The 72,089-nt window shown below is 37.8% G+C and overlaps 1 protein-coding gene across 1 annotated transcript; it reads right to left on the reverse strand.

The window, feature by feature from the left end:
• Positions 1-2,142: 2,142 nt before the first annotated feature.
• On the reverse strand, positions 2,143-45,040 carry LOC113092506 (estrogen-related receptor gamma-like; the record flags this gene model as incomplete). The annotated part of the gene is made up of 4 exons (XM_026258130.1): positions 44,965-45,040; positions 26,861-26,986; positions 12,543-12,671; positions 2,143-2,557 (listed from the first exon to the last, which is right to left on the reverse strand). Coding segments are annotated over exons 1-4 (705 nt in total), but the record flags the coding sequence as incomplete, so codon positions are not given.
• Positions 45,041-72,089: the final 27,049 nt, after the last annotated feature.

Raw genomic sequence — 72,089 nt, forward strand, 5'->3', positions numbered from 1 at the left:
AAAATAGAGACTGAAATACAGCAATCACTTCCCATCAAGTCTACATATGTGTTGTATGAATGAGAGTGCAAAAGGTCATGCGGGAGAGCACCACTGGCTCTCCTCAGAGGTCATGTGTCACAGAGCTGTGTGAAGCTGCATAGGCAGGCAGACAGGCAGGCCAGACTTTACTAAACCTAAACAAAGACCTGCAGGTCACAATTCACCTCTGTGTGAACTTCCAATCACCTGGTGACCACTAACATGGCTCCTCATCCTATCAATTCCCACATCAACACACACATAGAACCACAAGTTTGCTACTACGATTCCTGAAGACTATTACAATGTGTTATTTGAGCATTATGAGTGGAAACGCAATGATATATGCTTGATTGCAACACGCAATAGAAGATGCTTGCTGATGAGTTATCTGGCACACAATAAAAGCATTTAAATAGGGTTGTTTTTGAATGTATTATAAGAATTACTTGCCAGATATAGCCATTTAATTTGTTGTAACTATCAATGTATGGAAAGAATTTGTGCAATAGAATAACCGTGAGAACACAAATACGTGCACTCATAGTTCTTGGGCTGAAACAGACTCTCTCACATGCACTCATGCAATTAACATAGGCCCGTCTGGGACCTCCACACTGATGAAATATTTCAGAGTTAATCAGACTTTGTAAACACTGATTTGTATTGACTTCTCTTCTGTGAACTGATGTTTCCTCATTAAAAAGCAGATTAGCAGCCCGAGCAGGGGGGCTAAATGCTCAAGACTGCTAATTCAACAGGAAACAGTATTTAAAGTATGCATGTCCATTAAACTGAGCTCCAATATTCATTAGTCAGGTAATCTCCACAATCCATTAGGGTCTTCGGATTGGGAGGAAGGCAATTGGGATGTGTGTGAAGATGCAAGTTGATTCTCATGAGGGCTGAGGCCGGTTGAGTGGTCTTAACCAGCTGGGAGTGTTTCGAGGGGGGAAAAATCCTTGCCAATCTAATATAGGTGCTTTCCTACCAGTAGTTGAATGCCAATGGCTTGAGCGCTGTGTCCAGGTTATCAACACAGTGGAAAGGAAGCTGTATGTGTGTGTGTTCGCTGACAGGATAGAGTGATGTGATTTGAGTTAGGTGGCAGTCGATTAGTGCAGTGTCCATTGTCTATCACTCAAGCGGCTGCCGAGAGGTTTCAAACAAGATATAAAATGTGCCTAGCGCTTCTTTCCACTGCCTGTCTTCATACTGAACGCTACACTTCCATCATTCATCAGTTGCAGTCGAATGCCAATGAAGCTCATTACCAGAACATGGCAACAACGTGACCTTGGGCTGACCTTATGCAGTAGAAGAGGAATGGATTTGGGAATGTTCTGGGTTTCCTGAGGTTGCATTCTTGGTGTTCCCCTCCCATACTTTGCACACCGCCTGGCTACGAGTGGCTCAATTGGGAGGTGATAGATGCAGGTTGTCAGGTGGCATTGGAGGAGTGCCACCGGAATGCCAGCTGCCAGTGATTTGAGTGGCCATGGCGCCCGTGCTGCCGCCTGTCCCTATGCCCCCAGCTGAACCATGGTCCTGACACCTCTGCATCCCTTAACTCCCCAACCCCCCTCCCTTCCCTCAAAAATCAGCCAGTATGGAAGTCAATAAATGTCCAGCTGGATGGGATGTTTTTGGAAATCACCAAGACTTTTATTGGCTAATGGGATGAAACATACCGATATGTCAAATTCCCATCTTCTGGAATGTGTTCAGGCCGAGCATAATATTTGACCCATTTATTCAGCCACCTACTTTGTTCCTCAGAGCTGCACTGCCAAGACTAAAAAACTAGCAGATGGGTAACTTCCCAGTATATTCAATTACCTCTAAGCTCTTCTTTGAAAAAAACTGTTCAAGCTTGTTAATCTAAAGAAATAAGACAGAAAATGTTTATTTCTTTGCAGCAAATACCATAATAAGCCAGAGCATTACCACCCTCTGGCTTTACATGTCTACCGGAAGGAAAGCTGCTTAGGTGGAGTAAAGCCAGCAGATGTTGGATATATGGGATTGCTTTGTGCTGATTCTAGGTATTTCACTCTCTAACCCCTTGGCCTGCCACCTGAACCTAGCTGAAGTTCTAGCTGAGAGAGGGTAAAAGCCAACCTGGATGGTCCTCTTGAAAAAGGCCTTGCAGGCCTCGCAGGAGGCGACACCGTAATGGTAGCCGGAGGCGATGTCCCCACACACCAGACACAGGCGCTTGGGCATGGAGTTCAGCATGTACTCGCATTTATCTGTTGAGTCCTCCGTGATGGTGCTGGAGCAGTCCTCGTAACGCTTTGCTCCGGCTCCGCTGGGACCCAGAGCACCGGTTGGGCCGTAAAGAGTGGGTGAGTCCAGACCGTTCTGATGGCCGTTCATGGTGGAGCTGTAGCTACCGCTGGCGTCTGAGGAACCGCCGGGGCTGTGGTGATTTACGCTGTCCGTCAGTGAGGCAGGGCTGGAAGGTTCCGTCTTTATGTAGGAGGGGCAACTCGACTCAATGTGGCGGTCCTTGCTGGACATTCTGCAGAGCAGCCTACATGGACCAAACATAACGAGACAAACACCAAAGTGTTAGTGAACATGACGACAGTAGTGTGGAAAACAAGAAAATGACTGTCTGAGAACTTATATACTCCTATTCTGGTAAATTCAGGCTAGTCTAAAATTTTCTTTTTTTTTTTTAGCAGGGGAGACTTGTGTCACCATGCCAAGCCATTGAGAAAAACAAAAGAAAAAGAAACATACAACCCCCAACAACTCTCCATTTTGCACATGGGTCCACCTGCGCCTTACCCCGAGAGAACAGAAGATTCAGCAGCTAAAAAAACCCCTGATTGTGAATTCAGAATTCTAGTTTCTTAGCATGTTAATGACTTCTCTGAGAGGAAACATAAGAGGAGAGGCATATGAGAGCCAGTGTGCCACGGTCCCTTGGGTCTCACTAAAGTGTCTGAGTGGTTGTATATCTACAAGGCTGTAAAGAGGAGAGCTAACATCGCTACTCTGGCATAGCGTGCAGCCAATTGAGTTCTAAAGAAATGTGCCACAACCAACTCAGACATGTCCTAATAGTTTTAAATATATAAATAATTTCTGACAGTTTATATGCACATTTATATGCACGCATTTTTATGCATTTGCCATTATAACATTTTTTTATGAATCTTATTGGAGTCAGATTTTATTTAATTATAATGTACATAATTATAAATGCATATATTTTTTTGCATTTCACACACACACACACACACACATATATATTCTTCAATATACATTTTAACTCAGACCATTCAGATTCATTTGATTCCATTGACAGAGCAAATAATTTATTTACTGTCAAGTTACAAAGCATGAGTCAAATCCTGTCTTTTCTCCTGGACCAAAATTGTCTATCGCCACTGAAAAGTGCTAAAGGCCTTTTTTTGTGAATGTGGATCAAGAGGTGGGATCCGGTGATCAAATGCACCATGACAGATGAACGTCTGCAGGGCGGAAGAGAGAGGGACAGTAGGGAAAGCTCAGCGCCATCACTCACTTTCCAGTCAATATCAACTTGTTCTACATGACTCTAATCAGTGCGGAGGCACAAAGCAGTTCCATCATCCTCGCCCATGGCCAGTCACCATCTCACACACACACACACACACACACACTCACATGCATCGACTGACAGAAAACAAAAAAATCAGCTAGACAGACACAAACATTCAGTATCAATCCAGTAACACAAGCAGACACCCACATAGTCAAAAGCAGAGACCCTTCAAAGCCAAACAAAAGAGCAGGCTGACCAATCCAACCCACCCACCCAGCTCATATCGCTCGATACCGCCAACACATTTAGTTGAGCCACCCCTCCACCCACATAGCCCTGGGAGAGAGGCCTATTAATGAGCGCTGTAATTAATAGATATCTCTGCTCTGTCTTACAGGAGGCTTCAAGGCCTGCAAGAGTGGATTAACCGTTTCCCCTGTCAACACTCCAGAAGACCCCGAGCTGGGTCCTGCAGGGTGTAGTGGGGGTGGAGAGCGCCACTTCACCAAACTGTGTCAATTAGCTGCACATCAGTATCTACATTCAGCAAAATGTGATTGTTCAGGGACTGTTTGTTTCTCTGAAATTCTCAAAGGTTTGGGGGTTGTGATTTCACATAGACTGAGTGTGAGGTCACGCTCAAACAAGCTCTCTATTTTCCCTTAACTGCATTTGCGGTAAGGTGTGTGAAAAGTGAGATGATGGCAGAGGAACAAAGTCTTAATAAAGACAGAAAGAAAATCACAGAGGATTTATACAGACAGCACATCAGGACCATTTTAACATGGAGATGGAGGGGGACAAATAAAAGAGGCAGTCTGGAAGACCACACAAAGGTCTTTTTAATTAAGGAAGCCCGCTTCTAAATGAGGGCTCTAAAATCTGGTCAGCTTGTAAAAGATGACTTCTTCTTAGGCCCATAAAGCAAGAGAGCAAGAGAGAGTGTGAGAGTGAATGAGGGAAATCTTTAAAGAAACCAGACCTCTTTAATATTCAAAGGAATTTTACGGAAACAGATCAAACACATACATTGAAAAAATATGAGAAAACATTTTAAGCACAGCCAATATTTAGCTGGCTAACACATGAGGATTTTGCAAGGATGATTAATAATTAAGTATAAAAATTTAAATAAATAAAATAAAACACAAAAGTTTTTATTATATTTAAATAAAATTTATATATTTTTACAAAAAATAAAATAAAATAAATAAATAAATAAATAAACTTTTACTAAAGACCAGTGAAAATATTGGCAGGCCAATAACAAATGAGAACTAGCCCAGTTAATTTTTTTATTTTTTTTTTTGTAATATGAACCAATTGTAAATACAGTGAATTAATGGATCATTAAATGATAATAATAATAATAAATGTTTTATAGTACTAAAATTACTACTGAGGTAACTCATGAAAAATGAAATAAGACAAAAGTTGCACTTCTGAAATGTTAGGAATAGATGAACATATAGCTATTAATACATTTTGGTGTAAAAGCTCAAAATGTGCTGAGTCACGGCACCTGTTTCCTTGTATTGCAGTGAGAGGCAATCGATTATGAAAAAGCTCCTGTTACACTTCTACTGATCCACCACCGACACACACGCACACACTCATACTCGCAGACAGGTGTCCTGGGGTGTGCGGAGGGCCACAAAGGTATTCTAGAACATTCCAGTAATGTCAAGGATGCATGTTGTGTATTTATACACAGTGTAAAGCCGGTTAAAATCAGTGAAAACACAAGCACTGACTGTTTACACTCGCAACATATCCTCTCATTCTATTTTGGGTAACGGAGACAAACTGGTTTTTGTGGGGCAGCTGAGAAACCCGCCTCCTGTCCTGAGAGACACAGAGAGTGTGAAGTCAAAACGACGGGTAACAAAAGAGGAAAGGGCCAGCATTGTAAGAGCCCCTCGTGCTTTACAGCGCCGCTCTTAAGGCTCTCAACAGGAGACACCATGCTCTATAACTTTGACTGAAAGTTATTAGCGTTCTCTTTCTCTTGCTCTCTTTCTCCTGCTCTTTGAAATTCTATGACTCTATTAATCCAAACCTGCAATATTCACAACTCTCTATAAATTCAATTGTCAGATGGGGTATTTTTATTCTAGGCTGCACTTGAATCCAAAATTAGAGGCAGTAAAATTCACATTAACTCTAAGAGAAATGGAATTCTAAAGCCTATATTTTAGAAGAAAAGAAAGCCCTTTCCGACGGAGAAGAGACTATTTGAGAGGTAATGATTTTATCTGTTTTCACCATTGCCTGGCGCCGAGCTTCAATCCCACAGTGTGCCATTAACAAAAGGAGTTCTTATGCTGAAAAGCAGTGGAATTTAGTCTAAGCTTATGAATGGAAATAATAATGGTCAAGTGGAAGGGTAGAAAAAAGGCAGACGATAGTCAGACGAGAGACAAGATGAAGAAAAGAAAAAAAAGCACAATACATAATCGGTTGTTCTTTATTGTTAGGGACATTATTGTGACTCAATATTATAAATAGTGCCTGAAATTGCTAATATTTCGTAAATTATACCAAAGGCTGTCATTATGATAAGGTTCTAGTTAAAAGCGTATTGGGATCTTTTAAACAAACAAACCTTTTTTTTTTTTTTTTACTGAATTGGTTTGCTGTGAATCCTAATGGTTCATATAAGCTGGCTAAATGGAAACTGGATTGGAATCATTAAGAAAAATATTCCATATATTTTTCAGAAATGTATACCTCTTATGCAGTTGCATTATAGCTACTATCTATTATTGCAAATTAGAAACTAATCAATATGTAAATAATGAAAAAAAAACATAATAAAAATTACATTAAAAGAATGTTTCTGATGTGGAAAATTAAATACATTTTAAATAGCTGGTCAAATCAGGCTAGCAGAATAGTTGTTCAGGCCTGGTTTCTATCGTGATTACCAACGACTTAACTTTCTCTAATCACGAGCAATAATCATTCAGTTTTAGTAATGAGAAAAACTTGAAAGAAAAGTCACATCCAGTCATTTCTGAGAGAGTAGCAGTCAGTGTACAAAGTACAGAAGTGTATTCCTGATCTTATCCGGACTTCAAATATTTAAGCCGTTTATTTGTTGAAAGTTAAAATTCAGAGTGGATCTGCAACCAAAGAGATTACTGTTTTCTTTTTGTTTTCCTCTAGCTGTCGACTCTCTCTTATTTTATGTGCTCAGGCAAGGTGTCACAAATCAGTAGGAAAACAATTTTGGAAAACACAGCCACTTGGCAATGACAAGGTGTCATTAGGCTGTTTGATCCAGTGCTCTGACAACTATAGAGGCAAACATATAATCATTGCATTAAGGTGCAGCCACTCAGAGTCTCTCCTCTCTCCTCTCTCCTCTCTCTCTCTCTCTCTCTCTTTGCCGGAAGCAGTGAGTCTGTGTTATCATGGATAGCTGGAGGCAGCACAGTCTGCTAAATGCTGAAACAAAACTGCCCATGAGAGTTATTGACTGTTTAGATGCATATAGCACTGGATGTGTGATAATAATCTGGGACTGCATTTGTAAATCTTTATTATTATATATATTTTTTTCATTTAAACCTATATGTTTTAGGATTTTCTATAAAGAAAAAAATTAAGACAAAATGCAAAATGCAAAAAAATAAATAAATAAATAAATAAAACCCACATACTATAATAAAGTAAAAACTTAAAAATGTGACATACCAAATAAAATTCTGAAATGTATTAAAAATATTTAAATTCTACATTCTATGCTGATTATATATATATATATATATATATATATATATATATATATATATATATATATATATATATATATATATATATATATATATATATATACACATACATACACTAAAAATAATAATTAGAAAAAAAAAAATATTCTGTTTTTGTACCCCAAAGTATTCCATTCTTAAATAACTACTCATACAAATATTTAAAAATGCATTCCTAAACATTTGTTTCATTCTTAGAGTTAAAGATGCATTTGTCCTAGAAAGCTGTAAGATATTCAATTAAACCTATTTAAACAGGAACTGAACTGCCTTTGTACTGATGGGATACTGATTACACTTGTTCCCGCATGAGAAATACAGACATGCCAAACAGGTTGCCTTTTCCGGCTGTATGGGCAGATCAATTGTTATAACATTACTGGGTTGGAAAGTAGTAATTCACTTCATTGTCGATGGACGCCTGCAAAATAACACCTCTGATTACATACAATCAATGTGATAATGGCAAAAACACATTTATACAATGGAGCGAGCTGCCGTAAAAATGCCAGCGGCAGACCAGTGGAGATGAGGAGCTAACGCTCGGCTGTGTAATAAATACTACAGGACAACCAATAGCCTTTAGCAAAGCTCCTTATACAATATACTAAATGCAAAGAGATAAGAATGTATATTTAGATCTGGTTTATTAAAAAAATTATTATAAAAAAATGTCTCTGCAAAAAGATTTTTTTTGGGGGGGGGGGGGCAATAAAAAAACTGTAAATAATTTGTTGGCTATATATATATATATATATATATATACATATATGCGGTTCTCTCTTGTTCACTGACAACAGTACAGGGGTTAAGATGTCCAAACTTGATAAGTTGTGCGTGTGTGTGTGCGTGTGCACGCATGTGTGTGTGTGTGTGACAGACTCTTGCAAACTCGTAGATGAAAATCTTGATGATTTAGGTCATTTTCTTGTGCGGGCAGATAAGTGTTCTGCTTTATCAGGTAAGATGTCCCTCTCAACAGCACAAACAACACACACGCACACACACGTTTGTTTTTGTGAATTGTGGGGACTTTCCATAGATTTCGTTTACTTTTATACTGACCAAACAATATTTTTTACCCCATTACCCTAAATCTACCTCTTACAGAAAACCTGTTTGCATTGTTACACTTTCAGATAAACATAATTGAATATTTTTCATTATTTTTATATGTACCGCAGGGCGGTCCCAGCAATGTAAAAAAAAAATATCAGGTTTTACTATCCTTGTGGGGACATTTACATGCATACACTTGCATGCATATAAATGTAAAATATAAATAAGATATAAATGTACAAAGTTTAGCAAAAACTGTCAGTCTAGCTGAATCGCTGTCAATGTACGAGGTCAAACTAGTGTTTAAAAACCAAAACAGGGATTTGTGAAGTTTGACGTGATCATTATTTTATTATCTGACGTTATTGTGGGTAGGAGTGAACGTCTGCTTCTTTGGCAGTGACAGGCCCTAAAGAACAGGGCAGAGCAAACAAGCTTTGGCATTTTTCAATAAGCAATATGCCTAAAATCACTGCTTTACCGCAGTTGGTGCGCAACACCCATCTATTCAACCCCAACAGGACATGAGAGCAGATAAGCGAGGATGAGCCGCAGTCTCAAAGAAATGAAATTGCACGTAAATATAATAAAAAAATAACTGGAGTTAAAAAATGGAGATTAAAAACACATTCTATTAAACAGATGGTTAAAGAGGATTTTATTCCGGGAAATATGACAAGCGTGTAAGAGATGTGCTGAGAGCGAGAAAAAGAGGGAGGGAGGGAGAGAGAGAAATGGTGGTTGTTTTTTGGTGAGTGAACCGGTGAAAGCCATGTCTTTAACCAGATCAGATTCTTGAAATTGGCTGTCAAGGCAGGATTGTCCTGAGTTATAGCTGTCTATCACCCCCGCTCGCATGGAGACGCGGCCGAGCTGCTGTTACCTTCCCCTGCTGCAAAGCATCTTAAATTTTCAACACCACCATCTGTTACAAAATCTAATTCACATTCCGCCCATAATCGGGTTTACCTCTGTAATACCCGTTCTGCCACTCTCTCTCTCTCTCTCTCTCTCTCTCTCTCTGCACGGAGCCCGTCCCCAACCCCGAACGAAACACCATCCACACTTTCATTAAGGTGAAAGAAGAGGCACAAATAGTCAAATCATTTTTCAGCATTTTTGATGCTCTGATGGCAAAGATGGTAACATCATTCTACCTTCAATTCCAGAACTACAACAGCCATGCTGTTTCTTTCATTATAGTTGACTAAGTCAATAGTAATTTACTATATATTTACTATTTTACTATATATAAACACACACACCAAATTAGTAATATACATAATAAACCCCAACATAATATATTTTAAAATGTATGTAATATACGTCATATATTAATACATATATAAATATATATATGAATTAATAAACTTTTAAAATAAAATAGGAGCAATGATAAATGCGCTATATTTATATAAAGAACTGCTAACATGAACATTTAAATTCAAGAATAGTGTAATGTATCATCAGGAATATAATAAATAACTAAAACTAAATCTGAATTTGAAAAAATTAAACCTTAAAAAATGGTTTTACTTGAAATAAAATAAAATGTTAAAATAAAATGTTAACTAATATATATATGTATATATATATCTATCACCCCCGCTATATATATATATATATAGTTGCCAAAGCAACATTTCTCATTATTTTAACTAATTTAATTTAACTTTATGCAATAAAATAACTAGAACTAAAACTGAAATATAAAAAAGAATAAAAATAAATAAAACTGTAACAATATCTTAATTCTACTATAATAACACTGATATGAATATTTTGCCGTCATTAATCAAATTCAAAGATAATAATATTAGAAAATGTGAAAGATGTTTAAGATACTTTTTTTTTCAGTTTATATGACTTTTATTCACTTGTGAAACATTATTTCAGTAAACTCAACATTTATCTACTTCTAACAAGTAGCCCCAGTCCATCACATTCGGCCCTGAGACTCCTGAAAGAATTTAAGGCTAATAATCCTCCCAGTTATAAACCTGCGATTCAATCCAATCTCCACCCCGCACAGCACCCAAAGCCCTTCATTTCCCATCTGCGTTTAAAGCAATCTAGTTTATTACACAACCGTCTAAATTAACAGTAAGAAGCCGCTCCCTCGACAAATGAATCATTTTCCGAATATTTGATTATATAAATAAAACAGTGGCTCTAGAGGCCAGGAGCTAAATCAGTTGATTCCGTTTATCTGGGAAATGGCTTGCATCTGGGTAACAGCTCACCAGCAGATGGAGAGGTTTTTCCCCTGACCCCAGGACCAGGCTTCTGTCTCTCTCACTCCGCTCTGAAATGAGACTTATCAGACGAAGGTGTGTGCATGTGTGCGAGGAAGTGTTGAAGGTGGGTGTTCGTCTGTTTCAGTAAAGGGATTTATTTATCCGAGCAGACTTCCACGGGCGTTCAAAGTTCTCCTGGTTCCCAAAGATCCCCTGCACTAGTCTATTAATACATGATTTCCCACAAATCTGTGTGAATCTTATGCTGGCTTAAACAGTGCATGTAAGATGTGCGCTCGCAAGCATACATGTGTGTGTATATCTATGTGTGACTAACCTCAAATCTTTTGGTGTGTGTTTGACATGTCTGTTAGCATTAGCTTCAACCCTGAATTTACACCACTGGTGCACATCTAGCCCTTCAAAACTAATAAACACAAGAATTCAAACTGTTCTGCGACCAATGTGGATGTTCAGGGTGAGAGCCATGACCTCCAGCTCCCAGCATGCTTTGTATCAGGCCCATGGCGTGACACTGTATTGCCTGGCAAGGCCTGTTTATCGAGAGCCACAAGCTCAGACTACGCCAGTAACGTGATCCTGATTGGCTTAGAGTGGAGAAGACTTCTTGCATGCGAATGGAGCCTAATTGGTTTGACCCAGACTAACCTGTCCCAAATCCAATCCATGTAATACATTTGAAGGCCCCCATCAAAGCACATTCACCTTCTTTTAAAACGTTTGGCAACATCTCCAAAAATCCTGCCCTAGGACACACACCTAACTTAACTCCAAAAACAAGAAAGTTGAATTTTTCGAAGCAACATATAACCATTTGTACAATGCTTTTAGTACTATTTCTATTAAGTACCTTTAAACACATCAGAAATAATTCATTCTTTTACAGTGTTAACTTACATTTCATATTTGATTTTCTTGCATAAAAACAAACAAAACAAAAATAACAATAATAAATACATAAATAAATAAAAAATACAAATGTTACTGAAAATTAATATATCCAAGAAAATAAAATGTACCATTTGAAAATAAATCAAAGAGGTGAAGGCACTTTTCTCTCTGACCCTTCCGTAACCTCTAAAGTAATAACCATAAATGACCTGAAATTACAACAGTCAAACAAAGACATTTTACAGAAGATGGTCTGAGAGAGAGAGAGAGAGAGAGAGAGAGAGAGAGAGAGAAGGGCCTGGTGAGGACTCTTAACTGGTCACATCTGGCTGTATTTTATACGCAAATCAGCCCCCACTAAATCTAGATAAAACTCACTGACTCGTGATCGGAGCAATGATCTTCATACATCTAAATTTATATGCTAATCGGAATCCTTGAAGCATTTAACACATTCCTCTGCATCTGGAGGGGGCGACAACCGGCAACCTCTCTAACCTATACCCATAAACTCAACATAAACTTTCCCCATCCACATCTACACTCATATCTATCTATCTATCTATCTATCTATCTATCTATCTATCTATCTATCTATCTATCTATCTATCTATCTATCTATCTATCTATCTATCTATCTATCTATCTATCTATCGCTTGAGGCAGAAACCGACGTACAAACGTCCCTCCACCAACACACAAACAGAACAAATGTAAATGATCTAGTTACTTTTTTGCACATTTATAAGCCCAGGGAACAGCCTAGGACCAGGTTTACAGCACACAATGGGTACAGCATGCAAAAATTACGTCCTGCAAGTTGACGACACGCACAAACACAGGATGAACTAGACTAAGACCAGACTTGAATGAAGCAAGCATGGATTAAATAATAGCTGGGCAGGCAAAACACAAGCAAACATTCAAACGAATAATAACATAATAATCACCAGAACTGATTTTGGCTTTTGATGACACTACTTTTGGTCCTTTCCTTACCTTTGGTTATATAGAGCATGTGCATCACGCATGTGACTGGCCTCGATGTCGTATTGCTGTTGTGTTCTCCAAGCGCCGCATTTGGCGTACTTATCTTCGCTATTAACTTGGGCCTTTGATAAATTCATTCTACAACAAAAGGGAGAGCAAGAAAAGGAATAAAAACGAGGGTCAGTGAGATGGACTGAGGAATTCTGATAAAGAACCATTGAGCCATTAACTGCTGACAGACAGTGACGCAGCTCGGCACTCTTTTCCTTCTTTCCTGTAACTGTGCGTCTCCGCTGAGGATCGGAAGAGGGTAAAGACGGGCTCTTTTGTTCATGCCAGGCATTAACTGAAACAGGCCTTGGCGTTTTTAATGCACAGAATCATCATTCCACCGGCCGCAGATTTAACAAGTCTGAGGTGTCGGCAGATAAAAGAAAGAATCAGGGAGATCAACACACGCCCGTGGCCCCTGTACACATAAGGGCGGGAGAGCCCGTGGCTTTACGGGACCCGCTGATTCAGAGGGGGCAGAACTGGTTGAGAAATGATCATATAAATGAACAAGGAATGTTTTGCCGTATGCCAGTTTATTTGCTAGTCATCGGGCATTTCAAGGACGAAGATAGACGTCGTTATTAATCAAATATTGCTTATAACATACTCTCAGCTGAAGGTAATCACATAAAAAAAAAAAAATCACATAGAAAACATTCAAAGACACCTCAGACGAAAACAAAATACTGATTCAGGAGTGTCTGTTTGCGGACTTACTGGATGTAAATGACCCTCGGCTGTGTGTTAGTACAGCAAAATCTTTATACAAACTTATGGAAATTAATTGAGGCCACAAAAAGCATCTAAGAAAAACACCTGCACACTTTAACACACACTTAAAGTTCTCGGCTTAAACAACGAGCCCTCCGTCAGAGATGAAATGATCGTTTTATGATGATTCCAAACTGTGGATTTTGTACAATTAAAGTAAAGCACTGGAGAGCGAAGGAAGTGAAGTGGTACGAGCCACAGGCAGTGTGTGAGAGCGGCTGAGTGTGTGAGTCTGCCACACTCTCTAATTAACAGAGGAGGCCCCTAATTCTCCTTCTCCGTTCCAACTCAGCAAACACGTTCAATGTCATTAGAGCCGCACAACCCCCAACTGTCCCCACACTCGGACTGATGAAACTAATCACTCAACTAATGCTGTGCTTCAGCGGCTGTCTGAGAGAACGCAGCCATGAAGATCTGTCTTCCCATCTTTCTCTTTCTCGGGCTCTTGTTTTCGTTTCTGTCGATCCGCCTCTTCTATCTGTCTGCGATCAAATTTAGGCATTTCTCTCTGAACGTCCATTTGAATTTATTTTGCGTTTCTAAATTATCTTGTGCTTTCAGCTTCAAGTGTAAGGTTTCAAAATGTTACTTTGCATTGTAGTTTTATCGTTTTTAATTTTTTTTTTATTTAGGGGCCTAATCAATTTCTCAAATTCGAGGACATGAAATGAATCCATATAAAAATTCAGAAAGCATGTTTTGAATAACATTAGATATTGTCAGATCATTTTGTTGCAATCATTGCTAATTTGAGAGTTAATTCTGGAGTGTGTGTTTACCTCACAAACAGTGGGCAGAACAGCATGTGCTGTGCGAGTGTGTGTGAGGCTGGTGAGCCAGTCAGAGCTTAGTGGAAAAAAGCAACACACACACACACACACACGTAATGTGTTGGCTTTAGTTCTGGGCGAGTGAGCAGTGGAATCGATAAGCTCCAGCATCACACACGCCACACGGCCTGATACACTCCTGTTTCTCTCAGCTCTCTTTAACCTGACTTTACACACAAACACACTACTGCACTCCCAGTGCTAGCGGCATTAAATATCTGTCATTAACCACTGGGATGCTTTCTAAAGCAGTGTGCAATATATATATTTATTTTTTCTTGTCTGATATGTAGACAGGCCATGCTGTATATAACAGGATGCATCATTAATAGGAAACGAGGATGAAAATTACATCAAAAGCCAATAAACTCTTTGACTTTAGTGGCACAATATTAAACATCTGGAAAAGAAATCAGAAAGGAAGGTAAACAAGTACATTAACACAGCAGTAAATACATTTTCTAAGCATGTTTATATGCATTTCAAGCATATAAAATCTCTTTATTTAAGATCATCTTAAATGTTTGAATCAAAATAAACAACACAACACATAAAAAACAAACAAACATGCACAGTAAGACATGCACGTGCACACGGACATATACAAACACACGTTTATCTCAGTCATTCACTAAACACTTCCAGAAAACAGAAGATCTATTTCATCTTGAATGCTAAAGTACGGCTGATATTTCAGAGCAGCATTTGTGACAGAGCTATGCAAATAACATGGTAATTGTGGCCTGAGTATGTACAGTAAAATAGTTTATGCAAATATAGGGAAATTAATTAGGGCAGGATTGCTGGAATTGTTCAGCACATTCAAAATGTTTCCTTTAATTTGTACATTTTTACAGCACATCACGTTAATCATTTACTCACTTTCTTTATTTCATTTAGGGCTACATAATTTTATGAAATAACGAAAGAAATAAAAGAAAAGAAATTTGAAAAAAACCTATATAATTTTATAAGAAAGACTGAAAAGAAATAAGGAAAAAACATACAAATAAATAATAATAAGAATATTAATAATATAAAAAACACACTCAAATAAATACACAACAAAATCATGTGGTGGTGCTTATATGACAAAGTCTGATCATCCCCATAAAACCACAAAATAAATAAATATTACACTAACACTGAATTACTATGATGTTAATTAATTAACATGTTAATTAATTGATATATTACAATTGCCTTTAAATTTTTACTACTCTAATAATAATAATAATAACCATTATTCTCATTAATTAAATTTATTACTATTATTCATTTTATTATCACTATTATAAAAACAATAAAAACAAAAAAGGTCTTAATAAAAAAATAAAATGTAAAAAAAAAAAAAAAAAAAAAAAGTTGGTCAAACAATAAAACAAGAGTAACAGTTAAAACGATGTGTCACTTCAGATCAGTGGGAGAAACAGGCGCTTCTAGAGGAGAGAATGAATCTATAGGGATCTACCTGAGCCCATTTCACGCTACTGTCAAAACGCCTAAGTACTGCATCCATGCGGACAAGGATTAACACGCAGGACAATGAGCTGAATTAAGCCAAGTGTGTGTGTGTGTGTGTGTGTGTGTGTGTGTTGCGGCCATGCTCTGCGACTCACTCATGTGTTTCTATTCCATCTGTGAATAGTGGGGGTCTGATTGATTAGACAGGTGCCATTCTTCCTTATGCAGGAACGGCCGCCCCATGCACGGTAAATGCCATGCCTATATCTCTCTGTCTCTCTTTCTCTCCCTCCTTCCTGACAGCTCACACGACTGGTTACTCATACCCTGTTAGTTACCCAGTCCTCCAACCAGCTAAAACATTCATACACGATAAACATACACACCTTAAACATTTACACATGCAGAGACGCTAATAAACACAAAACACAAAAATAGACTTGCATCTAACTCCTTAATAATAGGTTTAGCTAGTGCTATCATGTCACAGACACCACCGGTGGCGGCTTTAAACCGTGTCAGCAGGGTTTCTTGTTATTGTACGCTGACGAGCACGTGATTTAACCTTTGGGGGTTGAAGGCTGAAGAACAGGACAGGTGGAATTAAACGCAGGCCTCGCACGCAGGGGCAGCACAGGCAGCGTGGCCGGCCACGCGGCAGATGGACTGTCAGCTTTAATATGACGGAGCGCGTGCGGCCGCTCCAGCCTGGAAGCACGCGGATCTCTACGGGAATGCAGCCGTTCGCCCACACAACAGGGGCTGGGAGCAGACAAGAGCGGAGCTATGAAGTGCAAATACACCCGTCTGACACATCACACAGATATGCACAGGTCTACTCTTACATGCCGCAAAGCACGCCAAAAAAATAGTTTCGCTATCTGCAGATACATGTGATGCAGCCCCGAGTTCAAACAGTGCTATAGGCTGCAGTCAGGTACATCTGTACCCTGTCTGGAAAAATTACCGCGCATAAGCAGATTTGTTCAAAGCCTCCCATCAGGATCGCTTTGATAATCTACAGCAGGGCAGAAATAACACTCGTTTGAATTAACTCAAAGTCAAGAAATTTTGCATTCTACATGAAAAAGAAACAATAGCTTCTGTTTGCCTAAGCGTTTCCACGGGGAAGTGTTTAAACAGGTTTTAAAACGTCATGTTAAGCAAACACAGCGAGATAATGTACGTAAAAGTGCTGAAGAGAGTGACATACACAGGCTTGATTTAGCGGCATTTGAATTTTAAAAGGTTTATTTGATGGAAAAAACTGGCCTGAAGGTGTGCGGACAGATATTAATACATATGTCTGCGACCCTATAGAAGCTCAAAGGTGTTTCACAAAAGAATCGGGTGAATAAAATAGATTTTCATCTAAATATTTTAAATAACCAACTTTGTTGAAATATTCTGACTGACTTAATTTAATTTGATGTAAAACAATAGAAATATTAAATTATTCAAGTATCCGAACAGGGAATTCAATGGTTAAAAGTCTAAACAGCCTCCAGAAACGTTCCACAGCTGACTGCAAGGAGTCGGGCCTTACATGGTAAGTATCGTACTGATCTCATCACACACACACACACACACACACACACACGTGATGTATGACAGGAGAAATATTTCACTGTCATCCGTCACCCAGCTGGGCGATTCATTTCCCTTTCTCTGTTACGAGACCACCACAATTTCACAATTTCATTGAGGACCAATGAAGCTAAAAGAGATTCAAAAATCAGTACGGATTCACACCAGTAGAACTGGAATAACTTTACCACCTCAAAGCTCTAACATCCTGTACTCTCGCACTTGTTCAAATGTTCTTGTGAATACACACATAACCACAAACAAATGTAAATGCCAGTTATTTAATTTTTATTTAAAAAAAAGATAATCCCGATTTTCATTTTACATTCTAATTATTTACTTCACAGTGCTAATCTGCTTCTAAAACGATTTAACATTAATATATTTTTTAAGTACAAAACCAGCACACAAAAGACACGTTCATTTGTTGTAATGCATCTTCTGTTGAGAAGTAACTGAACAGGAAGGGAAAACAGATTCAGAAAAGCTATATCCGCATGCCGAGAGACAAACGGTGAGTCTGCTGGGAGCCGTGGCTAAAAGCACTATTTTTACACCCTTATCTAGCCCTCGTGGACCCTCCTGCTTCTGGAGTGACCACACTCCCTATTGACCTGCTGTAACTGTATCCTACAGGCTCTCAGCCGGCCCGCGCCTGCTCTGCCTCTCTCTAGCTGGCCGAATCACCCGCAAAATAAGGACAGAAGCAAACGGGAAACCATGGTCTAAAAATTGCTGAGAATAAAGCACATTCTGGTGTAATGGCTAATGCTGGTGGGTCTTTTTTTTTATTTTTTTTTACGCAATTGAGTGAGTCTCAGCTGGCGTGGGCCCTGTTAAAACCCTTATTCAACTTCTCGTAAAAATCGCCGCAGTGCGTTCAGAAAATCCTGATGGATTGATGCATAAATCACACAAATTGACAACTGCATCATCAGGCTCTCGCGCTCACGGCCGGCCGTGTGTTTTCATGTGCGCGCCACCTGCGTGCGACCGTCTCACACGAGCGTGTGCGTCCGTCCAACGGGCCACTTATTGCGCTTTTTAACAAAAGAGCAAAAATATAGCTTCCCTTTTTTTTCTTACGGCCCCCCCTCCGGCCTCTCTTTTCTCCTGAATGACAGGCCGCTGGAGGGGCCGGGAGGGAGGGGGCTCTCTTTTAACTGGAGTTAATTACCCTTGGAATGCCTCAGACCCCTTCAAATAAGGGGAAGTGGCAATGCTCTGTCTCCAATAAGCAGGACAGCGTAAAGACAAAGAGTGTCCAGACAGTAATCGACAAGGGGCCACGGAAAGAGAAAGACATGCAGGACGAACCAAGACACCTCTCACACAGGGGAATGGGATGGAGCCAAATCAAGACTGAACGGCAACAAAGGCCTCCTAGCACACACACACACACTGCACACATGGCAGAATAAATAAATCTGCACTGTGCATATTGACATCATTTGACAGATGAATTAAGTAAATGATTTTATAAGGAGATTAAATGGAATTTAATTTACACAATCTCTCTTTATTCCTGCTGATCCCAGCCTCTGGGGTTTCATTCGCCTCTCGCAAAAGAGAGAGAGAGAGAGAAGGGAGTACGAACGAGTGTAGAGAAAACGCAAAATCAAGTTTTCTTCAAGGGCTACAGGGGGGTTTGGGTGTTTTAAAATCATCTGCAAAAGCGACAAAAGGTTGACCATGCATGAGTGAACGCTCAGGCACCTTCTGCACGATTCTGCGCTGAACTATTCAGCCCACTGCAGAGTCCAGCAGTGATTTTACACACATGACACCCGCGCTTCCAGTGGACATTCACACTCCATTGCCTTTAAAAAGCTGACTGCTTGCTTCTGGTCAAATTAAAAAATGTCAAGCATTAAGCTTTGATGTCATTTTCTTCCTCTCCCTTTTGCTTAAAAACAATAAATTTTTTATTTTTTATTATACACAGACATTCTAGAAATTTTGAGGAAAAATGTAAATCGGTAAAAAAATGTTTTTTTAAATCATGTAATTTTAAGACAATGTTTTGGGAAACTGCATTAATTTTGTCCCGTAAATATGGAAGTATTTTAAAATGTCCTCATTCATTCGTTCAACAAAACTGAAAACACGCTGAACAATCAAAGTTGTACACCACATATGTAAAAAAAAAAAAAAGTAATTAATTTTTTTTTTATAAATATGTATAATTATAAAACAAATTTGACATTCATTTAAACATCTGTTTTTGTTTGTTTTTTAAATGAACTGCTTTAAAAAAAAATATATATAGAACAAACATTTAGATATCCTAAATAACTTGACAACTAAAATCTAGATAATAAGGATAATATTAATAATAATAATAATAATAATAATAATAATAATAATAAAAACATTCCCATCATAATTAAAATAATCCAAAAAGACATACAGACAGCGTGTCCTCCAACCGTGAATGTAAATATTAAAATGAGCGTGCAGATGTAAATGTACATGCAGACGGTGAAAGTCTCTAATTATGATAATAGCTAAACCAGCACTTGTTGTTATTATCATCATTAATATACTAATTAGAATCTCAGTAGTCAATTTGTGTTAAAATAAAGATCAAACACTGAGCGAGCGCGCCAAATGGCTAAAAGGCTGTGAGGAACCGACACTCTTATCTCCAAATTTCCTTTCATGAGTCTGAATAATCCAGTCATTCTAATGATCCTGTGCAGGGTGTGTGCCAACACATCCACGCCACTGCCGTCATTCCATCAGAATAAAATATTTTAAAGCTCCATCACTAAATGATTTCACTTTCACAACTACGTTAGCATGTATTCTTCAGGTGTGTTTATAAATGGCTTTCAGGCTGAAGTTGAGCTGCTCGTGTGTTGTATTTTGCAGGACGGTGACTGAAGGTTTAGGAGACCAGGATGGTTACCTGTTTGTGATCTTTCTGACCCTTCTCTGTCTCTGTTTTATTTTTCTTTTCTCCGTACTGTAGGTGTTGTCAGTTCACAACCTGTTTTTCTTTTGAGTATTCATATGCAGCAGAAAGCAGAGATTAATAGTTGGGTTGTTTCTTTTATCAAACTTGAACGTGCACTTGTTCTGCTACATCACTATTTTGACAGATTCAAAAAGCAACTTGCTACATAATGCATCATGTTTTACAAATAGACATAATGGTTTTTTAATTTGTTTAATTCAATTATTTTTTTCAAGAACCACTATGTTATTTTAAATATATTTCTCACCATTATCTCAATATTAAAATTTTAGCTGTTTTCTCACATGATTTTATAATGAAACAAAATAGCAGGTATTTCGAACAGAATGAAAGTCTGCCAGTGCAGAATCTGACATCTAAATCAGTGTATTCATGTTTCCTCGCTCTGCGCAGACAGAAGTGAACGGGACAGAGATAAATATGAAGCTAAAGAGCTGTTCTCTCTGCCGGCTCCTGGACGGTCCGCTCGTGCCCTGCACACTCAATCCCTCTCTCTCTCTCTCTCTCTCTCTCTCTCTGAGCCAGCACACCGTCTTTAATACATTTAGCGGGCCACATGCTGTGCGACCGGTCTGCGATTCAAGCCACCTAAGACCGTTTTCTCCTGTCTATCCCATGGCTTTCGTCTTTCTCTCCTCCGTCAGCACTCTCTCTCTCTCATGTTGTTTTCCGCCATGCACTCCTAATGATTTACACAAAACACACTCTGTCCTGTCAAAGCGGACACAGATTGTTATAATAGTGGATAAGCCTTCAGCTACCGGCACAAGGTACGTCCGCACACACACTCGGCTCCAGACGCTACCTGACAGCTAAAAACAACCTTGACAAGGAGGACCACGGTGACCACATGCACACATAAACACACGAACAAACCAGGACAGGAACTACACGGACAAAACAAACAGTCTAGCCGGACACACAATTAGAAGTAGAAGAAATGAAATTGTACCTACTGTTGTTCGGAGTGCAGGGAAAAACACTCAGGGAGCGAAAGTTCTACCGAATCCATGTGAGCTCTGCGATCATCATTTGAGCAAACCTCTTCTATAAATTAAAGTTTTCTCTCTCTCTCTCTCTCTCTCTTTCTCTCTGGCTTCTCTGTTTCCGCTCCTCTCTCTCTCTCTCTGTGTACCTCCTCCTCCTCTCTCTCCCTTCCGTGACTGAGCAGTGCAATTAACAGGACCGTTCTCCCGGTGACAGCCTATAGGCACAGCCAGTTGGGACCAAAAGCTCTTGCACTCTTCTAATCAAGGACTTAAAGCCACGATTGCTGCTCATTAATATGAAGCAGGGCTTTGCATATGAAGTCCCCCCGGCCCTCCCGGACGCCAGATTGGTGGCTTCCCAGCCAATTGGAGTGAGACTGGGCAGTGTCTGCGCCCACAGAGAGACGGAGCGGGGAGAGATGGGAGGGGAAAGACAAAGAGTGAGCGAGCAAGTGAGAGAGGGAGAGAAGGAGGGAGGGGGAGTGGTGTAATGAGAGGGAAAGTGGGGGTGAGAGAGGGTTTAAAGAAGCAGCCCGCGTCTCTCCCTCAGCAATGCTTATCGGCTCTCGCTGTCAAGTGCGCAGATAAAACCGTTCACTTTGTTGATACAAAACATTATGAATGAAGGCGCTTGCTGTTCGCTTTGCATCCGCCTCTGTTTGCACGCTCATTCGTTTCCTGTGTCCACCTGCACGGGGAACATTCAAAAATATATATGTTTTAAACAAATATTGTTTGTTTCGCAATGCTTGCGAATGTTGTCGTGCACTTTAGGCGAGTGGAAATAGTGGTGAAACAGAGCTGAAAAACTGTTGCAATCCACAACATCATAACAGCAGCCCATCACAGCAAATGTGGAAGTGAGGGAGTGGACACATGCTACCGTGACCACATCACTGACAGATACAGCGAGAAAAGGCTGAGGAAAGATCAAAGGCACCCCTTTGTTCTAGAATGATTGAGCCACATTTGCGGGGCATCCAGGCTGGCGGCGTGCACCGTTCGCAAGTACGTGTGTATGTTTACGCGCATGTCACAGGCTCGCTGCATTTCCAGCAGCAGCAGGGAAGATATTGCTGGCATCTCAGCACACCGCAATTCCCCACTGATAAGAAAATTCAGGAGCCGCACCGGCCTACAAACCATTGTGCTTGCCGCACCACGCCGCCACGGAAATTGCATCTGACCGTCTTTCATATTCCAAACTTGCAGGGATTTTGGAGGCAGACGTCTCTTTAAAATGCCGGTCTTGGGGCTCTGAAACTGAACTAAACCTGTTCACCGGATCTCACATATGAACCCAGGTTTCTCTGATTGATTTTTACTTAATTGCTTTAATAGTGTTAATAAACATGAAGTCATATAACCATTTTGTTTTAACAGTCCTTAAAAAAATTACAATGCAGTCAAGTTTTTTTTTTTTTTTTTTTACTTTACATAACAATAGCACTACTCCTACTACTAAATTAATGAATTTAAAAATATATTAGTTCGGTCTTTGTCGTATCTTAAAACCACCTTTAGGAAAACATTTAAAAAAGAAAACCCTCCATATCTGTATGAAGATGTTTATATTAAATCTAGAAAAAAATTATGTTTTATAAATCTAAAATAAATAAATTAATTAATTAATGAATTGATAAACAAATAATGATAATAATAATAATATAATCGACGAAGTGATCAAACTGAGCTTAATTGATACATAAATAATACTAATAATATAGTATGATTATACAAAATTTCAGACCTGTCATCATATTTTAATAACTTATTTCAAAATTTCACAAAATATCAGTTTTTTTTTTAAATAACAAGTTTGTACGAACAGCTATTAATGCTCAGGTAGGCAGCAGGTGCGTTGTGTAGAGTAAGATATATTGAATGAGAGATGCACATCAACAATAAAGAGGCGCAGATCAATGCAACGCACACATCACTGAAAACTAATATCTTTCGGGGAAATTAGATCTACTTCTAAACTGCACAAAGAAAGAAAAAGCTTGATATGGCACATATAGAAACGACTGAGTGAAATCCAGGCATTTCCTTTTGAATAACAGATGGGCAGAAAAAAGAAAAGCAAATGCCTTTGAACGATCAGAATCATGCAACTTTGTTTCCAGATAAGTGTAAAGACTGCTAGAAGATTATCTTTATTACATGGGAGTGTGTTGCCATTGCTGAAGGACACTCTGGGTCTAACAAAGGAGTTTTGAAATAACACTCTACTGTTTCCGACCAGCCAACACACACACACACACATGCTCACACTTGGAAAGTTACATTTGCTTAATTTATTCATCTGTCTGCTTTTAAACAATGTACAGTCTCTGCAATCTTTGCAACACGAAAAACAAGGCACATGATTAAAAAATACTAAAGCAGGGGTTTCAAAGCACCGCCTGGAAACGACAGGCAGCCGACTGCCATTTGAAACTGTTTTAATTGCATTATGACAAACGGAAATGAAGAGGATGAGGGGAACGGGAACCGCCATAATGTTTGAACGCAGATAGGAGGGATACCTGTGTTCACTCAGGTCCCATGAGACCAACAAACATCCCTCATATTAAGATCCACGCAGATCAAATGGAGAGCGTGGAGCTAACAGACTGCACTTATACTTGAGGAACTGAGATGCACACTGAGACTGTTCAAATGAAAAAGAGAAAATGAGTTAGATGGACACATTGACATGTATGGTCTTGCATGAAAAATTCTGCAGAAAGAGGTTAAAGTCAATCAAACCTGAAAGCTCAAACTAAAGTTTTTTTTTAGTTTTTTCACTGTCGACATGCTTTTTTTTTCTCATTTAGGTTTCACAGCAGGGGTGCAGTGTTGTGTCCGGATGTATTGATTCAATTACAGTGGCCTGCCCGCCTTTGACAGACCCCCCCTTTAGGTCACATTTCCATATCTGTGCTGAATGGGTGGCTGTGACCCCCAAACACTGGCCACGTGGGGCTGGAAAGACCCAAAACATCACTCCAAACTTCTGTCAGTCAGTAAATCTGACTGCGATAGCAACATGCTAACAACATTAAGTTTAAGCATAACAACAATGCATTCCTAGCAGCTCAAAGTTATTCAGAATCGAGCCTGGCTTCGCTACTACAAGCTGTCATTAACAACCTTTAATCCCTGCTGCCCCGCTGAATACATTTGAACTTAAGTATGCACGACTAGTCTGCGCTGATTGCAGCGGCTGTCGATACATGTCAATAGCTGCCCATCTTTTTCATTAGCAGTTTTAGCACAGCGCTTCTGCTTCTATTGTTCAGACGGTTTGTGTTTTACAACGAGCTGCGTCTCGCTTTCAAACCGAATCCCGTTCTGCCACAAGAGACGGACGAGCATTCAATTCACAAGCCGGCAGATTGAAAGACGAGCTCTGAGATGTAAAAACAAAACGCATTAGGCGCTAGCAAGGACGGCTATGCAAAGTCTTAAAATGGATTTGAAAAGCCTCCAGTCAGGCTTTTGTGAGCGTTTGTGTGCGAGTACGTGGGCGTGAGAGCGTGCATGTGTTTTTTATTTGTGTGTGTGAAATGTTAAAGACAGGGATGACCCTTTTGGTCACTGGCTGTTGACATGTGGCTAAGAATTATCAGGGCTAGCTTGGCGGAGCATCAATCACGCCAGTCAATAGGGGAGGGCAAGTTCACTTAGGTCACATGTCAGCCGACCAGCCGCCGAGCATACAGTCAATGCGGCTGCCGCTGGAGTTGTTTAAAATCAACTTGTCAAAAATTGGGCTGTAATAAATTCAAGAGGCAGGATGCTTATTTGTAGCCACTCGGGTCAGCACGGGGCATCTCAGAGTGAAAGCTCTCAGGCTGAGCAGAGAAGCGTATTACAAACAATAACGCTGCATAATGTGGTGCTGTTGTTTCTATATTCATAACGTCATTTAAAAATAGAGCAATTTAATAGGTAATTGAATAAAATAATTAAAGAGTTCTACTAAAAATGCTGTGTGTATGTGTACACACACACACACACACACACACACACACACACACATATATATATATATATATATATATATATATATGTGTGTGTGTGTGTGTGTGTGTGTGTGTGTGTATGTGTATATTAAAACAAGTAATTATTTTTAATACTATATTACAATGTATGTGTGTAAATAAGTTAGTATAAGTCAATTATATAATGAAAGAAATTATATATATACTTTTTGTGATTTATTCTGTCTGACTGATGTATTTTGTGCATTCGACAATCTAAAATGCTAAGCAGCTTAACTTACACACGTGTACACTTGCATTCATTCCTAAATATATACTGTTATCAAAAAAAGCTTCAAAGTGAACAAATAAATTTTCTTACATCTGCTTCTCCTTCCTCAAATTCCTAAACTCAAAGGCCCTCACAAGAGAAAGTAGACTGAAGTGTGTGTGTGTGTGTGTGTGTGTGTGTGTGTGTGTGTGTGTGTGTGTGTGTTTGTTGGTGCCTGTCATATGAGAGTGCTGCAGTGCTCTTGTATTGCGTCTTGATGGGGACACAAAGACAGGTTGGCAGCTGTGTGCCGGGACAACCCTTCAGTCTGCAGTTCAGCAGTGGTCAACAGAGGGAGCTACTGGCTGTGCGGTGGTCAGTGTGAGTGTGTGAGAGTGTGTGTGCGGTCTGTCTGATGAGCAGAGAGCTCATCTTTGTGTACGTGTGTTTGTCCTCTGTTGTTTTACCCCATCGCTGTCACAGAATGGATATATTTATGCCTGCCACTGTGGCCTGAGTTGCCTTGTCATACATGAAGGAATATTTAAGAACTCTTATTATGGGAAAAAAGGAATTTGAATACATAGTGACACTATGGAATATTACTTTCTTAGGATACTGTTAATTGTACAAATATTAAATTCAAACAATAAATAAAAACGTTACATTTAATACAGATTTTGTTAGTAAAAAACAAAATAATCTCCCATTAAATTTGTAATAATCTGTATTAAATTAAAACAGATCTTCAGATACCGTGTTTACAGATAAACCGGTTTCATTCCTGTTGAGACCATAAATAAACATATATAATAATGTATTTGAGCTATTTGTTATCAAATATTTATTAATATATTTTAAGAAATGAAATACCAAGAAATCTAATTAATGCATATTTATGCAACTGAAATGACAGATTTCACTAACCTGTAAGTCTTTTATTTCTTATTATTTACATACCATCCACTGTTTTTTTTTTTCAGTATGAATTTAATTTCAACAAATTAACTAAAAAAGTGACTGTATATGCCGTTTAATTTGAGAGTAGATAGTCAAAACCTTTTCACTCCATCCATATTTAAACACACATACAAATATATATATATATGCAATTGAAAATTCCAGGGTGCCAAAAGGACGTTTTAAACAACTGCTATGGTACCACTTTCAAAAGACTTGGGTGGGTGAGTAAAACGGCTCTATGAAACCACTGTTATGAAGGGGAAAACGACACAAGGTTACTATGGTAGCGAATGAATGAATAGCTAAGTAATCTAATGGTCTATCAGCAGGTACAATTGTCACATGAAGGAAAGTGCCAATTTCAAAGCCCCCCTGCTTGGCAGGGTGATAACAGGCTAGCGGGGGCTCCAGGGACAGCGGTGAGCCCGGTGTGCAGCATTTGCTAACCTCTCTTTGATACGGCCACGGTTTCCACCCTCTTCTCCCTCGTCTTGAATCTCTTTAGCAGTCCGACTACACGCAGGACGCCCTGAATAAACCGCCAAGGGTCTCCTTTCTTCAAGAAAACCAGAGCTGTAGTGAAGAATAGAAAATTATTGGTGTTAGAATGAGAGCTTATCTATCTTTAAACACAGTTTATTCTTTTTTTTATCGAAATATCCACTTATTTTGATTATTTATAAACCATATACACTAAAAATAAGTCCACAAATTACATTAAATAAATCAATCCCATATCCAGAACACAGATACCCAGACCTCTGATATGCAATACACATTAGCACATTAAAGTACCTTTTAAGTGCAGGTATTTGCAGTTCAGCGTGTCTGAAAAGGATCAAGACCCGTCTTATCCTTATCTGTGGTTACAATTAATACACCTTCAGTCATTTCCCAGGCCTACTGGGAACAAGTTTACTTTCAAACACATGACCGGCCTTTAACTGATATACTCTGAGCAGATGTAGAGACAAAACTGCACATGAAACGCTTGTCATTCCTGCACGCATTTTTTTTTTCAGTGTAAGATAAGCTTGAGTAAACATGAGCACAAAATACTGCTGTCTCAGAGGTTTACGTGTGCATCGTGCACCTGCATGAACCTCGCTGTTTTCCTGCCACTGATTGTCTATATAAAGCTGTTTTAAATATCTTTAATTAAAAGTAAAAAATAAATAAATAAAAAATAGAAATACATATTTATAGATATACACATATGTAAAGTTATGGCTAAATAAAAAATAAATAAATAAATGATTGAAATGATGGTTAGACTCATTAAATATTGAAAGTGTCCCTGCTCTGCCAGGATGTGGCCTTGGCCTCTCAGGCCCTGTTCTGAATGGAGAGCTGCCATCACTTCAGCATGGCCTGTTTAACCACATCACTCTCATCTTGTACAACTCATGCTCTTCATGCCACACTGCAGCCTGGTTTTATTGTCCAAAACAGTTCAAATGTCTCGACAGGTAATGCGTTGATTGAGTTTGTCATTGCTATGCGTCGTTATTCTGAAGCGACAATATGAATAGAATATAAAGGTCCAATGTTACACATCATCTGGGTTTAAAAAAAAAAGAAAAAGAAATTAAATATTTTCTTTCATATCTACTAATGGTGGGTGATATAAAACAAATTTGGCTCACAGGTCAAAACTCTATATTTCATATTATTTCATAAAAAACAGTCTATTAATTTAACCCTTTTCAAATTTTGTGCCAAACATTTTATTTGGAGCACAAAGCATTACCTTTGTCCATATGGCTTGTGCACTTCATTCAAAGTGTGATGAACAGACTGAAATTGAAAATCACATTTTATTGTGATTAAGGTGTTTATGCACTAAAACATGGTGCCTCAAGACGTGTCTTGCCAGGTGATACAGAAGTTTTCTATAGAAATCTTGAAATAAAAAAATAAATAAACACATAAAATAAATTTTGACCAGTGAATCACACCATTGAATACAAAAGGAACAATTGCACTAAACATAAGAGACCAAAAACTTTAATGCCAGCCATTTTTAGTGTGGCAAAGTGTTAAGGTATTTTATGAGAATTTATGTAATTTCTGAGAATAACATATTTGTATTCCAAACTTTGCAAACATTGCATTTCACACTTACTTTACAGTGTTAAAGGCTATACTGATTAGCATTGTAATATACATACATTTATATGAAAATACCTGAGCTAGCAGGAAGAACACAGATAAACTATATATTGTTGTAATTGTGTTCTGAATCTGACTGAACTGCTGTGAAGAACGAACTGAAGATGAACACCGAGCCGAGCCAGACAAACGTTCTCGAGTCAAGAACCGGTTGCATCGGTTTTCGGATCACCAGTACACTGAACCGAAAACCGTTTCTTTCGGACGCGTCCGAATTGAGAACCAATGAACTGATGATACTGCGCATGCGTGAAATTTTTTAAGTATTTAGTTAAACATCGGAAAGTGTGATAGAATAACTATATTTTATTTAGCTTTTATTTTTTTAGATGAATGTTTCTAATCTGTATATTGTAGATAATGTATAGGCCAAAGGGATTTTCAGGGAAGTTTGATAATAATTAAGACTATGTTTAATAGGAATAAGGGATGATTTATGAAATATCTGTACTGGTTAGAGCGATTCTCTTTCTTGAGTCAAGAACTGGTTGCATCGGTTTTTGGATCATCAGTACACTGAACCGAAAACCGTTTCTTTCAGACATGTCCGATTCGAGAACCGAGGAGCTGATTATCCTGCGCATGCGTGATTCAGCATGAAGCCAACAGACTCACAGAGCGTCTGAACCGAACTGATTATTTTGGTGATTGATTCTGAACTGATTCTGTGCTAATGTTATGAGCGCGGGTAAACCGAGGGCTTGAATGAAGGGCAATCTGGCGAAACGTAAGTTCATTTAATAACAAATGCATCGCAATGGATTATGTATAGTAAGTGGATCATGGTTTCTGCACTGATGACACCTAATTTATTTACTTTAAATCTTCAAGACTTAAATCCTCATATGCACATTATTGCTGTTACGTTGTTGCAAAACTTAATTGCAAACTTTTCATGATCATGAGGTTTTTAACTGACTTAAGTTATGAATACTGACTTTATATATTTTAATGTTTGATAGACGTAACGCCATTACGTCATTGCAAATGACGTCATTACGTCGAGCATAAAAGAACCGCTGAACCGTTTTTTTCAACCGGTTTATTGAATCATACCGTCCGAAAGAATCCAACTTTCCATCACTACTCTACAATGATAACTGGAGGCTTCTGTCCATACAATGAAAAAGAGATTTCCTGGAAAGTTTTCCTGGAGTGTTTTATTACTCTTATACATGTGTCTCCCTAGTTGACTTTCTGCACAAGGGCGCCCTCCAGTGTCTAGTATGAATGAAACAAATCACATGTGAGAGTTTAACGCATAGATATGTATAATTTAAAGGGGACGACCACAACTGGAGCAGATGTAGACAAGAATGGCTCCTAAGCGATTGAGGTGTTTTGTAAAAATCTGTAATCTGAGGGCACAATCAATCAAAAAAATCTAAATATTGAGAAAATCACCTTTAAAGTCATCCAAATGAAGTCCTTAGCAATGCATATTACTAAACAAAAATGTTGTTTCAATATATTTTTTACGGTAGGAAATGTAAAAAAATATCTTCATGAAACATGATCTTTACTTTATATCCTAATGATTTTTGGCATTAAAAAAATAAAATAAAAATAAAAATTCTGACCCATACAATGTATTGTTGGATACTGCTGGTACTTATGACTTTGGTTTTGTGGTTTTGTGGTCCAGGGTCACATATTTCATTATTTAAACATCACGATTACTGTCAATACCTGTATATCGCGATACCCCTAAACATAGCTGGTTCTCGCTCATCTCCTGACCATACACACATTTGACTGTTTTGAAATGGACACATGCATTTTACTAACATTTTGTCTGTTTATCACACACAAAACATTCATAATATGACTACTGTACTTTTTTCTTTCTGGAGCTTGACAATAAAAATCACTGCTCATGTTCTCACAAGAAAGAGCAGTGCTGGCATTGTGCTAAACTTCTCCTTGTATGTTACACAAAAGGGAAAATGCCATACACGTTTGGAACGACATGAGGATGACAGAATGTTCATGTTTAGATAAACAAACCCTCTAATTCAAACTTGTTTTCAACTTCTCCATCCTAATTCATGTTTGCGTAATCTTAATGTCCAAGATAGCATTCAATCACACAAGAAACACCTGTGACTCTTCCTGTCATTACAAAGCATGTGACTGCCCAATTTTCCAGCCCTGTCTGCTCCTCTCAGTCCTTTCTCAGCTCAAGACAGCAGTCCCCCTCAGTCTATACAGAGCCTGTGCTTCTGCCTGCAGCTGTTCCTCAAAGCTACAGGGCTTTAGAGAAGATCTCACTCTCCGTTAACACAAGGATCTGCCCTTTGGAGGAAACGCAGCCACACTTGCTGGCCTTTGCACATTGGCCCGCAGGGTGTCCTTCTCCATTAGGGGTAGGTCACAGGGATTCACACAGAGAGAGGGAAAGTAGAGACAGGTGTGGATACACTGACCAGGGATTAATAGCTAATTAACACCACTAAATATGGTTTACATTTACAGCATACTACAGTTGATGATGCAGTAGATCGCTTCCATCAGCACCCCAAATCTTGCACAGTTCTTTGTTCAGTATGGAAACAAACATATTTATTAGTTTAATTAGTTTGCATATTAGTTTGGCAATATCGGTTTCACCACAAATAACCCCATAAATTATGACGGAATTGAAATTTTCCTTTACCAAACCTCATGCCCACTCAAAATTGAGTCTTTTTCACATACAAATATAGAACCCTTTGTGTTATGTTGGAGATTGCTAGCCATTCCTTATTCATTTTCATTATTTTAGAAAGAGTGGCTGGGATATTTGTCCTTTCAGGTCATACAGGTTTGTTATGACAGGGTGAGTAAATTATGACAATTTGAATGTTTATGTGAACTCATCTCCTAATCAAACAGAAGTTAACTTAATAGCAATCAAGTCTGGAAGACCATTACTTTATATTATATTATAATCCACAACAAACAATATTAAACATCACTATTAATGCTAAATTCAAACAAAATAACTAGGGGGAAAGTGCAAGAAGAATCACACACACACACACACACACACACACACACACACCCTCATAAAAGTCCCTCCTGTATGGAAGAAGTAATTGACTTCTCAGAGAGAGCTAGTGGGCGGATTCAATCCAGACTATAGCCACATCTTCATACTGCTTCACCAGGACCAGACTGCATGGGAGAGAATTCTTAATGAGGGCCCCCAACGCCCTGCGGGAACCCCATCTCTGTCTCTCTCGCTCACGCACACACAGTCTCACTCCATAACAGGGTCCTGTTTCTACACCGACCTGCACTAAACACTCTGACAAAAGGGCTTGGATGTGCTATTGCTCTGGAGTACTGGGACCCCCCACGTACTGAACCGCCAGCTCTTTTGGTGGGATTCTACAGCATGCACACACTTTGTCAAAAACACAGAAATATATATAAATAAATCAAACACCTGGAGAGCAGGGAAGCACAAAGCTTGAAAACAGAGAGACGACTGAGGCTAGACAAAGGGGAAGAGAGAGAAACGCATGAGGGAGTGTGTGGGTCTGTATTTGTTAAGTTTTTTTTTTTTTCTTCTTCAAAGCATTGCTCATTTTAATAAAGGAGACACCCCAGTCTCTCTAAGTGCCGCAGATAAAAGAAATCATTTAGTGGCTTAAAAGACTATTAATGTGAAGAGCCACACTTGTCTCTTTCTCTCTCTCCTCTCCTCGGAGGAAATGTCATTGAGCCTGTTGCATCACAATAGCATGGAGTGAAAAATCTTGCATGATGGAATCTGAGACGTGTTGTTTCTTTGCTTACATATTTACACTGACAGATGTCACAAAGTATAAATATTACCTTACATGTATGCAGTTACAGAGCACTGTTCATTCACCCCAACCCCAACCCCAACTCCTGCCAGCACCGAGACTCGAACCTGCAACCTTCTGGTAACTAGTCAAGTGCTCTAACTATTAGGCCACAGCTGCCCCCCCCCCCCCCAAAAAAAATTGTAAGAAGTAGAATTTTTTTTTTATGTTTGTTAAAGTAAAATGCAACAAGTAATGAAGGGATTTATGACACTAAAATAAGAATTCTGGCATTGTTTGTTCCAAATCCATCCAAAATTATTTCCTCTGTGGAACACAGAAAGAGTGTTTCAACATTTGAAGCACCGAGACATTCTTCAAAATATCTTCTTTTGTGTCTCACAGAAAAAATACAGTCATGCAGGATTAGAATGAGGATGAGCAAATGATAACGTAACATTTATTTGTATTTTTTGAGAGAGAGCTGTCCCTTTAAATATGTACAAAGGTACTGTGCACTGTGTTTGCATGCTTGATTTTGGGCTTACAGTTGAAAACTGCAGCAGAACACTCATCTTCATTGCAGTACACACACAATCCTGGCCTCTCTGGGTTGTGTTTCTGTGTATGTGTCTCAGAGAGTCCACCCATCACCCCTTTGGTGCGGGCGATGGAGTGTGACGGCTCGTTAAAGAAAAACAAAGCCCCTCACCTTCCTTTATCACTAATATGCACCTGGAGAGCTGCCGTGCTTTATGATAAACTCGCACGGCCAAACACACACTCACACAAACACAACTGTGTTTACACACCTACCCAGAATGCACTGGGCGCGCAGCCTTGTTCCAGGGGCCACTGTAAACAACTAAAGTCAATCTGTTTGTGCTAGTTTACTGCCACAGCTCAACTCCTCTGCTCACAAACAGTTTTCCGCCAGCGATGCCGGTGACTTATGGGTGCGATGAGTTTTCTTCCATTTCTCTCTTTAGAGGAGTAAATCAAGACCGCAAAGTATTGTGGAAAACCTGTTATGTCGCATTGAAACTGAACGAAAATTAGAATGTTTTAAAAGATAAATTCATGATTTATTTGTGACTACTTAGAGTCACCTGGGTACACATATCGACATAAACCCTGACCTCACAGGAAAGCATCCTCCTGCCACACCTCCATAAAGTGCTCCACAGATCCAGTTATGTCCTCTCAATCGAAACTAATACTGTTTCCTCCCCCCTCATCCACTCCTTTACCACAACCCCCCCTTCACCAGGTTTGATAACAAATATTCCCTCACCTAAATTAGAAATGTGAAGTAATTATACCGGCGGCCCTCCTACGGGTTATTCATAAGAGTCGACGGTCGTAAGAGAGCTTTCTTTATATAAATAGGTTACTTCAGAGGGTGACTTTAATTATGTTGGTTTCAAACAGAACATGAGTGCGGTATTCCGGCGGGATTAAGCGTCTCTGGCTCTTTGTTAACTGAGCACAAATGTATGCCAGCAAGGAGCATCTGCACAAGATCTCCGCTAAATTTATTCAGCGCACCTACGCTGGTGAATAATTCCACTAATAATAAAGATTGTGAGAAACAAGAGGGGGAAAAGGAAATCTACATTCAAGAGGAAAAAAAAGAAGAAGAAAGTGTGTGTAGTTTTCAAGGACAACTTTAAAAAAAAAAAACAAGTTTAATCTGTTTTGCATGGGAAATAGGTATTCTTGTGTTTTGTTCTGTGTGTGTAAGTGTGTGTGTGCTGCACAGTGTTTGTTCCACTGGTGTTCAAAGAACCAATGGTCTATTACTAGGCTGTAGTGGTCCTTTTTCACCAGTCTAAATGCTTATAAGGGAGTACTAGGAAATCTGCAAAACATATGAGGAAAAGCGTATTTGTTAAATGTAACATTTTTAGGGTAGTCAAAGTTAACACACTGAGCTGACCGCATTTTTATTTTCTACTACAAAAAAGTTCTACTACACAAAATATATATATATATATATATGTATATGTATATATATATATATATAAAAGTTAACCTTCAAAAGTGTGGTGAAAACCTATAAACAATAACTTGTGGCAGCAGAACCAATGCATTTTTAGTGTTTTAATATCCAGCAATATATAAATAATAAGAAACAGCATTATGAGACTTTGCATTTATCATATCACACTTCAATTTAAAATATTTGTTCAAATAAATGACAAAATTACAAAAATCTATCTATCCATCTATCCATGAAAATACACACACACACACACACACACACACATATATATATGTATATATTGCATGTATATATATATATATATATATATATATATATATATATATATATATATATATATATATACATAGTATATATAGAAATAGAGAGACAGAGAGAGAGAGAGACAGAGAGAGAGAGTAAGAGTGATCTGAAAATCTGATTAGTAGTAACCGTTTTCTAAGAGGCTAAGAGCAACAAAACCATCTACATTTCTCAAGCAGTAATATCACAATATCAGTGAGGCAGCGCTTCAGCATGGCTCTAATGTTTCACAATCATACACAAACAATATCCGTCTGTTTGACTGCGGCAGAATTTATAGCCACCCCATTGATTGCTTTTGCCGGACATGATGGCTGTAAATTTCAGACCGTTTGGTAAATGCGGGCAGTTAGAAGTCTACAAGTAATTATTTCATGGTTGCTGATTGAAACATAATTTCAATATGGCCTTCTGAAAATGACAGCATTCCCAAAGTCCTCCGTTTTAATTTGGAGGTGATACTAATTAGGGGGAGCATTATAGGACTTTTTATGTGATCTCTCCAACGGAGCCCCAAATAATTAAAATGTCAGCGGAAATAAATATGCATAAACAGCTCGTAATTTCAGAAATATTGTCCCGCGTCGTTCATGGCTTGTGGGAAAAGAAGCACTCTCGCATTATTTATGCTTTTTCAGGGAAGTTTATATAACAGTTCACAGAAGTTAACTATCTAAAACGGTTAAAATAAACTGAACCGCTAAGCATGAATAGTGATCCTCATTATTGAAATCTGAAAGTTGGAGGTTACTGAAACTTATTATTCAATAATAATAATAATAATAATAATAATATTTTTTATTGATAGATTGTAAAAAATAAAATTAAATTTAAGGTTTTTTTTTTTTTAATTTTACAATAAAATACTGTCAAAATCTGTATTTATACTGTCACCATTCAAATTTGACGTTTAATTCAACATATCACTGACAATTTCTTTCAAATTGTTTATGAAATTTACTAGCAATTGTGAAGTGAAAATTGTTTCTACACCAATTGTTTTTTTTTTCTATGCACTATTCTAATTATATTATTCTTATGAAAAACTGTATATATCACTCAGATATAGCTAGTAAATAAAAAAAATTATGACAAAGAAATGACAAGTAACATTAAATTAAATCTGAATTTTTTTAAGTAGAACAACTAAAATAATGTTTTCTCATAAAACACACAGTCATCTCTGCCTTATTTAAAACTTTGAAAAAACATTAATTTTTTTACAGTAACATAATAATAGAAAAATAGAATTAAAATTAAGTGTGTGTGTGTGTGTGTGTGTGTATTTGTGTTATCTGTATTAATTTTAAAATAGGTTCAGTCTAAAAAAGTATAAATAAAAGGCACAACGTAAAGCTACACTAAAGGGACACATGGGACAGCTTAATCAAGGCAAGTCATAGAAGCTATTGATGAATGATTTCAATTAAAAGGCTGTGTGCTCATATGCCATAAATACACTATTGTAATCAGAGCCTGTACAAAAGATAGACACATCTTTAATCTCAGACAATTCCACCAAGGGAGCACAGGCATCACACACAATGCTTGTGCTGATATGAAGCCTAAGTTGTGTACCACTGAGAAAAATGCAAAACAACAACAAAAGTGCAGCTCTGGTACAAGATTTTATATTGTCACGATTGCACTACCTTTTTGTTAAGAGAGGTATTTGGGGGCGGCTTGGGCTTCGTACGCTAGAACTGTAAAAGGCCTTTGGGGTTCTGTGTTAATTGTTTCATGTAAACCACATTTTGTACTACAAGCAGCACAGGCTGACATGCTGGTGCTCAGGTCAACCCTGCACACAGATATGAACGATTGCAATAAAATATTAATGGAATATGCAAAGCAGCCAGGGAAATCACCACCAGTTTGGCTGAGGGAGCAAGACAGGTCCGTGAAATAAAAGGCATAGAAGATAAGAGTGATGTTACTTACATGAAACACTAAATAATGACTCAACAACTGGCTCCTATATCAGTCCAGTGCTCACAAATGAGACAAAATGTACACATCCTGTGAAAAAAAACAGAGGGCCAGTGCAACCTGGCCCACATAAAGAAAGAGCGAGAGATCAGTTCTGACCTTGTCAACTAATGTCTAGCATAGATCCGGTTACCAGCCATGCAACTCTCAGCTCTTTCCCAGTACAGGAGTAGAAAGGTATAGACAAAGGTACAGAGATGAAAAATAAGTGTGTTATTGGCAGCAGTATTTTCTAAATCACAGTGAAATGGGTCAATCACAAAAAAAGAAAAAAAAATTGTTTATGCGAGATGGGATGAAAATTATTAAAACTGAAGTTTGATTTAGCTTACTCTTTGTTCTCAGGCTTATTTCATAAAGTTTTGAAAGGTAATTTTCACGAAAAAGTCAAATTTCAAGTCAAAAATAAAAAAATAAAAAAAAATGTTGTCATGTAACATCAAGTTAAAATTATTGACATATTTATTTTACAACTTAAATGCATCTAAGTGTACACATTCAATATTTTTCTGAAAGTTTAAATATATTTTTTCAAGCTTTTTTTTTTTAAATATCACGAATAATTAATTCATAAATATCGTTACATTTTTGGGAGTCACCTCAAATGGCATTTTACAACCTTTTCTAACCTTGTCTTGTTATAAAAATATCAAACTATGTGATATTTTAAGGACTTAGACTAAATTTTTATGAACTTTATATTCATCCTTTTAATGAGCATTTTTCATTGCGATACTACAACAGTTATATGTACACAGCAGCATCTTTTGTAACATCATAACACCAATAAAAGGTACTAGAAGCTTTAAACTGTCACAAATTGTGATTCTAAGATCATTAAGAACATTCACTTAAATGTGCAAATTCAGCATTATATCCATGCCATGTAGATCAAATAGATGAAAAGTGTCTCTATTCTTAGCAGTTATCTTCCTCCGTCCTCTTAGTTCCGAGGGAAAGTCTATGCATATATAGGCACGGGGCCCAACTCCACTTTCATCTCCAGGCACAGGACTGGAGACGGGCATATCTGCTGTTGCCAGGAGCAACATTTGGTTCACTTAGAGAGCCCGGTGCCTCCTGCTTTCTCTCCATTTCAGATAAAGCCACTCAGCTAGATTTCCCCTCAGAGATATGGGCAGCCACAACTTGGCCTTCAGAGAAGCAATGCATCAGCCAACAATGAGCAGCTACAGATATGACCGAACAACAGACGTCACGATTTAGACACAATGGAAAATTGGCTGAGACACATTAGAATTCAGGTTAAAGCACAGTGTGCAAAATGTGCATGTATGCAGAAATGGTCCTCCATGCCAAGATGGCGATCGTGTTTAGGTTTGGATTCATTTTCTTTAAATACTCAAATCAAATGATTATTTTATTACATTCAGTGTGTTCAGCATTTGTTAAACATCAGCGTTCTGCTTAACTGATATCGAATGGCAATGAATCTACAACATCATAATAAAAAATAAACTATATTTTATTAAGTTATCATTTAGTGTGATGAAAAAGACAGACATCTATTTATAAAAACAAATGGCATTTTAAATGAATCTGCTCACTGAATCTTTCATAGCAGTTCATAGCAAGTCTTTCTTGACTTATTCATTTAATCATTTGTGTCACCATTTAAATATTATGCAATTTTAAGTTAATATTTACTAAGCATGCAGTTTGAATTTGTATGGGGCCATCTCAAACACAACCCAATTATAAATCAGACAGAGAATAAAAATGAGCATAACAGTCCCTCTTCAACAGTTGACTTAAATCTTTCTGTCTCTATTCGAGCCTGATTCTATGTAGGGCAGCTAAGAAATGCTCCCTGTGATACTGAGTGTAAAATTATACCTAAGTGTTCAGAGTGAGGGCTTTTTTCTCTCTTTCTGCTAACATGATGTGTTAAGCATGGTGGTGTGAGGAGAGATAAAGCACTTCCTTGTTCGTTTTCATGCGCTGCCTTAAGTAGATCTCTGGGGAAGCTTCAGGCCTCAGAGGAGGCAGCAGGTATGAGACTCCTCTGCTTCACACACATCCAAACGTGCCTCAGTTCTTTACATCTCACATAACATGCTTATCCCCTCTCAAGAATAGACAAATATATAGCACTGGGAACATAGAGTGAAGTGTTTTTTTTTTTTTTTTCTTCAATAATATTCCCTGTCATTACCATCAACTGTTGTGGACAAAAGGTAAGAAAAAATACAACACTAAAATACTTTTTATATTTTATATTATACTTTATCCTAATAATGTTGGGGTGTAACTGGTACTATCTTAACTAGTAGCACTACTGCAAAGCTGATTGTATAATAATATATAAATGCACTTGCCACTTTACAGCTTGCATATGAGGCATTGAGAATATTTTTATTTATTTTTATTTTAATGAATCAGTTCTTTAAGATGGTTTATTTAAACTAATAGTTCTGGGAGATGAACTAAAAATGTCTAGTCCCTGCATAGATGTCTGTGCAAAGTTTTGCCATTTTATTGGGTTTTTGTATTATTATTATTATTATTATTACTACAAGAAATGTACAGTACAATTCAGTAAAATGATTTGGTGATTTTAGTTTTATGAAAAATAAATTCAGCTTCAAGTTATTTATTTAGTTACTTCACAAACAAAAACAAAAAGTATGTAGCCAATAATATTACATGTATTTTTACTACATTTACTGGAAAGATTTTTAGTAATAGTTCACTCAAAACCATGAGTGTATGCAAAAATTTGATAGCTTTGTGTGAAGTAGGGGTGTCGCGATATACCGGTACTGACGATAAATGTCTTGATATTCAATTCATGAAATATTGACATTGCGTTAATTTAGGGTGTGACGATATACAGGTATTGGTAATAAGCATGATATCTAAAATAAACAGCACACTTATGCTAACATGACATGCAAATAGCCTACTCCATTGCCAGTACCTGGTTGACCTCCCAGGTGGCAGTATTGTGCCTTAACGCTGACGCCTGACACACAAGAAGAAGACACTGCGCGGCTCACTACTGCGAGACAGCGAGAAGAACCAATAGTATTCATGCTGCGGGTCTGTTACTACACCGATCCGTTGTTAACTGACAACCTGCGCAAATCCAAGCTGATAATGAACGTGGATTTGCGCAGCTTGTCAGCTTGTACCGGAGATGCGCATTAATTATTGGCCGATATATATCGTGCACCCCTGCATTGAACGGGAGATTTTACATTAACCTGTTAACAGCAGTTTCCTGTTCATATATTTAAATAAAAGGGTGATTCTTTTAATAAGTACTGCATTTTCCTTACTCATCTAATTTTTGAATATGTATTTGCAATCAAGTCATGCCCAATACTGCCTTTGAGTAGTAATTGATTTCTTTGTTCAAATCTATTATACGATTAAAACTGATCTAGAAAAACTGAGCGACCATATTAAACTCTGTAAAAAATGGTCACATTCACTTAATGCTTCATCTGCGTCATTCTAGGTGCACATTGATACTGAATTAGAAGCGCGTTAACTGCTTGACTTCATTTGACACCTGCGCAACTATAAGTTAAAGAGATTAAAATTACGGGTATGTAAATTAACTAGGTTTAAATAAAATAAAAATAAATAAAAATAAAAACACACTTATAATCAGGAATTTAAGAGCATTACACAGGCTAAATCTTAGCAAATACATGAATGTACTTTATTTAGAAGGCTTACAATCGGTAACCCTTCTGACACGAATGTTATCATGAGGCAAAATCAATGACGTGTCCAAAACTATAACTGTAACTCTCAAACTGCTTCAGTAGCAATACGCTGTTGACGAAACCTGCAGAACAGCAAAAACCTCCTCTGCTGTCCACAGCCTTTTTGCATCTTTTATATGAGGAAACTACAGTATGTGTAATTCCAATGCAGGGAGAGATTTGTGAATATGCAGCGGTTCCTAGATAAGATGGACCGTCCTTTGGAAGAGTCGTGATGTTCGGCGCCTCCTCACATCTTTAGTCTTATATCAGGTGCATCCCCACATCCCAGGCTAAATACGCCATTAGCGCTGATCAGTGGGTAAGATAATCCAGGTTATAAATATGAGGCTAGGTGAGAGTGCCTTTGGGCTAATGCTATATGAATAAGACATGGCCTATATTTTTGTCCTAGGCATAGACATGGTTTATGGGACATAGCCCACATTGTGAAATCCAATCAAAGGCACAGTCACAGAACCCTGCGTTCATTGGAGCTCCAACCCGCACTGACTTACAGCCACGGCGCTATGCCGAGTCTCCAGCAGCGCACGGGGGAAAGAAAGAAAGAAAAATGACACCATATGTACGAAGAAACAGCATTTTAAAAGACCACCCTCACGCTGCACAACAAAGACTAACACTCTGCAATTAGTCTAATTAATGTAAAACAATGGACCGCATGGCCACTTATCAAATTGATTGTTCTCCCTATCGAAGGGGGAGTGCAGTAGGCCTGGCCTTGTAAAGGGCGACTAATTTCGGGAGATGATTGGAGTTGTCACGTTGCTGCGGGCCAATTACCTCCTGACTCCGGTCACGGACGGCAGACGAGGTAATTAGCATGCGTTTAAGAGGCGCACTTACCGCCCATATTCTAATTAGCTGCGTGTTGCCATTATATGGAAAGTGAGGGTGGACATCTCCAGAACTTTAGAGATTCGGAGTGGGGTTTGAGGGACAACAGTCCGTCCCCTCTGATCATAATGAGGTTTTTTTTTTTCTCAGCCCATCTCAAGCAGCTTAAAGGAGCCACTTTTCTCAGAGTCCTATAAACTGTCTTCCTCTCATCTGTAGCCGCCGAAAATCCATCATTAATCCTTTCAATTAATTTATTCTGGCGGGCTTCTCTCAAGCTTTAGCCCTCGTGATTTCACATTATTACAGAAACCACAAGCCGCTGTAGAGAACGGTGAAGCACTTCTCAGTGATGCTCATATAGTCACCAAATATGTATAGTAATGGGATGCAATCTTAAAATATAAATAAATAAAGCGAGAGTGGCATTTGCTGGAATGATAGTGCGTGTCCTGCGGGATGTGGGGAAGTCACATTGTTTCTTGTGCGGCTGACCCTTGAGAGAGGATTCGCCTGCTGCCTTTATCCTCCACATTCTCTTAATGGCCGTTTTACACTTTTAATTAATTCCATTTGACACCATTGAGACTCCTCATATACATGTTAATTGCAATAGGGGGGGATGGCAGGAGGAGGAGGGTTAGAGTAGTTTTTGGTAGAGCACTGCTCTCTTCCTCTCATCTAAGCCTAAAATACGTTTTGAGTAGGAATTAACTGACTGACTAAAGGATTTTAGCTCAAAACTAGAAGAGAATACAAATCTAAAGGTTATTCGCTGTTGCTACAGTGCTACTGTGTCATCTTATTCTCACTTTAAGATATGTTCTTCATCAGGGTAACATATGTTCCGTCCATCAAACTGACAAGAGTGAGAGCGCCGGGCTGAATTAAACACCTTTTACATTGTCGGTAAACACTGTTTAGAGAGCGAATGACTAATGAAGAATGTATTTTATCGTCTTTTGAAAGCAAATTCAACTAACTAACTAACCCCAACTAACACCAACATTTCAGTTGGCTGATTGATTTAAAATGCTACAAAATACAAACAGTACTTTCATTATGTCAAAAAATTATCTACAGGGTGAAATCATTGATCCAACAAAACCTAATAACTAAGTGCTGGAAGTTGGTGTTGTTAGACATGCATGAACTAACCTTTTAGGACATTTGCTCTGCAATTGTAAATAAACATAAATTATTTTATTTCAATTTTGATTTAAATGTATTCTTTATTTTATGCAAAGTATGCCATTATTCTGAACACTGTCCTCTTTTTATGTCTGTGGTGGCTACGGTCCTGCAGAAAATATATATAGTTATATATTTATTTATCATTATTATTTATCATTATTATTTTTTTCGTCAAAAGGTTCTAAAACTTTTACATTTGGTCACCCCTAATCTTGAATATTTGGTTACTTATGTATTATTTTATTATTATTAAAACAATGTCAGTACTGTTTTTTTTTCTTTTCAAAAATGAGATTTAAAACATGCTATATTCTCTCTTTTGTATTCTATTCTATTCTATTCTGTTCTACTCTTCTCTGTTGTATTATATGCTACTCTATTCCAATTGTATTCATTTTATTTCTTTGTTGAGATCTATTTCTATCTATTCCATTCTACACTGTGCTACTCAATTCTTATATTGAGATTCAAACATAGATAGCCTCAAGTAGTCTTTAGCTACTCTGTTCAATTTTTTTCTCTATTCTGTTCTATTCTAATCCATTCTGTTTTGCTCCATTCTGTTATGTTATTATTTTTATTATTATTATGATGATTTATTAGGATGCAACAATTATTTTCATAAAAATTATTTCATTTTCAGCCTTATCCACTCTTAAAATGGAAATTAAGTTTATTAAATAACGTGCAGCTCTAATTAATTGCGTCTACATGTAATTCAGTATAATGGTTTTTATGTGGATTGTAGTATGCGTCTGTATGTGTATTTGGTTTTCGCTGGTGTGGTCAAAGACAAATTTCAACCATGGTTGACAATAAAGTTGTATTGTATTGTATTGTATATGATGGCAGCCTCATAATCAGTTTTATTATCAGTTTTTGCACTGACTACACTGATGAAAGGGTCTTAGATGAAGAATACTGTTAAACGGTATCACACACAGTTCACACATACATCCTGATCTTTCTGTAAACACTTTATTATTTCCCACCCTACACTTCTTTTTAACGTGAACACGCTGTGCTCTTCTACGGCATGCTTTCGCTGACAGCTCCTCATTCAGTGCTGCTGTAATACAGCGGTTCCAAGCGACAGGCCGACGTGTTTCGGCAGAACTGAGATTTAAAAAGGGAACGACTGAGAGACACCGAGATGGAGGAGATGGCGAGTGGAGGCTGACAGGAGAGGCAGGAGCCAGTGCACTTGGAGGAGCTGTCTAACAAGGTGCTGAGCACAGAAACCCAAGGGAGTCTCTGCTCTCTTACCCCTCAAGATTAGACACTGGCAGTCAAGCAGGACATGGGAACAATGCAAAGGGTCGCTGGGGAGAGGGAGGTCCCCGAAAACAAGTCAGTCCGCATGTCATTCTCTCTCTTGTTCTCTCAGTAGTAGCACATCTCTAAACATCTCTTTATGTCAGGACAAATTGCTCAAGCTTCAAATCGTATTCTTTGGATCCTGAAAAGGCAATAGAGAATTAATATATGGCAGAGGGGTGGATGGAGGGAGGGAGAGAGAGGGAAATAAAGACACGTAATAACAGAACCAGAGCAGGACGGCAAAAAAGATATAAATGAAGACCAAATACAATGTTGAGAAAAGGGTGACTACTAATAAGCAAAAACACTGCACCAAGTTAACAATACATTTTATATTATGTATACAGCAATTATACTTTTTCAAAATCACATTCAAACCTTTTTTCACCAAATGCACTAATTTAGATTTATTTTGTTTTAATAATAAATTACGCATATTTACGTTTTACTTTTTTTATGCGGAAATGTGCTTGTGTTTATCGTATTTTGCATCTTAGTTCAATTTTTTTATATATATGATTGGCTTTATAATCGGGCATCTGCCACTTTGCTCTCATATTGGTCAACCACTACTAAACTCCTCTGAACACCCTAGCAACCACATAGCAACATGTTAAAAACCATTCGTAACACTTCAAACACCCTGGCAGCTCACTCACAACAGTGCAACATTGCTGCCATTGTGTTTTAGATGGGCAAGCACCACTCACATTCTCAGAATCACATCTCCATTACACACCTCCATGTTACCCCAAAATAGAAAAAGAAAATGGTTCATTCCTAATGCATGACTCAACCAAAGGCTTTCTAATGTGACTCAACCAAAGACATTACAATCCTTTCCCACTGACAGCAGTTGAGGAAATTCATATGGCTACTTTTGCCTGACCACTGGTATTTGCACCACTGGCCACACAGCACACGCTCCAGCTGCCATAGTTCATCTTCTATGGGTGGAAAAAAATGTCTTGTGGTGACCTATATGCTACTGTTGACCACTGTAAGACATTGTACTTTTGGAGTTTTGCAAGTGAATCATTGCCCTTTAGTTACAGGAGCTTGTGTAAACTGACTGTTCAGTTTGAGAGTGCTGTTTTTTACAGAGGTGGGACTTTATCTTACTCTTACTCTTTCTGTCTGACCTTACTTTCCCCATGATCACTCTTTCCTTCAAAGCCATTAGGGTCCGATTTCGCTCACCTTATATAGGAAGAAGCTGCCCTTGAAGAATACATGGAGTCCTTAAGCCAATGTAGACTCACCACCTAGAGTGCTTTAAAAGGATGTACACACACACACACACACACACACACACAATTTAATGTATTTGCAGTTATTCAGGACTAAGGCTACATCTTTGAAGAAGTAAATGATGTGGCTTTATTATATACCAACTTTTATACAAATTTAAATTCCAGTATTTTATCACATAAATATATCTTATGCAGTCTTATACAGGGGCTTACATATTCTTATATTCAGGAGTATGGTACAAAAGTCATTTGTACCATATGTGTCATTTTTAAAGATATTTTAATTAAATTTAAAATGTAAAAAAAAATAATAATAAAACAAAGTAGAAATCTAAAGTAAAAAATACAATAATGAACAGACAGTATAAGTTAACAATTGTTTATACTTATTTTAAAAATAAAAAAGACAAATTCATGTTTTAATACATTTTAAAGGAAAAAATATATATATTTCTGGTTAAACTATTCCTTTAAAAATATCATGAAGTATTTCCGACCCTTACTGACAGTTCTAACCACAATATTTGCTAAAAGAAAATGAGGGAAAAGTACATTTTTTCCATTTGTATTTTACAGAACAAAGTTATACACAAAGACACAAATTGTATTTCATTGGATTCAACTTAATTTAATAATATATTTTTATTATTATAAAATTATATTATTATATTATTTTGATTAAAAGTATTGTTATTATATACAATTTATATATTTTTAAAAAAAGTAAATTTAATATTGTAAGAAAATCTATATTTCTCTGTAAACTATTTATTTCAAAATTTACCATAGGTCTTGTGATTACTTGAAAAGCAACTAAATAAGATATTTCAAATGCTATAACCATTTTTATTGACAAACAAAATACAAGCAAAAAACTACATCTTTTACCAGTAATAATTAGCTTAGAGCTGATAATGTGGTTAGTTATTTAAGGAAGTGCTGGTTTATGGCTCATGCAGTTGCATATCCTGTAATGAAGCTTGTAGAGCCTTGAATTAGATAAGCTTTCACCTCACAGACCTTTACCCTATCTGACCTTTGAGCAGCCAAATCTTCCTTTGTAAGTTGGCTGCACACAACACGTAGTGTACTGTACATCCACTTTTAAAAAAGATTATCACAAACACACTTGCACAGTGCACAGTTCCTGTAGGGTTAACTTGTATATTTCTACACAACACTACCCTGACCCATATCTGAACTCACTCCTCGTCCCCGTTTTTGAGACATTCAGTATGCTTCAGCAGTATGTGCGGATGCATCCCGGACCCCAGGGATCATTCTAGGCTCTTCTGCAGGGGGTAAGAGACTTCCCTAATCATCTCAGAGATTACAAACATAGACAAAGGCCGAGGCAGATCTCCTGTCTCGCAGCACGGATGTACCGGCAACATGGATTTAAGGTGCTGCACACACGCAAGGCTATAGGAAAACTAGCTCATCGGCATTCATTACTCTAAACTAGATCTGTGCACCCGGAAAACTGGCTGTAAATTGGCTTCAGGTCTGAGGGAGGCAGACGAATACCGTGCCGTACCCATAATCCACGGCTCAAGTGGCACACCCACACATCTCCCCCAGACTACATGGGCCACAGAAACCGATCTCTCTGCCACATCAATATATTTCAACTCGAGCACCGAGGAGCAACAGGGAGATCAGCAGAATGGGGCGAAATAATAGAATATTCATCCCTCTAATCCATATTCAATTCTTCTGTCTCTCCTCTTTCCGTCTCTCATTTCCCCCCCTCTCTCCTCGGCCATGCATATGAGGTTTGGGTGTATATCTCATTTAAATGAGTCTTCTGTCGCTCCTTTCCTCCCTCTTCCTACGTTAAACATGCACATTCTCTTTCTGCCCCGCTACACCACCCTGACAGGGCGAGGGCTTTCTCCTACTTAAGTAAAAGAGAGACGGAGGACCGTGTGGGTCAAAATCAGGCAATAAATAGACAGAAATGCAAAATGTTCCCCCAAAACAAGACTGCAGATGAGGCAGGGATGGTGAAGCGAACACCGGGCATCTTCATCTGAAAAGATCCCATGGATGAATGAGGTCTGCTCAGCTGTACATTTGATAAAACTTGGAGGAAAGGAGACATCTCACAGCTCACCTCTAAAATTAGGAATATCAGGTTCTGAGCTTCTTAATGCTCTATTGTGGTCTAAAGGAAGATAGTGTGGATATGTGATATTACCTACTGTTCAAACAGTGCAGAAGGAGAGAAAAGAACTTCAGTCAGTGTGGGAAATTAGCAAGTACAGTCATCATCACAAAATGACAAGGTGATCAGGGCCCCAACACAGTGCTGGGGAGTTATTTTGTGATGATGACCTGTTGACTGTGCACTCTTATAAAAGTGACCGAAAATAGTGCATGAGCTTATAACATGTACAAAACATTCGGGTCAGCAATAAGACAAACTGCAAAAATATTAGCGTAATATACTGAAGGCCAGCTGAGGTCAGCTGAGCGGTCTGAGAGTTACCAATGAACAATGTTGAACATTAATATTGAAACGCTGAATTTGCTTTGATTGACCAATCAAAATTAAGTATCCCAGAGAGTTGTGTATTAGATTTTGGTAACACTTAACAATTAAAGGTCAATTTGTTAATGTTAATGTTGGTAATATTTGTTAATAGAAAATACAGTAAAAACTGTAATATTATGAAATATTATTACAAATTAAAATAACTTTTTTGATTTAATAATTATTAAAATTTAATTTATTTTGTGATGGCAAAACTGAATTTTCAGCAGCCAGTATTTCAGTCTTCAGTGTCACATGAACCTTCAAAAATCACTCTAATATGCATAATTACATTAGATTTTTTATTAATATCAATGCTGAAAATAGTTGTGCTGCTGACTTTCAATAGAACTGCATTTATTTGAAATAAAATGTTGTGTTATTTTATTAAATCACTTTAGGTGCTTTTGATCAATTTAATGTATCCCTTTCTTAATGAAAGTATACATTTCTTAAAAAAAAAAAAGTCAGACCATAATTTACCGCACTGTAAATTAGTACATTTGGTTAAAAATGTTGTTCACTGTGAGTTTGTCATACCTGATGTATTGATAAAACTTATTGTAAAGTGTTACTTTACTTCTACAGAGTGACTTTTGAGTAATCAGTTTAATCAAACAAAGAATTTTATTGGCGAAATGCTTCATTGTGTCCTGTGAGTGGACTTGTACTCTGGCCCTTCTCCATGTCCATGCTGTCCTGTAAACACCAAGAATGAGACAGCAACTAATCAACATGCCCCCCCCCCCCCTCTACTTTCTCATTCTCAGTAGGTAACATCCCCCCACCACTCCTGGTCTCCATCTATCTATCCGACTAACTATTCCTCTATCATCCTCAGATTACAGGATAAATGAACAGAGCCATTACTGCTGTGCGCTAACAGGCCCTTCAAGTGCACGGTGACAAATATGGATACATTTCAGGACCACTGAAGCCACGGAGGAATAATTTTGTAGATTTCATCAAGAGTTCTAATTATGTTCCTGTCAAGTCCAGAACGCAGCAATCCATAACTGAGGAAAGCACTCATAGACGATCCGCCACACGGGCGTAATTTATGCCCCGCAGAAAAAGATGTGGAGCCTTTTGTGTATCAGCATGCACAACACCTCCTGACTAACAAGAGAAGATGGAGGAAAAGAGGAGGAAGTTGAGTGAGTGATTGGAGGAATGGGGGGCCACTTTGTGGCCACATTAAAGGGGTCTCATCTATTACACTTTTTTCCCCTCAAATATTTCCTGTAACAAAGGATTTGTTTTCAGTGTGGGACTTTGAGAAGTCTTCATCTCTTCAGTCGAGAAGATAACAGCAGAAGGATGGATCTGACAGGCCAGTGGAGCTAAAGCTATTACTGAAGCAGCCACCATCTGCTTTTGTCAGTGCAAGGAAACTGAAGAAACCAAAGCAAGCACAAAGGTTGACAAAAATCGACAAAGGGAAGGAAAATGTAGAGGAAAAAGGGTTGAGGGGGCACTGAGAAGAGAGGGAGGTCATGGGACTGCTCAAGGTCTCTCCAGTTGCCCAACTACACCCTAATGAGGTCTGCCTTGATTAATGGTGTCAATTCTGCAGAAAAGAATAAAGAGGGAGTAGGGAATGTTGTGTGTTTAATGCAAGCAATGATAGTTATTCTACAAAGAGCTACCATAATGACAATAACTGCTGAGAGAAATCAAGTGTGGCCAGGTAAAGCAGTCAATCTCCAGGTAAAGTTCAGTCTTAAAGTTCAAACAAAGGAAAACGGAAGCACTCTTGAATGTTACAGACAAAAACAGGGTCACAGTTAAATATATTTTTTTTTTACCGATTCAACAATAATTATTTACAAAATTGTGTTGAGGTCATAAATGTATATATAAAAAAGGTAACTTATTTGGACTTTTGACTTGGGCTAGTAGCAACCAGAATACAACCAGCTAGAAAACACTAGCAATCACCCAGAAAACCTGCATAGACAAGTACAAATAAGTATCATGTTATTTATAAGGAAAAAGCATGATTTGTTAAAAATAAAATAAAAAGGAACCTTGAACTTGCACCCCTAAAGCCAATCGTTTGTTGTACATGAGCAGGTAATATGGCCAACTGAGATTATATGAAAATATACACATTAGATTATACAAATTCACATTAATTTATCACCAATTTGTCAAATAAAATCAAATGATCATAGTGTATGTTTGTATCTGAACGTTGTGTGTATGCTGGTCCTCTAGTCCACAGTGGTGGTTAGGGTCTATCTATTTCTAAGTTGATGACATGTCCTGTATCAGGGGACCCCATTAGATGAAAGAGGAAGAAAAGGCCCTCCACTTCACCCCGCCACTTCACCCCCAAAAGGAAGAGTGGGGTTGTTTACACCTCCAACTCAGGGTGGATGAGTCTCAATTGAGTCTATCTGCCCTAGTATAAATCTGAGAGAACCTTTATGCATACAACAAAGATGGCAGAGTTTTTGACATTTGGCTGTTTAGTTGAATGTCTAATAACTAGTTCTTTGTCCTCGTGTCTTCTTGTCCACCTACTTACACAAAATGATGACTTTCTTTTTACATTTGGCATATTTGACAAGCAAATCATCAGTAGATCAAGCCTTTCCATTTCAAGAAAACTTGTTCATAACCAGTATCTTTCTTTTTTTTTTAAGGGGGGGGCATCACAATCAAAATATTACTTATTGCATATTGACTCATGTACATTATGTGACATCTGCCTTATTTGCTTGTGGGTTCCATAGAAGTTTTTGAGCCAATCACCTGAGACTAATGCCATGTGACTAAATCTGGAATAAATCTGGACAACATGAAATTATGTCATGACAACACCAATCAGCTGATGATGCCACAGGAACAGTCCTAAACCCCAGGGTGCAATATGCCGGGGGGGGGGGGGGGGTTGGATGCGTGGGATTTCCCCCTTTCTGGTCAATGTATCCCTGCCTCTGCTGAATTATTTTTATCCCCGGTGGGGATACAAAACTTATCACAGATCCGTGGTTTGATTAAAGTAAATTTTATTTTAAAATGCGCTACTTTGGCTGGCTGACTTGCTCAATGTCCCGCCCACGGCGCAATCTTATTGGTTACACTTCACGAGTAATAGCCTATCAACACTTGCGAGATGGTTGAAGCCGGTCCGCTGGGCAGTGGAGTTGTCGATTTTGTCGCTCGTTTTAGCGCACAACCACTGACTTTAACATATGTGTATTTGATTTCATTAGTGCAGATTAATGTTTGAGAGCTGGTTATGTAGTCTTAATGGACCGCGTGTCAGTCATTATAATATTCTTTCCATTTTCTGACAACAAAAACATTAAAATATAGTAATAAAAACAGTTTTAATGAGAATTAAATTAAATGGCTTAATTAAATTGCAGTATGTGAGCATGGGGAGGTAATACAATATGACACACTTATGTCATAAATATGCTAATTAGCACATGGCGTCATCTAGTTCATGTTCTCATTATTTATTTTTATGAATTAAAATGTTTCAAAGAATCCCCCTCCCTCTGTTTTTTTTTCACAAATCACACCCTGCTAAGCCCTCAAAAATGCCAATGCCCTAGAAATATTATTCTGGGGGGGAAAAGAGTGCAGTTATGACAAGGTGTGTTTTTGTTTTTTTTTTTTGGCGCAAGAAACCTTAACAAATCATATAAGTGCACTTCAGGTAAAATAAAAAAAGGTACAAATTTTATAATACTGTGTAATATGCACTTTAAAGGTGCCATATGCAAAAATTTAGGTAAAAATATCCATAACATGTCCTACACGCATCAAAAGAATGAGAAGAAATAAGGGTGATGATGTCATTAAAAAAATGTCAAGTTATAGCCCCGGCCCGACAGGTGTCGTAATACCAGTTTTGGCCATGGGAGGCGATATGCGGGCAACATAACCACCAGCCAACCTACAATACACAAATAACTCGCACGGCTTGTCGGCGTGCCTCCACCTGATGTCAATCATGTGGAAAGTACAGCCCACTAGTTCATTTCAGTTCAGGGAAGAGAGAGAAAGGATGACTGAAGCCCTTGGCAAGAGACCACCACCGCGCTCGGAATCACAAATCAAATCCAATAAGAAAATGAGCCGAATCAGAGTAAACATCGGCACTGCTTTTAATCGCTGGAGACAACTAATGGACCTGAAAGAAATGAGGTTCGACTCCGAACTTGCAACATTTCTTTTGCATTGGTAAGTTAGATGCTGTTAGTATTTCGCTAGAAGTTTGTTTTATATGTTTGTGTATTTGTTTTCGGGAAGTTATAACATAGAAACGTATCGAAGGCTGTTCGATAAACGTGCTAATGTTAGCGATGGCTAACCGTAGCTGCGTTTGATAATTAGCTAGCTATAACTTAACGTTACCCATTTTATTATATCATAACTAACCTGCTCTGTCTAGTCTGTTGGTATCCGTGTCCTCTTTGCTTCGTGGTTTTCTGTGCATGAAAAAACTGATGTGTGGCATGAAAGCGTGTGAAAAGAGTCAATTGCGTGTGTCTCACGGTGAATGCTTAAGAGTTGGCACATCAGTTCCCAAGCAGAATAAAGGACAGGTTAATTATTGCTGTTTAGCGTTTGTATTAATCTATGATGTGTCCCTGTTTGCGTACAGGGACATAAAAAATAAATTAAAAGTGATACGTGGACCAAGGTGTCTGAGATTGTGCATTTTAAGTAAAGGATCCTAATATTTCGTCCACAACAATATTTAATGAGGTTAATTTATAACTCCTTGTGGTTAGTCTGCACGAGATCAACAAGCTTGTTTGCTTTGCGGCCGCTTTAAATACAAAATAAGCATTCGATCTACGTTAGAGCATCTGAGCGCTCACAAATCTTTCTGCAGCGTCGTGAGCAGAGCGGCAAGAGTGATTTTTGATGCTCTAGACACAGGCGGTGTGAACGCACAGTTAGGCTTCGGCTATGGCTGTAGTGTTGTTGTGAAAGTAGGGGCGGAGCATAGAGACTATGCCGTTTCTCGTTTGTTACTCTAGAGTAAACCAATTCACTTTATTGAGGCATATTGCCCCCATCTGGTATGGAATGTGAAGTATGACTTGATTTTTTTTTGCCAAACATTACAGATGGCACCTTTAAATACAACATTGTTTATTAGGAAAGTGGGTGTTTTGCATTATGGTATACATGCTAGGAGCACTTTGAGTCTTTTAGATCTTAGTTTAACCTCCATGACATTGCTGGAGTCTTTCTCCTCCCACTAACAGCCCATTCAGATGGGTAGAGAAGAGAGGCTTGTTTTGATATTCTAAATTGAACCTCGGACTGAATTTATGGTTCCAACATTTCTTGAGACAATTGTGAGATTTAATAAAGGGAGGTAAATATGCTTTCTCTCTCTCTTTTCTCTCTCAATGTCCTCATAAACACACACACATACTCTAACAAATACCCACACAGAGCAAACTGGGTGCTCTGATTGAATTGGATCATTTATCAGAGCACAAATATTGTAGGCAGGCTGATGATGACAGAAGCAATCGCAGACTGCTCTCTGTGAGTTCAGCTGTTTTGTTGCTGGTTTCATTGGCTAGCGGGCAGCCCTCTTCCAGCACAATGAACCTCTCCATGTTTGGTTAACAGGAGAAATTGGATTTGATTTTAGAAGGAGCTGTTACAATGTCAGTCAAACAGAAACAGCAAGTCCATGTTCGTAAGTAAAAGCAAGGCAGGCAAGGCAAGGCAAGTTTATTTATATAGCACATTTCGTACACAATGGTAATTCAAAGTTTTACATAAAAGAAAGTAAAATAATCATGAAGAAAAATAATAACAAAAATAAAACAAGCAATTTTAAAACTTTTAAAATGATTAAAACATTTCAAAACAAGTAGAAAATTATTTTACATTAAAAAATAAAATAAAAAAACTGTGAAAATATAGTGCAATCAGTTCGGACATTGCACAGTGCTCATTCAATAAATGTACAGCTAAACAGATGGGGTTTGAGTCTAGATTTAAATGTGATTAGTGTTTTAGCACATCTGATCTCTTCTGGAAGCTAATTCCAACTGCGGGCAGCATAATAACTAAAGGCGGACTCCCCTTGTTTTGTGTGAACCCTTGGTATTTCTAACTGACTTGATCCTAGTGATCTGAGTGCTCTGTTAGGTTTATATTCAGTGAACATATCTGCAATATATTTCTGGAAGCCAGTGTAAGGACCTGAGGACTGGTGTGATATGCTCAGATTTTCTGGTTCTAGTCAGAATCCTGGCAGCAGCGTTCTGGATGAGCTGCAGCTGTCTAATGGTCTTTTTGGGAAGGCCGGTGAGGAGCCCATTACAAAAGTTTCTCCAAGTCTTGACTGGAAACAAAACATCTAATTCTTGCAGATTTTTTAAAAATGATAGTATGCTGATTTAGTAACCGCTTTGACATGACTACTGAAACTAAGGTCTGTCTCCAGAATCACACCAAGATTCCTGACTTGATTTTTAGTTGTTTGACAACTAAAGGCGATCAAACTAAGGGTTTGACAACTAAAGGCGATCAACATTTAGTGATTGTAATATTATCAATGTACAGTAAATACAACTTCACAACTGAGTATGTGTGCATGTATAGATATATATATATAAATAGTTTTGGTCCATATTGAAATTATAGCATCACGCAGTTGCTGCAGATTTGTTGGCTGCACATTCATGATGCAAAACTCCCTTTCTACCACATCCCAAAGCTGCTCTACTGGATTGAGATCTGGTGACTGTGGATGCCATTTAAGTAAAGTGAATTCATTGTCATGTTCAATAAACCAGTCTGAGATGATTTGAGCTTTGTGACATGGAGCATTATCCTGCTCGAGGTAGCCATCAAAAGATGGGTACACTGTAGTCATAAAGGGATGGACATGGTCAGCAACAATACTCAGGTAGGCGGTGCAATTTAAACTATGTTCAACTGGTACTAAGGGGCCCATATTGTGTCAAAATATCACCCACACCATTACACCACCACCACCAGCCTGAACCATTGGGATATGGCAGGATGGACCCATGCTTTCATGTTCTTTACATTAAATTCTGACCCTACCATCTGAATATCATAGCAGAAACTGAGACTAATCAGACCAGGCAACGTTTTCCCAATATTTTATTGTCCAATTTTGGTGAGCCTGTGCGAATTGTAGCCTCCATTTCCTGTTCTTAGCTGACTTGAGCTAAGTGTGGTCACACCCTGTGTGGTCTTCTGCTGATGTGCACAACACATCAGGGTTCGGCGTGTTCTGCATTCAGAGATGGTATACTGCATATGGTTGTAACAAGTGGTTATTTGAGTTACTGTTGCCTTTCTATCATCTGTAACCAGTGTGCTCATTCTCCTCTGACCTCTGACATCAACAAGGCATTTTTGCTGGACACAACTGGGTTTTTTCTCTTTTTCAGACCATTCTCTGTAAACCCTAGAGATGGTTGTGCATGAAAATTCCAGTAGCTCACCAGTTTTTGACATACTCAGACGAGCCCGTCTGGAACCAACAACTATTCCAAATTCCAAGTCACTTAAATCCCCTTTCTTCCCCTTTCTTCCCTTTCTTATGTATATAAATATACACATTAAAATATATTTTTAACATGAAATTTTGATGACAAAATTGAGTTATTAATCTGAAAATGTAATTGCCATTTAGTGATGCAAAACGGCAAAATTAATATGGTTGCCTGCATTGTTTTGACAATAATTAATTAGAAAAATAAGTTAAATCAGTCAAAAAGAAACATATAATATAAATAATTTTAAGAAACTGGCAATGCTAGTCAAACCATGTTGTGTGACTGTTCAATTTATTTGAATTGCAATTCATATTATTCCTCTTCCTTTTATTTTGCCTAACCTGCATGTTGTGGCCAATTCAAATTCACTCACAAAATAAATGGGAATCACTTCTTAAATTCAGAATTTTGCACAACACTGGTGTTTGCACAAACTCTTGTGTAAACCAGAGGCAGACAGTGAGGCGTTGCATTGCTGTCAACCTCTTTCTCTCATCTTCAGTGACAAGACCCCTCCATCTACTTTTCCCCCTCCTTTCTTCCGCATCAACCTCCTTCTCCGGTCTCGGCTCAGTCAAGCACAACTAAGCCAGCGTGGAGGCACAATGAGGCCATTTACAGTAATCATTTCTTTTCACACTTGCTGATGCTCTTAAAAGGTGCAAGGGATCGTGAACTACCTCTACCCAACTCCACATGACAATATCCTGTCCAATTAGAGGTGACGACCACAGAGGCAAACACAAGGCCAGAGTCTGGTTGGTTGGGATAAACTAACCAATCACTGTACATATCCTTATCTATCTGATAATTTATGGTCCATCTGTGACTTAATATTGTGAGGCAGCTTAAACTGTGTACATTTAGTTAATTCCTTCATACATTTAGTTATAATATATATTATACTATACATATATTTCTATCTTTGTGCATTTTTTTTACTTGTTTTAATAGATTATCTTTTAATTTACTGTAATACAGTATATGCAGGAGGGCTAAAGATGTAAGGTGACTTCAAAATAAATTAATTAATAAATAAAAACGTAAAATTCCTATATCTATTTATACATAAATTTCATTCTGCCATCCAGCTGTTTTTTTAACTAAACAACTTCCCTGTGCATTAATAAAACCTATGTTTTCAGCGAGGATGAGAGTTCACACTGCACAGTGCACAAACCATTATGCCATGGCTCTTACAAACTGTGCATATTTTAATATAATAAATCTTTTAATCAGTCAGCAATGTACTTACAAAAACATCCTATTGAGCTGAAGCAAAAACAACCTCCTCATCCTCCTCCTCCCTTCCTCACAAAATATTTCACCTCTCCAATTGATCAATTTTAGCTCTCTAAGAGGGAACTATCACTCAAATAGACAACCTGGGGATACCCCATATAAATATACATAAGTAATTAATAAAGCACCTGGGATTGTTTTGATACAGTGGCCAAAGACCCTGATGAGAAGAACCACTTAGGCACATTGGGGTCAGCACAGGTAGCGAGTGCAGAGCCCTGCTCAGGTTAGCGGACTCAAAGTCAGGCTTACATAATCTGAGCTCCAAAACTCCGATCACACTCTGATGATCCAATTAAAGGGAGGAGACTATGCAATCAGGCCGGCCGCAGGCTAGCTAACAGACGCAGAGGCGCTAACATCAATTTCTTAAGTGCTTCTAAAGGATTACGAATGCCAGGCTCTGCCTTAGGGTGGAAACATCTAACCCGTTCCTCCATGCCACATTACTGTAATTGGGTAGTGAAATTACTGCAGGAGGGGCCTCAAAGGGAGGTTTCCACTGAGGGGAGAATGTGTGAGGTTTTGACTTTGTCATGAGGAAAACCTGGAGGTTTTTAGCACATGCCAGAAAGTCGGAGAGTGTTCTGAAGTGAACATATTGAGCAGATACTAGAAGTCAATGATTAACTTAAGATAAATTGACAGCAGTTGTGGCATAAAGTTGATTACCACAAACATTAATTTCCACTTGTTCATCCTGGGTTACATTACAGTGAGGCACTTACACTGGAAATGAATGGGGGTGATTTGTAAACATCATTTTTAAATGTCACCTGAATGGGGCCAATTTCCAAATGTAAATTTTTAACCACAAAAAAAAAACGACATGCCATAAACCCTGAAACATCTGTAAAAATGGTCATTGAAACAATTTTACATATCAAGTACACAATCAGTAACTTATCAATCAATAATGTACGTGCTTTAAAAATAACAATAATAATTAAGTTTAAAATTTCTGCTTTTAAATCCTCCCAAAATTGCCACTAATTATATCCATTGTAAGTGCCTCAGTGTAGCCTTGATTTGTTTTCCCTCTAAATTATCTTGCAGCATAATTAGAATGCTGTAGACTGAGCTTAACTTGTACTGAATTTCACTTGTACTTGATTTACCAACAACGTGCAAATTAAAGAACACAGAAGCGTTATTTACATAACGACCAACGCAATATACCAAGCACAGCACAAATTAGAGCAGTCACAAATAAAGAATAAAGAAATAGTATGTTGAAAAGAACTGGAGGTCAGAAAATACTAGAAGTTGCAAGAAGGTTTGACAGTGTCATGATCTGGTAATTGAAGCTCATCATCCACAACACAGACTCGCACACTACAAAGTACACCCTTGACTACATTTCCCATACTCCATTGCATCAATCACATTCACCTGATAACAATCACACCATGTACCTGAGACCAATAACACACACACAGCACAATCATCAGACAAGCTTTATAAGCATTGGACTTCCCTTCACACACTGCCGAGTACTGTTCTGCACATATCCCTCTCCTAGTGATAGCTGCGATTCAAATAGATTCTGTGTTAGTTTTCATAGTATTGTTTCAGTTTCTAGTTTTCATTGTTTAGTCTTTCTCGAAGACCCACGCTTGCCATGGGATTATTCTTGTGTCTTGCCCTCTATATACCTGTTTGCCAATGTTTGACCCATGCCTGTTATGACCATGTCTCTGTCCAATAAAAGCTTGCATATGGATCCTTACGTCTCATCGGCTGCCCCGTTACAGATAGAGCTGGTATTGCGTGACTTCTAATTAAGGATTCCAAGTCGTCTTTTATTTCCTGAAGAAAATTAAAAAATAACATGGCTTGTCAAACGATATTGTTGTGTTCTTCTTGCATTCCCAATAAATTACGTGTGTGAAAAAAAATCCTCTCCCTTCTACCATGCACTCTCTCATCTATACGGTGCCTCCAATAGCAACAAACTGCAGCCATTTCAAGCACAAAATAGTTTAAAGGGGGGGTGAAATGCTCGTTTTCACTCAATCTCCTGTTAATCTTGAGTACCTATAGAGTAGTACTGCATCCTTCATATCTCCAAAAAGTCTTTAGTTTTATTATATTTATAAGAGAAAAATAGTCTGTGCCAATTTTTTTCGGAAAAACACGAGCGTCTGGAGGCGTGACGTGTGGGCGGAGCTAAAGAATCATGAGCGCGAGTAGGCTTTTGTGTTGAGAGCGTTTGGAAGTTGTGACATTACCGTGAGAAAAAAAAAAAACATCATCCAAATCAAACCATGGCTAACAGTCAGATTCAGCCGTTTATTTATGATCCAGAATCAGATCCTGAGGCTGAAACTGAACGAGAGCAGCAGCAGCAATGACTACAGCAGGACGTCTCTATGTGGTATGTAATTAAACTGTATATATTTGCTTAGCGGTTTTGGAAAATGACTAAGTTCCACTTTATGTCGTTTTTTTTTTTTTAAAGGTGTACAAGGTTTACTTGATGTGCTTACGCGCCGATAGCTAAGTTAACAACACAGAGATATTTGAAGCAGTTTTACTCACCGTCTGTGGTTCCAACACACGATCGTGACCCTTTTTTGTTGGGATTGCATCATCCTTAAGAAATAAACAATATGCAAATCCGGCGTCACCCTTACGGAAATTAACCATGGTTTTACTACAAATAAAACCAAAAAACCATGGTTACTGTAGTTAAACTATGGTAACCACAAATTAACCATGGTTTTGCTATTTTAACCATAGTTTAACCATGGTATTTGTAGTAAATCTGTGGTTTTACAAATGGCAGTCAATACGCCAAAAAACCATGGGTTACTACAGTTTTACTATAATAAAACCATGGTTATTTTTCGTAAGGGCAAACTGGGCCTTGTTTGTAAAACAAGCATCTTCGAAATGCAGGGAACAAACAGAAACACTTTACACAACTCCGTCGATGCTCTGTAAAAATAAACTCCGTCCACTGGTCCCTTAATGTTTTTTTTTTTGGTAATATGTGCAGGGTTGTCTTGCCCTCGCAACCAAAAACACACTTCTTTTGTGACATTTCGCGACGCTCTCGCTCTGATCAGTGAATGTCTGTTGTGCTCTCAGTGCTCTGCCCCACGGGAGTGCGCGCTCTTCCGGCAGAAGTGCCCTTAGGACCCATATAAGGAAATTCCGCTCCATTTAACACAGACCCATTCTCGAAAAAAACTTTCCGAAACTTGTGACAAACCGGAACCCTTCAAACGTACAACTTAATTTTTGAAACTTTGTCCATGTTTAGCATGGGAATCCAACTCTTTAACAGTATAAAAAACTCAGTATGCATGAAATAGCATTTCACCCCCCCCCCCCCCCCCCTTTAAGACATGTTTTTTGGGAGGCGTTAAATAATTGCAATAATGCTCATACGTTAGCAAAACTCATTGTTTTATTCATTTGAATACTTTCCTCCCGTAAATTTTGGGTCTGAAAGAAAAATCTTAGAAATTATATTAATTAAGGTAAGGTGCAAATATAACTGTGTCCACACCTTTTCAGAGCTAATTATTCACTGCAAATATTTTGTAAAACCTAAGAGTACTATTTTAATGCCAAAAGACAGTTTGCGCTGGTGCAAGTTATTAGTAAAACTGGCCCTTTGTAAATTATTGGCTGCTAGCATCAACAACAACAAAAAAAATATTGAAAAGTAAAAAAAAAATTAAATAAATTTTAAACACTTAGACTGCTGAGCAGTGACAACTTTTCTCTTAACCATGTTGTGCACTTGCTCACTGTTTTATATTCACTTTAATAATAAGATGTGCCAGTTGGTGATGCATTCACAAAGCCAAAAATGCTTCGTAATATGTGCTTCATAACGCATATTCACAAAAAAAAAAAAGTATTAGCATACTCTCTGCATGATAATACAATTAAATTGAACCAACTTCTCAATAATACAATTGCTTGTTCAGGCTATTACAGTGAATACTGAACCGGTGCCGTTAGGTTTTATTCAACCACTACAATAGCTCTCAAACAGAGCATAATTATAAAATTGTCAATTTGACATATTCTTCCAAAAAGCCAATAAAGCTTATCTAAACAGTGAAATTGCCACTTCAGATGTAGTCAATTTGTGCAGCCAAAGAACAGCACTGGAGAGCTGTTCTCCATATTCAGACAAGCCAAAACTGTGCGTTATTCCTCTATTTCCCTAATCTCACTCTAATCTGCTGAACTGATAAAGGCCAGACACCTGACTCCATCAAGAGTGTGTTATCAGGGGTGTGAAAGGGCACACAAACACTCACATGCCACAAAAAAAGCTTGTTTGAATATTACAAAGGGCAGAAAACCCCTGGCTCTATCAGCATGCATCTACATTAATAATACTGATTAAGGAGTGACTGAAAGGAAAGACCCCACATTCTGGCCGCAAGCACCCTTTTTATTGAGTCTACTAATACAGGAAGTGTTTGTTTAAAGAGCATATTATCTTCAATAAAGCATTAGGAAGGAACTAATATTTATTCCTTATCAAAGAGAATTTCCAGGGCTTTTAGCTTTAATTATCGGCAGATCTCTTACGCACAAAGGGCCGATAACAAAGGCGTTTCTTTGCCACATTGTTGTGGAGTGGCAATTAGAATGGAAAGCCTCAGGCCACTCTTACTGCGAGAGAGAGAGTGTGTGTGTGTGTGTGTGTGTGTGTGTACATGTGTGTCTAGGTGGGACGTCAGATTCGCACAGGCTAACCCATGACCAGTGGAGCTGTTTTATAATTGAGGTCCCTTTGCCTTGAGCACAGCGTTTGTTAGGACCGTATCTGATACTGGGCTTTGAATTAGGCTGACGGTGGGGATGATGAGCTGCAGAAAAGGATGGAGCGCAAGCTGAGGACATTTAAAAAAAGCATTCAGTGTTACACTGACTGAACAGAACATTATATTCCAGCTTTAGTGCTGTACCATGTTCTTTGCATTTCTATATCCAGGACAGAAAGTGGTTCACAAAATGTCACATCACTTTAAAAGCAGAGCAACTGAATGACTGGCCTCCAAGATAGATTTCAGTCAAGATGCACAATATTTTTTTCTTCATATGATATGTTCTACTTTTATATAGTTGACTTTTTTTGTGTCTTCAATTTTATTTATTTATTTTTTTTTTTTTGAACGGCAATCAGCAATGTGATATCTATGAAAATATTTATATAAAAATTAAAAGCATATTTTTTGCCCTCATTTCCAGTCTTATGGTGCAACAAATTATTAAAAGCACATATATTCTATGCAGCCTCAATTATCATGAAATTGTAAAAGCTGAATGAATAAATAAGTAATAAACAAACAAATAAATGAATGTATTTTGTTAGTTTGAGCATGTCACAAAACATGTAAATTTTCACTAGACCCAAAACAATGACAACTATATGTAGTCTTAATTATAAGAAATCATGAAAGCTGCAACAATAATAATAATTTAATTTATAATAATAATAATAACAATAATAATAATAATAATAATAATAATAATAATAATAATTTAATATTAATAATATTAATTGAAATGGTCTAACAATGACACATATTGTTAAAATAATGATAGTAGTAGTAGTCGTAGTAGTAATAATAAATTATGAATCAACCATTTTATATATAAATTAATAAATATTAAATGATCTAACAATAACAAACTGTTAACATGATAACAAAAACAACGACGACGACAATAAAAATAATAAAATGATGAAGCAAACATGCAATACACCAATTTATAAATCTAACAATGACACAAATCGTTAAAATAATTAATTAATTATCGATATTTAATACATTAATAAATATAAAATGATCTTGCAATATTATTATTATTATTATTATTAATAATAATAATAATAATAATAATAATAATAATAATAATAACAAATATAATAATAATAATAATAATAATAATAATAATAATAATAATAATAATAATAATAATAATAATAATAAATGCAGTTAACAAAAAGTTTTGGTAACAGCATGTCACATTGCAAGACAACTATACAAGGTCTGTCCCAACTACCAATTTGTTTTCTGTAATGAAGGTACTTTTAGCATATTTAACATATATGTTGACTAGATTTTCCTGCAGGAAGGTATTAAACCCTAAACATCTTCCCTAAGTGAGAGGTGGCCATCTTTATAGCACAGAGACCCATGATGTCATACTGTATGCACTGCCAATAAAACCTAACAGAAAAGGCTGTAGAGAGTATTTCTACAATAAAATACCTGCAAATATATGTGAACCATCCTGCGGGTGCTTTAGTAAAATCTACTAAAGCACCACTGGCTATAAATTGCTGAGGTAAGCTTTAACCTGGCCAAGCACCTAGATGAACTTTAAGTGTCCATTATTTGCGACTATGGTAACTTCAAAATGACTAAACCAAGATAAATCACTTTGGTGAAAACAAACTATTTTTCTCCACTCCAGCCCTAAGGCATAAAAGTGAAACTAAATGAACCTTTGAAACTGCATCTCAGGGGATAGTCACTATAAGAAAAAAAAATCCCTCTATAAGATTTTTTAAGTGCTGCAATTATTGACAAGGACTATATCGCCTACACTTCTTTTTCTTTTTTCACCCCTTTCCTCCTCTGATCAGGACGGGAAAAAAAGCACGAAACCCCATGAGACATCAGCAGCTGTCAGGTCCTTTAACAGCTGCTATGAAGTAGTTTACAGCAGAGCATTTGCCACTATCCCCAGACCCAGTTAAGAGGCCTTTTTAAAATCGGCTCAACAAAAAACAGCACACACATACACACACGGACACACACTCATACATTAATCAAGAAGGCCCGAGCTCGCACTCGCCGCAATACATCAATTACCATGCTTTTTAAACAAATTCCGCCTCTACGACAGACACCTTATTAGGACTCGGACTGGAAGTGCAGGAGTACGAGTAAAAGTCTATTAACGCGGACTATGCCGCCGCTATTGTCGGCGGGTCCACAAACAAATTCAAACCCTGCATTACAATGAACAAGAATAGAGGGAACGGATTGAGGGGGGACGGGAGAGAGATGGCGGGCGGTTGAAAATCCTTGTAACGACTTCCAGCTTGCTAATTTCACAAGCTAATAATAAAAAAGGACATTGCTATGCACGGGCCGCCCTCCCTCTACCCCGCTCGCCGTGTCTCACCAGAGAGCTGCTGCCATTGTTCACATGAAAGACAATTAGACCCAGGAACATCAAACCTAAAAATGACAATCTGCTAACCAGCCCTGGGTATTGAAGGCATTCTCCTCTCCATTTTCTGGACTGATAGACAACAATCCTCTGAAGGCCTCTTTTTAGAGAGGAGGAAGAAAAGCAAAAGCTGGGAGGAAAAAAAAAAACGGGCTCTTCTCACTGATTTATGCATCTCTATTCAGAATTTATTAACCTGACTGCTGCCAATTGAAGCTCTGCCACTCTTATAGCCCCGAGCCTCGAATTCCTGACACGTCTAAAGAAATACACCAATAATAGCAGGCACGTATTTCCATACAGAAAAAAAGGAAAGGAAGAAGAAAGAAAGAAGGTGGGCATGACAGAAGGAGTGTGTTCGTGTGTGTATGCGCGTGCGGTTGGGAATAGGGTTGCGCGATTGCAACAAGTCCCCTGATCATCCCTCCTCCTGTTCCGGTTGGACGGTGAGGGTCGGGTTACCAGAGCTCTCAGCAAAGAACCCAAACCACACTGTTGGCTTTTTCCTCCCCTTCCTCTAGAGCATCAGTCATAATAGCTCTTCTACTCATGTCACTAGGGATGCCAAAATATTGAACCAGCGACTTCTGCAAAACAAAGAACACTCTTAATAGACAGCCCTGAGACTGATCAGGGAGCTCATAGTTAAAATTTGGCGTCATTATAAAGGGGGAGACAACGAGAGACCCTCGTTTGCAAAGATGCCACAGGGCCATCCTGAGCCATCAGAGTTAAGGTTCGCAGAGGAACCAAACTGGGGCTGGGACGGGCTCACTGGAGGTCCAGGAATAGAGTCGATCGATAGGTTTGACTGAAAGAATGCACATTCTCCAGGGTAAAGATTGAGTGGGGTTGAGATCTGATCCCCGGCTGCCGTGAATGGGGCTGGAAACTGGATTCCAACGTGGGGAGATGCTCGAGCTATGCTAAGATGGTGAGGTAATGTGGCAAAGAATAGACACACGGTGGGAAACACAATCGTGGGACTGAAAATATAAACTCTTACCAGTTTCACCATGGCATCAGTAATTGTGCCATTCACATTGTTTTAGAGATGCCCAACTGTATACAAGTATTGACAAAGTGAAGGGACAAATACAAAGAAAAAAACGACAACAAAATGGAATTAGAGAATGACTGATACTGGTGTCTGATACTAAATCGATAAGTTAGGCAACAAATAAACATCCTCAGATCACTGATGAAATGAAACTCTGATTGTCAATAGATTCAGTAAATTTTTGTAAATAAATAACACTTAATTTTGTGATTTATTTTGCCAATGTGTTCTTGCATTCAGTTTATTTTTATGAAAAAAATTCATTATTATTATTTAGTGCTGTGACACGATTAATCGCATCCAAATTAAAAGTTTTTGTTTATGTAATATATGTGTGTCTACTGTGTATATTTATTATGTTTATTTATATACGCACACATGTATATATTTTTTGACAAAGTATATACTAATATTTGTATAATTTATATTACATATGAATATATTTAATATACCTATAAAACATTTTTTCTCAAATATATATCCATGCATGTGAGTGTATTTATACATACATTATAAATATACACAGTAATCACATATATTATGTAAACAAAACTTTTATTTTGGATGTGATTAATCGCGATTAATCGTTTGACAGCACTATTATTATTATTTGTGAAATACTTAATATCTCAATATGCATCTGAATAAAATAAAACAGTAAATGCAAACTACTCAATCTAAATCAGCAATAGTTAAAAATATATAAACTTTTCCCATACAAAAATGTTGATTCTTATGTATGTCATGTGTGCAAAATATTAAGTGTTACTTATACTGTTTTTTTAAACTGTATTTTGAATGATTAATTATATTGTATTGTGATTTAGGGATCAACTCAAAGCTGTGACATTCAGTTGCAAAGGTTATTACTTCACCTAAATTAACCTAGAACATCGAGGAGGGATAACCCAAAATTAAAAGCTTACACCACTGTGACAATTACACTCTAACAAACACTCTGAGTGCGACCACCATTTGATAATACATTTACTTTCAGGGTTCGCTCATGCCGTTCGGCCTGCTTATTGGTTTTTGAGCATCCCGCTCAGATTCTGGATGGAAACCCATATTGATCAGGCCTACAGTCGATGCCCATCAGAAGGAAACAGACTAGGCCATTAGAGTAGCAGTCAATGGCCAGGGCCTGCGAGGGGTAACTTTAGCACAGCCTCAGAGGCACATTGACGAGAATCTAATCCCCCTCTAAGTGCCGCTATGATACTGCCATGCACTTTCTCAAACGCTTCCCATAGCATCGTGTCAGGGATTTTTTGGTTTTGGCCGGGCACTGAGAACAGGCATGAAGAGAGTCAAATAAAGACATCACGCAGCACTATAGAGCCTTTAGGTTGCTATTGCCATTAATCACTAGCGTAGTGGCTAACTACATCATGTTGTTCCATGTAAGTGTGATACAATACTATAGCGGTGTATTACATATGTCGAGTGGCTTGAATCAATCGCAGTGAATACTAAAGGAAGTACAGGGATTGTTTCATTAGGTCAAAAACACATGGAGAGCTACTTTCAGTTACTTTCGATTCTTCTTTCAATAACAAACTCTGACAATAATGCTATCATAAATTAATCAGATTTAGCTCAAATCATGCTTATAAAAATGCTCATTAAAAAAGAGATTAGCTGGGTTCCACAAAACTTATGTGAGTTTTGTTTTGTTTTGTTGACCTTAACTTTTGGCACTCTGGTGGTTAATAAACAGAACTGCATGTGCCTTGTGGATGAAAATCACAAACCTGAAACAGAAACTGAAATAGTCTGAATATAAAAACGTATTATAAATGTATCATAGTGATTCAGGATAAGCCAAAAACACGTTTTGGAAAATGGATTCATGATGTACTATTAACTATGTAAAATTTTGAATACAAAAAAAAAAAAAGTTACGGACTGCAGCTTTAAGACACACCATGATTTCTGGCTTATGTTAAATAATGAGTGCTTCTTACTTTTTGGACAGACATACACTACAACAATTTACACAAGCCACATGGAAGTTATTGTTCAAAAGTTTGTATTAATAAGGCAGTATTTATAAGGTTGTATCAAAAAAATAATTTGGTGAAATATTCTGTAAATTTAACATACCTATTTTCTACTGTACTATATTTTCAAATGTAATGTATTCCTTTGATGTCAAAAGTTGGATTTTTCAGCAGGCTCCAATCTTCAGTAACATGTGATTCATGATTAATCATGAGTTTCAAGTAAAAATGAAGGTTTATGATAACTTCCCAAACCTGCAATAGAGCCATCAAATGTCCTTTTATTTTCCTTCTCCATGTCATTAACACTTAAATCTATGATTAGCACAAAATTAAAGCGAATTAACAGACAAAAAGAACAAAAGCATCTAGTCAAGCAAGAGCTGGGCTAAGCGAGGCTGGTGGTGCTCAGAGTCACAGTGGCGGCGGGAAGCCTGCGGAGAAGCTGCTGGTCAACTGGTCTGAAGCTGAGCTGAGCATGCTAATTAGCTGAGGAATGAGCGTGCATTAGCTATGCGACTAATCAATGGGAAAAATCACTGAGCAAACTATACAGCCATTTATTTTTAGTCCCTCGTAACCTCCATTCGCTGCTCTCATTAGCGACTTGGTCTTAGAGGACTGTGTGTCCAAAAGAAAAAAAAAATAATTCTCTCTCTCAACAACATGCTAGTCCTGAATTGCCAATTACGGAGTATATTAGATATATAATAATGATGCGGCTCAACATATGAATCAATTAGGTGATGCTTGGTGAAAGGGCATGATCTTATTCTGATTCATTGACCTTTCACAGCTTGAAAACTCTCCCAAAAGAATGTATGGGTTGAATCAACAGCTAAGGAGTCCAACCAGCTCATTTAATCTCCCAGACGTCCCAGTACTGACAAAAAAATGCAAGATTGTTCAATTTATTCCGTTTATTCAAGTCTTCAATTTAATGATGTAATTCTCAAATCCCCAATTGCTGCCTTTTAGGTTAAATAGGGTGAATGATATCAGCAGAACTGAAGTCTCGCTTGCCTGTTTTTCCTTACAAGATGTTTCTGTGGCAAGTTTGCCATTACAGGACCCCATGAAATTTGAATAAAATCAATGATCAGTGAAAAACAGTAGTGGACTTTTAACAGTAAGTAAACACATTTCCTTTGTGTGATTTGTTTGTGGCCTCTCTCTCACTCTAACTCTCTTTCTCTCTCTCCTTTCCTCCCTTATCTGCTGAACTTTTGGGAATAGCAGAAATTAAGCAAAGTTAACTTGGCTTTACTTATCATATTGTGCTCAGGAATTCCTATAAGGAATAGGGGATAAAATAATTCGAATGCAAATGCTGAACTTTGAGCCACAAACATTGTTTGGCACCATCAAGCCACTGTCAGCAAAGGGGATATGATATTTGTTGGGATTTTCACAGCACAAACAGGGCAACACGTTTCTCTATCCAACTAGCACCACCGTTTAACTAGCTCAGCCCGAAAGAGAGATCACATGTCGCCCTGTGGGATTTTGTTTACAATGCAATTCTCCTATTCCTTCCTGATTTCACAGAGTGCAGAAACGGAGCAGTGACTATGGCAAACAGGCGTAAGCCTATGGAGGCCACAACCACGGCTAAATGCTGTAATACGCTATTAAATGTTTAATCTCAACTGGGGCTGAGGAGACGCTCTCCGCGGAAGATACAGTGAGACATCAATGGCTTCCCACACAAACACAAACACACACATACTCAAATTCCTACTGCAAGCAGCAGTGACTGATTTCCACAAAAAGAAATGGGACTGTCGGGTCACAACAGACCCTGTGACTTCAGTAAACTGGCAGGCACGAAAATTAAGAGATTGTGTACAATATGTAAGATTAGTACGGTACAATATTTTTAGATACATTTCAAGAATTTTATATTCATTTTGTATAAAGTTAAATATATTTTTATTAGTGCTGTTGAACAATAAATCGCAACCAAAATAAAAGTCTTTGATTCTCAAAATATATCTGTCTGTACTGTGTGTGTGTGTGTGTGTGTATATATATATATATATATATATATATATATATATATATATAGTGTATATTTAAAAAAATATATAAATGTATCATAATGTCTATATTTATATTCATATAATTTATATATATAAATATATTTAATATATTAACATAAAAAAATTTGTGTATACATGCATGGGTGTTTATTTATATACACATAATAAATATACATAGTACACACATATATATTATGTCAACAAAAACTATTATTGTGGATGTGATTATTCGCGATTAATCGTTTGACAGCACTAATTTTTATATGTATCTATATGTATATATGTATATTTTTATACTTTTTATATTTTGTTCCTGTGATAGCAAAGCTGAATTATCAGCAAACATTACTACAGACTTCAGTGTCACATGGTCCTTCAGAAATCAATCAAATCTTATTTAGAGCAAACTTCTGAACAGTAGTTTATAAACAATTTTTAGTCAACCAAATATTATAGAGGAAAAAGTATATTAACTGTCATGTTCAGCAGGCCACAGTGCTAGCAACATAAGCATCATGGGTTAAATCATTTGATAAGGCATAAACTGACTGTATACGTTTCCTTGGATGTAAAAGTCTGCCAATAATAATAATAATAATAATAATAATAATAATAACAATAATACTAATAAATGCAGATTTTCAAAATAAATAATCTTTATTTATTCATTTATTTACTTACTTTGGTAGGACATTATAATCGTGTTTAATATATATATATATATATATATATATATATATATATATATATATATTAGGGCCGGGACTCGATTAAAAAATTAATATAATTAATTAGAGATTTTGTAATTAATTAATCAAAATGAATCGCATTTTAATCGCATATAAATATTTGACCTGAGAACAGTGAGAAGTAATTTTTTTCACATGGATTTATAGTATACCATTGAATAATGACTGAATACATAAGCTTAAGCAACAAAATATTGTTTATTTTTGTTCAACCAAGTCTAGCCAGACCAGTGCAATGCAGTTCAACATAAAGTGTAAAGTCCACGCTAGCTGCTATATGTTTTGCGTTTAGGTGATACTTGAGGCTCATTGCGCTGCTGCGGTGATGTGCGAACGCTAGTTGGTGCTCCAGTATAATCGGTCCGCCGAAACTCATCCAGTGAGAAACGTTCCGCGATGCAAAAATAAGTTATTAAAAACGCGGGATTTTTTTTTCTGTGATTAATTAATCTTAGTTAACGCGTTATTTTTTGTGTAATTAATTAATCTCAATTAACGCGTTAAAGTCCCGGCCCTAATATATATATATATATATATATATATTATTGTGAGAAATCTTAACACAACACATCTTAGTGAAAACAGCAACATATTTTCAATGAACTAAGGCGCCAGAGAGACAACGAGAAAGTATCAAATCAAAGACATTGTTGATCGTCTGCCATGATATCAATACTGAAACCTTGAAAACCTCTGCACCGAAGTGGAGGAGACAAAAGCGTCTGTGTGCGAGTAGCTGGGGGAGGCAGGAAAGGAGGGAGGAAGGTGGAAGGTAAAGTAACTCAGAAAGGAAAATAAAGCCCCCCCTCCAGCACACAGCCCCCTCACTGGTGATTAATCAACCGACACACAGCCTGATGCACATTAACCAGATAATTAATAATTTCTTAGGGGATGCCAGCTTGGCAAGTGTTTTATCAACCTGCTGAAGGAGGGAGGGGGGTGGAGAAAGAGGCCTACAGAACCCTGGGATCATCATTATCATCTGGCATGAATATTCATTAGGATTTGAACCCACAACCCACTGGTAATGAGTCCAGAGCTGCACACGCTAATCCTCACTTATAGGCGCCGCAGCATCATCACCTGTGCAGAGATGTCAGAGGAAGGGGAAAGAGCAGGTGACACACACACACACATACAACTTGTGCTATTGCTCCATACAGTATATACTTTTTTTCCATCTTATATGCTATACAATTAAATGTGTACTTACATAAAGAGACTTCATAAAATCCAAAATCCTCCCAAAGCAAAATTATACTTGTGCTCATCCACTTTCGTCGTTGCACATTTGCTGCTAGATGTGTGAAAATTTTATGCAAACCTCAAATGAAGCGAACGCAACACTGCAGAATTCCCCACAATGCACCCACTCAGCTCCAGCTGAAATGTAAGTGCGAGACCAAACATGTGCCCCGTTCGTCTCTATTCTGTCATGTATCAGGCTTCACACCCTCTCTAAAGCTGCATCAAGTGGTCCATGTGATGCCATTCCCCTGGTACTGCGGGCCAAAATTAACTCACCTCGCTAAACTCTCTTCCTACCATAATTTTGTTTGAAAAAGTCAGTTTTTAACTTTCTTTACAAGTTTCATTTTGCTGGAGTGTAAGCTGATTACGGTTGGAGTTTAATTCTTAAACCTAGTTTTAAAAAACAGCACACACAGAGCGAGAGCTTTAAACAAGGGAATAACCTCTGTGGAGCTGATTTTCATGTGAATATATTCCAAGCAATCCACAGGAGTGGAGCAGGCAGCCCTAGACACATTTGGGTACCTGTTTCCCCTCACATTCATCCTTAGAAGAAAACATCAAAAGGCTTTCAGGAAAATTGAGAGTGACAGCTCCTTCATTTGTATTCTCCATGACATTACAGATCTAAACTGTAGTCTTAAGGCTTTTTTAACTGTTTGTCAGGGGAGGCCCATTGTTCTCTCTCTCTTAGATCTCGGCTTCTGAGGCTCCTGACTTTCTGCATACTTGCCGTTAACTTTGATGGATCGTTTTGCTTCATGTCGCAGTGCAAACACGGGCAGGGCCCACTGTCAAAATTTTCCAAATCTGGGAAAACAGAAATAGGACTTGCTTTCCCATCGAACTGATGCATATTTAGAGATAAGTGGAGAACAGGCAGCTTTAGCATGAACTGAAACTTGCAGTTGGCACGAACATTTTATTGGATAAACAAAAACACTACCCAGAAATCACAAAACATGCAGGAAATAAATACATGTGTGTGTATATGTATGATTAATGTGATTTTTCAAACAAATTGAATTTATATATCATAGAAATAATTAATTATTAATAATGTGGTCAATGGGAAACTATTGAAATTTTAAAAGATAAATTATCTTTTTTTATAACAAACATACACACACACACTAAGGCTGCACGATATTGGGAAAAATTACATTGCGATATTTTCTTTTTCTGCGATATATATATTGCGATATTAAATCAAATCTAATTTTGTCTTACAAACAAAAATGGGGTGAGCACACTTACATTCTCATTTTAAATGATTTAAACATCAGAGTATTATTTAAATTAGAGTTAATTATTTGTTTGTAACTTCAGGATATAGTTTGAATTGTTAACATATTAATTAACATGAACTTACCATG

Source organism: Carassius auratus, unplaced genomic scaffold, assembly GCF_003368295.1.
Source record: "Carassius auratus strain Wakin unplaced genomic scaffold, ASM336829v1 scaf_tig00214616, whole genome shotgun sequence".
NCBI lineage: Eukaryota > Metazoa > Chordata > Actinopteri > Cypriniformes > Cyprinidae > Carassius > Carassius auratus.